We start from the raw sequence: 70,947 nt of genomic DNA, 5'->3' as shown, positions 1-70,947 counted from the left end.
GATCTCCTTCCCCGCTGCTCCCTGATCTGCCCCTGGGTCACGAGCGGCCCCAGCAGACGGCCGGTTCCTCTGCCCTGCTGCTCCCGGGCCGATTAGCTTCCCTGCCAGCCATCTGGGCCCCCAGGTGGGCGCATTCCTCTCCCTCCAGACTCAGGAAAAGCACAGGGGGAACTGGCCAAAGGAAAGTGCCCCAGTCAGAGACTTGTGCCCAGCTTGGGCCATAATCGCCCCGGCTGGACGCAGACGTCTTTCCATCTGCCTCAGATGCACCGCTTGCTCTCCATAGTTGTAGCTTCAAAAAACCCCTCCCCACCTCTCTCTCTCTCTCCTATCATCTCTCTCTTCTATCTATCTATCTATCTATCTATCTATCTATCTATCTATCTATCTATCTATCTATCATCTATCAATCTATCTTCTGGGTATAGCAATGTCCTAGCAGAGAAAGACAAGTCACCATCACCATAGACAGTAAAAAATCAGGAGTCGTCTGTGGCCCTTTTTCCGACTCGCAAATGTTATTAAATTAAAGGCTTCTGCCTTTTAATAACATTTGCAAATCAGAAAAGGGGCTACCAGATTCCTCCTGACTTTTGGCTACTACAGATCAGCCCTCTTTTCCTCCCACAATGCAGACAGCCAGACCTTTGCAACTTTCCTTTCGACCTGCAAAGGCGTGGCCCTCTTCTAAATAGAGGCATGCATAAAACGCGAGCGGAGCTTCAAGGGCTGCGTCGTGGGCTCCGTCTTGACTTTTTTGAGCACGCCCCTGCAAGTTTGTAAATCAACAAACACAAAATACAGGAAACTTATCTGGCTAAGGACCGGAAAGAACTTTGCCACCTGTCTACCCCCTGAAAGGGGACAGGAAAGTTCTCAACCAAATTCACTAGGACAGTTCACAAGTTCAGTATGTCTAAGTGGCTAGCTACTGTGGTGGGATCATGATGCCAAAAGACCTGTTTATGGTGTCAGATGTTTGGCATCTTGCTACACTGGATCAGAAGGTCTAGCAAGCCGTTTTCTTATTCTTAGGAGATGGAACACGTTCCCAGAACTATTTTGCAGGATGGAGTATTGAGGGGACTTGTGACTTGATTAGCTTCCCCCTTCTCCTCCCCCATGATGTTAGGGTTTCCCCTGTCCCTTTCAAGCCAGGATTGTGAGCAACCCCTTTGCATCAGATAACATCTCACGGGAAGATGAAGGCATGACGGCTCTTACTAAAATGTATTACATGTTGCATCCATACGTGCAGGAGAATAATGCACATATATTGCGAGAGCCCCAGTTTTGCATGGATTTACAGTGAATTGCAAACAAGCGAGCATTCAGCCTCATACATACATGCATCACACGGGTGCCCTGGTCCGCGGAAAAGCAACAGCGCCGGCTCCTTGTTCAGTTCCAATCATCTCACCGTCTCACTAATCCAGCTTCAGTTGGTCTCCTCTGCCTGGAAAGCAAACATAATGAAGTTTTCCCAGCAGGCTGGTGGCCTCGTCTCTTTACCCCACAAACAAGGATGGAGACTCCTACATCAGCAAATACCTTGTCAAGAGGGACGTGGGGTATTTCAGCTACATATGGAGACCTCCTCAGGAACCCACTCTTAATGAAAACCTTTGACGGAAGCAGGTTGGCCACTGGGGCTGACCTACAGCACGCATGTCGGCCAGGGCCTGCTGACCTAATCCTCTTAGGATGAAGTTTGGGAGAACATTTCAGCGACCTTGTGCCCTGTTCTGGGTGTTTCTATCCATGCTGACTCTGTGGTTCCCTCGTTTTGGGCACATTGTTTCCATGGGGGCTCTGAGGAACTGCAGCACAACGGTCCTCAGCTTCTACTCCAGAGCTGAGCTGGTTAGCATGAATGAAGAGGCCAGGCTGGAAGGGTTAAGAAGGAATAATCTGCTGTCTCCTCAGTAGAAAATTGCTGTTGCTAGTGGACCACATTTTTTGTGCATGATTAACTCTACCTACTGGATGTTCTGCTTAGCTGTCAGCCTGACGAGGTAGACCAGACCAGGAAATCAAGGTTACAGCTACTTTTATTGAGATTGGCTATCACAACAAAACACTGAAAGTCTGATTGTGCTGCTATATCTCCTCCTCCTCCTCCTTATACTCCAGTGAATCAGGGAGGCATCTGCCTGAGTCACTTCTGAACGTTATCTGGACATTCTGGACTTAAACCACGTTTCAGCCTCTTTTGCCTAGACAATAGCTTCTGCATATTGCCATCAAGGTCTTCTTCCTTACTCTCTACACCAGCCCATCATATTTTACCAGGTCTGCACCCCACAGGAGTGGGCATCAATTGCCCCACATTAGGTCCACATGATGAAGAAGCCCTCAAATAGGGAGGGTACATCAAGGATGGACATCAAACTGTTTTGTCCAAACTTGATTGCACTTCTAGGAATGTCTTTGATGCAGAGTTGTACACAAGTACACTTAAATGCAGGCAAGGGGAATTTGCAACACAGCTACCACTTTGGGGGGGAGTGTTTAATGAGTTGCATAAGGGACCACAAATGGGAAGATGCTGATTGATGTCAGCAGCAGGATTATTGTGCATAAAGTAGACGGCTGTATGGGTTTTATTACATAAATAAATAAATAGTTCTCAAGATCCAAATTGGGCTCTTGAATAGAATCAGGAGACCGCTGCACGCCCCTGTTTGGAGACACTTGTCCTAAAGAGAATAAGGACATTGTCAACATAACTTAGTTGACTCCCCATGTTGTTTGGCAAGCTGCAAAAGAATCAAAAAGCCCAAGAAGACCAGGAAGCCATCTTCTCCAAGGACTTTCCCAAAGCAGTTTTCCACCACCAATCTGGAGTATCTAGCCTGTGATATCGTGCACATCTGCAGGAGGTGCAAGGGGGCAACTGTCGACATACAGTATGTAACAATGAGCTCATGCAATGCTGCAAGCTATGTACTGGCTTCTGACATCCTGACACAAGTATGTCGTTGTTGCATTTCCATGATTCATTACATTGTGAGAGAGATGTCATTTCGGTGTCACTGCAGCTTTCTGAGGATGCCGCTGCACCACAAGATTATATAACCACATAAGAAGAGCTCTAAAGTTAGGTCAGACAAGGAGATCATCTAGTGCGCTTCTTGTTTCCAACAGTGGCCAGATACTGTAGATGTGTCTAGATAACTTCCAAGAAGAGTTAACAAACAACTGTTTGTCCTTTAGCACTTGGCACATGAAGATATATCACAACCTTCAGCAGTCTGAATATCTTCCAGAAATGAGAACCATAACCCCACTAATTCTTTACTCAGTATGAGAATTCTGGGAATTGTTCACATTTATGGAACTTCAGTATTGGAGAAGGCTGAGAGACTACTAATAAAACTAGAACCTTAATTGAGCCATCAGAGTTAACAGTTCATAGAGTCCTTCTCCTTCTGCTCCTCCTCCTCCTCCTCCTCCCTCCTCGCCTATTCTTTTTCTAAACCCATCTAACCAGGCATTCCTCCACCTTCCCAAGCTCCAAAATCCCCAAATGTATATTTTCTCCTCCTGTACTCAAGTTATGGGCATCAGGCGAGCAGGAGCCAACCCAACCATCTGGCTTTAACATCTTCTCTTTGTTTAGGGTGATGTTTTCTCGAATCTCCAAGGAGTTTGTTCGACAAAAGGGATCTTTGCTCAGCAAACAGAGATGTTAGTAGCCAAATGGGAAAAATGTAATGCTAGTTCTTCTGGGATTCCACATCAATGGGCTTCTGTACATCAGAAATGGCAAGGTGCAAAGTCCCTACCTGGGTCCTCTCTGGAACTGGGTGGAAACTACAAAGCACATTTGTCCCATCTCAGATTGACGACTGTAGCATAGAGCTCATCCATCTTACCCTTCCTGAACAGGTACCTCTAGATCTGTTTGAAGCAGAGCTCCTTGTCTTGTGACAGGAACCGTAGACCAAGAGGGCACCAAGCTGGCCCCTTGACCATTTTCTGCTTTATGAAATTAGAACTTAGAAGGGATGCACAAGTTTGGCTATTTCTAGACTGCATCACTTTGCAGGTGTCCATCCTTCAGGTGATGTTCTTTTCAGAATCTAGATTTAGAAAGCTAACTTGCATTTAAAGATGCACTGAAGGATGCGCTTCTCTCGGACTATACCTTTCTAAACAGGCCTTCTTACTAAAGTGTATTTTGATGTGTTTGAGCTGAAAATGTCTCCCGGTTGAGTAAAATAAGGATAGAATACCTGGGGCTACCAGAACTGGGCTTTAACTAGCCACAAGATGGCAGCTGAAAGTTGGAGTTCTCTGTTTCTCCTGACTGCCATCTAGTGGTTTTCTGGAGCATTGTAGCCGAGACATACTGTAGCCACCCTATAGTACATTGATGGAAAATGTTAGGCAAGTGGTGGATTTCATGCAGAAGCAAAAGGATGTCTTGTGATGAGGGAAAGGAAGATTAAAAAATCCTTAAAAGAAAGATAAACTCTCTTTCAAGGTGAGGTCAACTCTTGACATTATGGGCAGGTCGATATATTTTTCTTATTAAAAATTCAGAAATTATTTGACATATCCTTCTTCTAGAAATCTTTTCACTTTCCTGTCTAGCGTAAAAAAATAGTGGGTATCTTTGAGGTCTTCCAACAAGGCCCAACGAGGCCCAACACTGCTTAGATTCTTGAAATCAGACAAGGTTGTCACTAGGGGCTGCTACCTAGTTGGCAGAAAGTTTGAAATTGAGTGGGAAATGTTCCAATCTTAAAACTGCTTCTATAAGCATAAACACAGGTCCTGCCATCTGAAGAGATCCTAAGCACCTTGGCTTCTCCTGGACAAGCCCTGGAGAGGAATTCAGGATAATGCAGCCAGTCTAGCTGAGGCACGTGATGCGGCTAATGATCAGGGATGCTCACCTCAGACTCATCAAATCCAGCACATCATGGACTACCTCAAGGAGCAACTGGAACAAACCAGGACTCCAGAACGCACAACAATGCTGGCAACCGCCATCAAGACTACGTCCTTAAGACAAGCTGAAATAAGAACAAAACTCCAAACCAAACTGCTCGAGCTAACCCCAGAAGAATCAAATAATTCTAAGAACTAATTATGTCTCTTACACCAACTTCTAGAGGGTTCATTTCCACTAAAAGAGAATACACATAGCTTAGGGTTGAGCTGTGGAGTCCTTGGTACTCTCTGAGCTTGGTTGTTTGATTGCAGACGTTTCATTTTTAAAATTTTTAAAATTTTATTTTATTTATAATCAAACAACCAAGCTCAGAGAGCACCAAGGACTCCACAGTTCAACCCTGAGCTACATATATTCTTTTCTATATGGGCATCGAAGGCTTCAGAAAGCGCACAAATGGGAGAAATTTGCATGCCGGCAAACCCCCACCAAGGAACAACTATTCTTTCTATGAATGCCTGCAACAGCACGCCCTGCCCACCAGCATCAGATGCAAACCTCCAATAAACTGCAAAACTGGATGGAAAATAGCTCAACAAAGCGACCGAAAAATGATGCGGCTAATGATCACGGATGCTCACCTCAGACTCAACAAATGCCAGCACATCATGGACTACCTCAAGGAGCAACTGGAACAAACCAGGACTCCAGAACGCACAACAATGCTGGCAACCACCATCAAGACTATGTCCTTAAGAGAAGCTGAAATAAGAAGAACAAAACTCCAACCAAACTGCTCGAGCTAAACCCCAGAAGCAAAGAGGTGCCTGAACCCAAATGGGGAGTCAACTTGTCCAACCGTCCACCGCAGAACACAGTATCCTCCAGAAAGGCCTCAACTATAAGAATTCTCTGCAGCCTTAGAAGCGGCATTTAAAACCATGGGACTTGCCACAGAGGCCCAAGAAAACACAAGGCAGACAATCATATCACAGCCCAGAAGAACACAGAATCAGAACCAGCTCAAAGCAGAGGGCAGAGCAGCCCTCAAAAACCTGAAGGATCAAACCGTCACCATCCTCCCAACAGACAAAGGCCAAACCATGGTTATCATGGGCAGGACACAATACACAAAGAAAGCCAAAGAATTCCTGGAGGACAAAGAAACTGCCCAGGGTCGCTCTCTGAGTGACATGGGCAGTGACTACATTTGAAATATAAACAAATAAACCTACATCCCAGTAAACACCAACCCAATACAGAAACTGGACAACCTGGTCAAGAGAACCCTTAGTGACCTAACCGAGAAAGGCCAGATCACAAAAGAAGAACAGTGGAGATGAAAAGCAGTGGACCCCTCCTCCCATGCTTCTTTGGACTCCCAAAAACCCACAAGCCCGACATACCTCTTCATCCAATTGTATCATTGCCAGGGACCCCAACATACCACATAGCAAAAGAACTGACAAAAAAGCTTGGACATCTCACAGAGGGGAGCGAATGTTCTATCAACGCCCTGCTACAGAGCCTCCAGAAAATCAAAGGCCTAAAAATAGATGAAGATGAAATTATGGTTTCTTTCGATGTCACAGCACTCTTTACATCCATAGACCCAGAACTAGCGAAAGGATCCACAGCAACAGTACTACACAACACACCCAACCTAATCAAATATACCAAGAATACATCTGGTGTCTTCTAATGACACCAAGATCGAAATACCCAGCATCATGGACCTCATCAACCTCTGCCTCACTACCTCCTTTCAGTTTGATGGACAAATATACCAACAAATCAGAGGAACACCCATGGGACCACCACTCTCAGGACTCTGTAATGTAGTGTCTAGAAATTATAGCATAAAACCAAAAGTATGGATCCAGTTTGTAGACGACACCTTCGTCATAATAAAAAAAAGGAACAAACTAGGGAAAACACACAAAACAACAACAACATCTTCAAATGAACAAAATTCACAAGGGAAGAAGAAAACAACAGCACACTCCCCTTCCTGGATATCCTCATCAGCAGAGGAAACAACTCCAAATTAGAAACGCAAGTCTATCGAAAAACAACCCACACTAATCAAGTGCTCCATTACCAAAGCCACAACCCAACCTCCCACAAGAGGAGCTCTGTAAGAACACCATTCAGACAAGCACAAACGCACCGCAGCAACCCAGAACAGCAGCAAAAGGAAACAGATTGCCTACATAACATCTTCCAACAAAATGGATACCCATGCAATTTTATCAAAAAGTGCCTGACCACTCCACCCACTACAGCACCACCAACACAAGCTATGAAAAGGATCACACTGCCATACATCAGAAACATCTCAGAAACAACCAACGGACTATTACAATCACACGGCATCACCATAACACACAAACCAAATAAAGCCCTCCTAAAGATCTTAAGTAAACCAAAAGACCAGTAGCCCAAGAAGAAAAAATGGGAGTCATCTACAACATACAGTGTAAGGACTGCAACAGCCACTATGCAGGACAGACAGGCAGACAGGCAGGCAGAAGGCTGGCAGAGCGCATCCATGGACACCAACCAGCAGTCAGAAGACACGATGAAAACTCCTTAATCTCCCAACACATGACAGACTCACCCATAGTTTCAACTGGGAAACTGTCAGCATCTTAGACCAAGCCAAATCCAAAAGCTCCTGGAAGCTTGGTATTCAGACAAGGCAGCCATCAATAGACACATAGAGATAAACTGCATTTACACACCATTCCAAAGAGACAATAAAAAAGCTAAGAAGGAAACAAAAAGGCCCGAACACATCCCCTCCAGCAGCCAACATCCAGATAAGCAGGGATTAACCCCAGACAAACAATCAAGCAGAAAACAACAGCCTAATCAAGGAACTACCAAGGAGAAAACCACACCCCCACCAACACTGGCAGGGCAAGCATATAAACAGGGAGAAAACCCCACACTCACTAGCACTGACAATGTTACCTAGTTGGGTAATGAAATGTCTGTAAGCAAACAACCAAGCTCAGCTCTCCACCGAGGTCTCCACAGTTCAACCCTGAGAGACGTATATTCTCTTCTATTGAGAATCCCCTCTCGCCTGTCCTAGGATCCACTGGTTGTGCTCACACAACTGGCTCAACTTAGCAACTAAATTAACCCAAGTTCTGGATTTGCACAATACACTGAATCACAGCCTAACCAAGCAGGCTGAGTTTGGAGCTTACGCTAAGCCATAAATAACCTAATGAAGTTTAAAACTAACCAAGCACAGCATGTTGTACAGGTGGATCTACTAGGCCTTCACTGACCCGGTTGAGCACGTTGCCTGAACACAGTGGCTGAAGCATGAGACTCCTACCAGAGCTTTTATGTTCACATCTGGTAGCTCTGCAACACTGCTCTGGCCACAACGGCCATCACAGGGGAAGACCTGTTCTGCCTGAGTTAGCAAAAGGAAACTGTGCCACCTTCCGGCCTCCCGAATTGCTGCAAAATCTTCGATACCATACAGCTGGTTTCCAAAACCATCTCACTGGGCCGAGGCTTGGTGTGTGAGCCTCAGCTCTCCTCGAGGTGGTGTCTAGCAGGCCTTTTGCTTTACCCCAATTTTGCATTTGCCCCATTCCCAGGTTCCTTTTGTCCAACTTTTTTTGTCCTGGCCCCCTTTAATGGTACATCCTCAGAAAAACAACTTGCGGGGCCATTTTTTTCAGCGGAGCATTTTCTGAGAACGCAAGCAGCACCTTGAGAAGGGCCCCTGCAATCCTCCCGCCACCCTAGCCCCCCCCCCCCCCCGCCCTCTTCCAGCTTTACTGCCATGGATGTGGGATCCAAGAACACGCTTTGCCAGCTTCGTCCCACTGAGGTCAGCTCGGTGCCTTCCAAAGAGGGTGAGCTGCGCGCCCAGCCAGCAGGACCACTGCTGCAGAGTAAGAGAGCTGTAAGGTTGGGAAAGGCTGTCCTGAGTCCCTCACCCACTTCAGAGTGAGTGCGTTTTTCCTGATGTGCGGCAGGTCTAATCCGGAGACCTCCGGACCCTGATCATTGGTTGTCTTAGTCTCTAGTTCTTAGTCCAAGCTGACCGCCAACGTCCTTCTGAGGACCCAGACAGCTGACCTGGTTTGCCTGGGAACAGAAAAGGATTGGAGACGTCTCCTGGGTTTCTATGGCTTCTTTTCCTTCGCCGACACAGGGGGTGTGGAGAAGCAAAGATGGAGCTGTGTGGAACAACCCCATGCTGAGAGGCTAGCAGAGAGAAGTCCCATGCCACAGGAGAGGGGAAGCACTGAGAACCTGGGAGAAGAAGGACACAGATTCACCCTAAGTCCCCGTCCACACAATCAGTTTCTAACACTTTTTCAATGCTTGACACTCTGGGGTTCCCACACCCCCAAATCCTGGAAAATTATAATCCAGTGCCCAGAAGTTTATTCCCGTTCCTTGTCCAAGCTTGCTCACGTGTGTGGCTTCCCTAGTCTCACAATGCTCCCAGGAGATGGTGGGAACTCCATTTCCAGCTATTCCAGAGGAGGTTACCTTAGTTCTTCCCTGAAAGGGGGACTGAGGGTTAACCATCCTAAGACCTGTGGTGCATTTACTGTATTTTCTTCATGTATTTATTTTTAAATGTGCAGGCCCCAATTTTGTATGTGCAAGGCATGGCCCACTCCTTCACCAGCTCATTCCAGCAAATCTGGAGACAAGAGTTTGATCAGCAGCCAGTTCTCCGAGTGGGAGCTTTCATTTCCCCCCCACCCCAAGACCCCACCGCAAAGGAGAGCATTTTTGTCGAAGCAACTCCTAGTTGAAGGGAGGGGTGTCTTGCTTTTGAAAGCTCTCTTCTGGTTCCTGGCATGGCCCCTGTGCCTCAGAGAAGGCCCTCTTCAGTTGGGGGGGCGGGGAGCAGCCTGGAAAGCATTCCCTCCCCCACGTTGCACATCAGTCATCTTCCGTCAAGAAAGGAGCTCCTGGTACAGTCCCAGATCCGTGGCTCTGGTTCCTGCGAGTCCTGCTCTCTCTTCTCTGGAGAGCAGCGGAGCAGTCAACCAGCACCAACCCATCGGAGAATTATTGTTTGCAAATTGTATCCCAAACTGTTAAAACTTATTAGAAAAGACTGTTTATGGCAGCTCTGGGCAAGCGTGTTCTGTCTCAAGAATGCACCCTGGCCCAGACAGGCCTGGCAGTGGCTTTGGCGCGGCCCTGGATAAATATGATGGATAAAAGGGTTGCTTGGAGCCTCTGCAGGGAGCTACTAGCAGGATTCTGCCAACCGGAGGGGACGTCCCCCCCAGGTCCAACTCAGGGCCAGAATCCCCCACCCCACTGGCTCCCCAATGTGCTCAGAGCCCCCAGCTGCCCCCAGACTGGGTGCAACAGAGCCCAGCCCTATGGGAATCAGTGCACACAGCAAAAAAGCCACACGGGGTCCCAGGAGCAAACCCATCCCTCTGCCTGGAACCAGATTCCCTCTGTCCAGGAGTCAAAATGGCAGAATCAAAGCTCACCCTTTTTTAATGTGTGTTGTGTGTCTGATGCATTTAAAAAAGGATGGGGCTTTGATCACAGCATTGTGGCCACCATCTTGACTATACCCTGGAGACAACCATTTCTTACAGGGCTTGGTTTCCAGCCCCCAGTCATCTACAGGGAGTCCCCAGTTAAGACCTAGTTCCGTTCCCAAGGTCTGTCCTTAAGTTGAATCTGTATGTAAGCCAGAACAGTATGATTGTATAATACTGTATAAGTACTATTGTGGCATGAACTTGAACCACTGTGTACTTAACCCGAATTTTGCTACAATAGGCTCCGTTCTTAACTATGGGTCATCCTTAAACCGGGCATTCTTAACCTGGGGACTACCAGAAGAGGAGGTAGGTGCCCAGCCCTTCTCTGAACTTGTTCCATGTCCTGTTTGAACTGTGGTGCCCAGAGCGGGACACGGGGCTCTAGCGGGGTCTGAGCAGGGCGGAGCAGAGGGGACAGTGACTTTGTGCGACCCGGACTCTGCTCCTGTTGGCGCAGCCCAAGTCAGCGTTGGCCCCACTGGCAGCCGTGTCACCAGATCTCATCCGCACGTTCGGCTGCCAAAGCAGGGTCCTCCCATCCTGGACTTTCATTTTTCCTACCAAATGGAGAACTTGACATTCCTCCCTGTTAGATCAGCCACACTAAGCCTGTTTCGTGAGCAGGATATGGCATTTCTCTGCCAGTTCCCTGCTCTCCATCTCCTCTTCCAGTTTCTATAAGCTCAGTTGTTCTCTTGTTTTCTTGCTTCCTGTTTTAGTCCTCCTTGAGGCATCCAGCAGGTGGGCTTGCTCAGCCCGAGCACACCCACAGCCGCCTTCCCCTCGTTCGCTGGAGGGCCTCCTCTGCCCTGAAGCAAAGACATGACTCTGCTTCCTGCCTCTTCCCTTCCGAGCATCTCCAAGCATGTTGCCCTCGGGGCCTTCCTGTCGTCCCGCCTCTGGGGAGGATGCGCCCCTTGGCATGGCATGCCCAGTCCCCCAAGGCCAGCACATCCCCGACGGTTTCTGCTGCCCCACCTGGTCCGTTGGCTACAGGGGTCATCTGGGGGACCCAGGAGGAGATCCTTTCCTGCCGTGGCGCCCACCCTGTGGAGCACCTTTCCACCTGAGATTAGGTGGGCCCCGACCCTGGCCTTTCGCGGGGCCCTAACAATTCAGCCTCGTGCCCTGGCCCAGGCGTGGGACAAAGCCCGTCTCCTGGCTTTGCTGACGGTTATCTATGATGCTTGGCTGCTCCGGGTTTTACTTTATATGACAGATGTTATTTGCTTTTTATCTATTTTATTGTAAGCCGCCCAGAGTCGCCTGTGTGAGATGGGCGGCTATATGAATCAAATAAGCAACAAGCGAGCAAACAAATGCCCGGACCTGCCACAGAAGGCTCCCGCCAGCTTACTGGCACAGCCCTGGACCCGCTGGCCAAAGAGGAGGAGAGCCCCCTCCTCGGCCAGATCTGGGGGCTCCGCTGCCCCCACAAGGCCTCCCCCGAAAGGCCCCCGAGACGAGACGCGGTTTGTCCTCCTCCTTTTCAGGCTGGCACTTAGCTGCTCCCTAATAAACAGTCCGGGCAGGGGGCGCGTTAATGCGAGGGAGGGCTGGCTGGGGGAGGACCGGCCTGGGGCGCACTCACCCCTCCTCTTTTCCCAAAGGCTCCGCTGCCGGCTGCGCTCGGCCCTCCTGCCAGAGAGACTTGGCCACTGATGCCACCGTGTGTGGCTGGGCAACCGGAGGCGGGCAGCATGGCTCCTGCTTTCAGCTGCTCTTGACCAAAGGGAGCGTCCAGGCCAAGGAAACCTGTCTAGGTTTGAGACGGAGATTCTTGGAGATATGATCCATTGCCCCAGGCCCTTTCAAATGCCCCTTGGCAACCCAAGGGATGCAGTGTCTCTACCTAGCTTCTACAAGGCGCTTAACCCGGTTACTGAGGTACACCATTGTTTAGCTTTGCAAATACATGGAACGATCGGCTGACTTTGCACCGCACTCTAAGCCATAAACACATCTAATCTGAGTTTACACGAACACATTGTGCAAATGCAGCTGCTAGGTCCAGCATGTTGTGTGAATGCAACCCCGGGGTGTTTGTGCACACAGGTGTGTCAGTGAAACCGTACATGACCATCACCACCCCGTCTGGTTCTGAAAGCTCTTTCACCGCCCCATTTGGGTGCTGGAGGGAGAATCCAGCTGGGGAAGCTAAGAACCGCTTCACCACGTGGTCCTTTGGATGGAGGGGGGCAGTCCCTTGGACCCAGAGCTAATCCTGGCAGCCCCCACCATTAGCAACAGTGCAGGTGAGAAACAGGGGCTTCCTCCTAGGGCACTTCTGAGTCTGCTGAAATGAACCAGCGAGTGCAGCAGAACGAAGGAAGAGCATCTCTCTGTGGCCCATGGGAGCCACTTCCAGGGGAATGTGGCAATTGCCAGCCGTTTCTGTCTGGCCTCATTCAGTGATGGAAAGGCCACGTTCCCTGCCTCTTATGCTCCCTTGCAGATGGTCAACCAGGCCTGGAAAAGCAGTCGTGGCTACGTCTACTCAACGGGCCAAGCACGGTTACAGGGAACCTTGGTTTGTTCGTTGAGGGCGTACTGCCCTTTGCAAACCAGTCTGTGGAGCGAGTTTGTGGTCCAGGGTATTGTATGAAATGGCTTAATTCCATCATTAGGTTAAGGATGTAATAGAAATGTAGCCTCTCTCTTTCCAGGGTGTTCATGGGGGAGGTCAAAAATGTCCTCCCAACTGTGCAATCAAAGCCCCATTTCTTTCTTACATCCATCACAGGCCTGTTGCCTGTAGCAAAGGGCTGGGCTTTGCTCATGTGGTCACCGACACCATCTTGACTCCCCTGTCTCTCTTCTACACAGCTGGGCAGAGAGTTTAGAGGCTGCGAAACCACATAGAGACAAACCACATTTACACACCATTCCAAAGAGACAATAAAAAAGCTAAGAAGGAAGCAAGAAGACCAGAACACAACCTCTCCAGCAGCCAACACCCAGATAAGCAGGGATTAACCCCAGACAAACAATCAAGCAGTAAACACCACCCTAATCAAGGGACTACCAGGGAGAAAACTTCACCCCCATCAATACTGACAGGGCAAGCGACTGTATAGAAACAGGGAGCAAACCCCACGCTCAATAGCACCGATGATGTTACCTAGCTGGGTAACGAAACGTCTGCAAGAAAACACCCAAGCTCAGAGAGCACCAAGGACTCTTTAAAATCTTCTCTACTCACAAAGACTAATTTGTATCTCAACAGTGTTCCATATTTCCTCCATGTAAGCAATTTCCGTGGGTTAATTAATGTTATTTTCCCCTCCCAGCTGATATAACCATTACATAAACACTGGTTTGGCTGCAGAGATGAGTGGAAGAGATGCGTCGGAGTAACAACCTCTTAATGATGTTTAATGATGTTTATAATGCTGTTTTCAATTTGTTAGTTTTTGGTGTTTCTTTCAGCCTCATTAGCTGTCTTGATGTCATAAAGCAAAGTGTTCAATTCATTCGTAACTGTAACTAAAGAAAAACAGCAAAACTGTATGTATTCTTGGGGGGGCGGTTGGATTCTGCCCAAGATGCACCAAACCCAACACTTGGTCCCCGGTGGCAGCAGCTCCCTACCAGCTAACTCACTATTTCTGAGCTGGGGCTGCTAATGGTCATCTGTGGGATTCACACAACACGTTTATCCTGGCTACTAATGGACCCATTTTCCGGGAATGCACAATACTTTGAGCCAGAAGCTAACCAGGCAGAATGGGCTTACACAGAAAAAACAGAACAAAACCTAACCAAGTTTAGCATGACGTGGAAAGAAACGCAGACCTTAGATCTTCCCCCCAACCTGGTTAACTGTGTTGTGAGAACACAGCCACAGTGCATTGTGCAATCATAATGAGCTTAGCAGGACCTGCTTTAGGCTGAGCATCAGTTGGCTTGCATGGCAAGATTGCATCCCATGGACTCTTGGATCAAAGCAGTGGAAATTACCTTGGAAGAAACCTGCATTGGATCAGCCCTCAAAATCCGAGCAACAGCAGCAGCAGCAGCAAGCCAGGATGCCCAAGGGTGGCTGCATTCACACAACACCCTAACTGCATTACTGGATTAAGTTTTGGTCTACAGAATAGACTGAAACACAAAGAAACTAAATGCACAACGCATGAAGCCAGAAAACAAACCAAGAACCAAAACCTCACAAACCAAGATGAAAGCTAATGAAACTAGCATGAGCTCTAGACCTTACATCATCTGGTTAAATGTGTTGTGAAAGTACTATCCAAGAGTTGGGTGAAGATCTGCCATTTCACTCATCTGCATAGCAACCACACGACGCCTGTTTTTCTGGTTCTGTGACTATTCTTCCCCAAAGAAAACTGTCTTTGCTCTAATAAGACCCAGGAGAAACAGGCTATCTACATTAAATAAATGAACGCTGGGGAGAGGAAGTGATTGGACGAGCAAAAGAGACCAGTTGGCCTGGCCGGTTTGCTCTTTGGGCAACCTTTGTGTCGGTGGCTATCCCCATGGTGCCATTTGGGAGGCCAGCAAGACTCTGCATCCTTCTTGGTGTAGAGAAAACAGTTGTGTGACCCACTTAAACCCAACCAGATACCTGATTGATGGAGAGAAGGATCAAATGGTTGGCTGTCTTCATCCTGCAGGAGCCTCCTCTCTCCTTAGGCTGCAGTACTGTTCAGGTTCCGGTCCACTTGTGGGAGGAGCCAGTGGAGGATCCCAAGAAGGAGGGTGGACAAAATCCATGGGGAATGGCCATGGCAGTAGCATTCAACCAGTGGCTATTGGCCACCATGCTTTATAAACCAAGAGCAAGAGGACATCTTCATGAAGAAGAAATGCAAGACTCCACGAAATCCAAAGTGTATTATTGGGTAATACTTTTATGCAGCCTACCAAAATGGCACAGAAGAGTTTTTCAGGTCTCCCAAAGTCTTCTGGAAGAATGCAAAGAAAGTCCCCCAAAGAAATTCCAACAATTCAGCCAGATGTTCCATCCAGAAGGTCTCCAGAAGGACCTTGTAGAGTCACAGGAGTAGATACTAGTAGCAACTGGGCATTATTATCAGTACTACCATGCCACATGGACTGTTGGCTTGCTGGCTGGGAATGACAGAAGTCATAGTTCAACAGGTTGAGGAGGATTCTCCTGAGAGGCTGTAAGATCTGAGGAAACTAGCTGATGATCTGGGTCTTACTCCCCCTCCCACTTTGACAATGCCATCCTTACAAAGCTAGCCTTAGACACGCCTGTGCCCTGTTCTGCCCTCCCCTATCTCCTGGCATAGGGGTCATCTCCCAAATTCTGCCAAGGGTCCCAAGGGGGAGCTGGGTAAACAGTTTTCTGCCTTCTGCCAGGGGGACGTTTTCAGCCTTGCGGACAGGAAGCGGGCATCGCTGCGTTCCTCCAGCACACATCCTAAAGCTTGGCGGGAGCTCAGAACTGGCCCAAAGTGAGTTCTTGAACAAGATTAGTTTAGTCCCCTCCCCGATGGGGCGAGGGTGGGGGAGAGGCTGCCCTCTGCCAGGCGTTCTTCTGTCCGCAGGTTCTCTCTGAATAGTGAAGAGGAAAAGGGGGAAGCACAACTCAACAGGGAATTTTTTCTCCCCAAATTCATGGGGACTGGAGGCGGGCCAAGCCCTGGGGGCATCTCTTGCCTGAGAAGGAAGAAAAGCGGGGAAGGAGAGAGAGAAGAGAGGAATGGCGATTAGGAGCCACAAAGGAAAGGGTCTAAAGAACTTGGACGGATGAAGATGGCATGAGAGAAAAGAACGCGGCTGGCCCTTTGTCCGGCAGCATTCATCCTGGACCGCCTCTGCCATGCTGCCAAGCTGAAGGGACAGTCGGGGCAAGCATCCCGCCCGTCACCCCTGGAAGCTTGTCTCAGTGCAGGAGGCCCAAAGCTCTTCTTCCAAGACTTCTCTGGCCTCCACTCAGGTGTCCCTGGATCCAGAGACCCTGGGGGGCCCTCATGATGCTGGGGGAGAGGCAGCACCTCGTCCACTGCCTGGGTTGAACCAGGTGGCTGCTTCTGCTTCTGCTTCTGCTTCGGGCTTCTTGCTTCCCTTCTTGCCGGCCACTCTCTCCGGAACATCTGGCCTCACTGTCCCCTGGGAGGATCTCGAGGCCTCTCTTCTCTGGAGCCTTTCAGCTCTGGGTGTGGAGCCCAGTACCCCCTGCCAACCACTGCCTGGAAGGTGCTATGGGATAGGAAAAGTCCCTCTTGAAACCCAAAAGTCACAGTACTTCCATACATTGGCTTTGCACCGGTTTGGAAACAGCTCCAGACCCAGGTGATCCCACGACTTTGGCTGGTTATGAGATCTGATTCGGTTCTATTCCGGCTTGGCAGCCATTTATCTGGAACCGGCACAAGGCCAGAGAGGAGATCTTGCAAAGCTGTCACTCAGCTGAGCTTGCGAGAGGCCTCTTTCCCCTCTTGACACACCCCATCTCCGGTCTCTTGGATTCACGGAATCATGAATTGCTGCACCCTCCCAAGAAAGCTTGTCCTGATGTCTCTTTGCAGGTCTTCTGAGAATCTGTCTCCCTCCAGCTGGCCAGAAATGTGACACTTTGGTTACTCTCACTAGGAGGCCATCTAATTGCAAAGCTGGGGGCATGGTGTCTTCACGAAGCTTTTCAGTGCAGGAGGAAAGGCAGCCTTCCTTCTTGGGACGCACTGCAAGACAGACTGAGGGTCTTGATCCTTGCCTTGGAAAATGTTGGGTGTCTGGTGAGATATTTTATATTCTTTCCTCCTTCCTTCCTGGGTGGGTTAATCAGGTCAGCTAAAGACCTAGAGCAGTGTCGCTCAACCTTGGCAACTTGAAGATGTGTGGACTTCAACTCCCAGAATTCACAGTGCACAACACACAGTGATGACTGCACACTTGGATGGCTTTTGGAGGGGATTGGATAAGTTCAGGTGGATAGTTCTCTTGAGGGCTACTGGTTCTGAAGACTCCATATGAGCTCTGGATTGGGGGGAAGATGATTTCAGATCCCTGCTGCAGAGGAGCAACAGCAGAAAAAGGGAGCGTCCCCATCTCCTGCTTGCAAGGACCCCAGAGGCCACAGAGCGGACGGGGTGATACAGGAGTCTCTCCGTAGGTTCAGGGATGGGATTTTTGGCTCCGTCTTTCCAAGCACTTGAAACAAAGGTGCATTATGTCTTCCAGCTCTTTTGCCAGTCCCCGTGAATGGGGAGTGGGGGGCATACAATGGTCAGAGGATGTGACTCAGTTTGCCCACATCTGGCACTCCCCAGATATAACAACTCTCTTGGAGTTAAGGAACCTATGTAGGTCTTGTGAAACCTCTTGAGGCCACGCAAGGATGAAAGATGGGAAAAGTTGTCCAAGCAAAAAGTGGACAATAATTTTCCTAAGCCCCACTCCCACCTTACCCAATTTTAAAACTGCTGTATATAATTTTAACTTACTGAAAATTGGCAGCAGTAAATGAGGGGGCAGGGCTAGCATAAAATGTCTAAGGAGGAGCATGTGCCCTGGGAGTTATGCATTATGGGTTCCTGACCCACAGAAAGATGTGTCTAATAGGGAGAGCGCCACCAGACCTAGGGCACAACAAATTGAACAACCACTAGTTGGCAGCACAGAGAGTTTTCAATAGCTGCTTGCTGCCATCTTGCAGTTATTAAGATTTGGGCAGCTCAGATGCCCTAGATATGGGTTTTCCCCAGCCCTACCTGGAGAAGGTGGATATTGTACACGGGGTGGACATCCTACATGGCTGGAGCTGCACCTCTGCTCTAAGACTTTTGCCCTATACAGAGAGAGACACAGGGAAGGGAACCCCCTTCTCTTGTATGAGTTGCTCTGCTTTACTGCTTCACAGCAGGCTTCCTGGTCCCTCCTTCCATCTGAGCTTCTCAGGCTCCAGGTGGCCACCAGCACCCCAGTCACAGCCCCCCAAACAGATTTCTTCTCTGAGAGACAGCCCAGTTTTTCCTGCATTTTTGCAACAGTAAGGATAGGAAAGGGAGAGAAAACTCTTGAGAGGTGAACTGTGGACATTTGGTGGCCAAATTACCATACCATGGAGGCATCTTCAGGCTGAAAACCACAAAATAAGGTTTGGGATGGAAGCACAGGAATGGGAACCCTATTCTCATGCATCCTTGCATCCCAAATAGCCCGAATTCTTTTTCTATGCACTCTTTTCCCATTGCTACCTATCTGTTCATGTCACGTAGCATAATATTTTTTCTCCAGGCTCACATTTATGGAGCACCTCGCAGAGTTTTCCCCAAATCCAGTTTTGCTTCTTTCATGAATACCATTCACTGGAGCGTAACATGCAGCTACCATCAACCTATGGATTCCTACTTTCATACACACCTCCAACAATGGAGAAAATACGAATTTATACTTTTCTGACACACATTTTTGAGCCTGTATTCCTAATTAAACCTACATCTTCTCTTCATGCCTGTATTCATCAGTGCCACGCCACTCCACTTCCATTTATTCACTTTTCTCTGAATTTCCCTGACACACAACCTGCCAGTTTTTCCTTCTTTCACTTCATTCATTAATTCATATAACCCTTTACTCCTCTTCCCTTCCAAGTCTCAGTCTTCCATTTGTCATGGTTTTCCCAGGTAGTACTGACCTTTGTCCCCCATAATGGCTTTGGTCAACTGAAGCTTGGGGTAGACTAGGTGACCAATCTTAGTCATGCCAGTGTCACACGCAGCTGTGGCCAGCGGCACCTAGGCCTGCCTTCAACTGATGCACCAGTTGCCACCTCACCTGGGCTAGGAGAACCTGGCTAGAGTGATCCACGCCCTTGTCACCACCCGGCTAGACTACTGTAATGCACTCTACTTAAGGCTGCCCTTAAATACTGCTTGGAAACATCAACTGGTCCTGGTGCTGAGAACATATAACACTCACTGGTTTTGCAGGCTGCACATTGTTTTCCAGGCACAACTTCAGCTGCTTGTTTTAACCTATACCTGTACATTGCCTTTTGTGGCTGCAAGACCATCTACCCAACCGACACCGGCCCGATTGATCAGATCCAACAGGGAGAAACTGCTATTGATTCCACATTTGGGGGAGGTTCTGGGGGGGCTGAAGCGAGAAGGCCCCGCTTTTCAGTGGCAGCGTCAGCACCACGGATCAGCCTCCTGGTGGAGATCAGCCTGGGTTCTTCCGTGTCGAGCTTTCAGAAGCTATTAAAGACGGGGTTGTTTCAGAGAGAGCTCCCCTGATTTTATTATGTCAGCTTTAATTACTGTTTGTATCGCTTGAGCTCTTGCGTTTGGCTGGTGTTGTTTATACTGTTTTTATGGAATGTTTTATTTATGTTTTAATTTTTCTCTTGTGTTTGCTTGGTGTTGCTTTTATTGTTTTTATGGATGATTTAATTATTTATTTATATTTCTGTGTAAGTTGCCAGGAATCCTTTGACCGTGACAGGATAGAAATATATACAATAGACAGACAGACAGACAGATAGATGATAGATATGATAGATAACTGTATTTTATTTATTTATCATATTTATATGTGATAAATAGATAGATAGATAGATAGATAGATAGATAGATAGATAGATAGATAGATAGATAGATAGATGATAGACAGAAATGATAGATTGCCTGCAAGTCCAAGGACAATCCTAGCCAGTTTCAGACCAGTTTTACATTAATTGTAAACCGTTCTTTACTATTTTAAATTGTGCCTTTATTGTATTATGTTTTTATCTTCCTTGCCGCCCAGAGTTCCTTCCGGCAGATGGGCGGCTATATATGTTTGTTTAATAGAAATAAAAAATCTCACTCACGTCATTCTGTGCAAACTCTGAGCCCGGGAGTGCCTGGCCAGCGAACCTCCCACCAGCTCAGAAGACCGACCCCCCCACGCCCCCCGCCAAGACGCAGCCCGGACCCTTCTCCTGCTTCCAAACGAAGCCTGGCGGAGAAGCCTTCAGCCCCTGCTTCAAAGCAGCTTCTTCTGCGGGGGGGGTGGGGGGTGTGTGCAAGAGCCACGGGCCACGCCGTGCGTCCAGGCGGATGCAAAAGCAGAGACGCTTCTTTGCTGCCTTTGGGGGGGAAAGGAGGCCCTCCCTCTGGCCCTTGTTCAAGGTGCATACACGTGTGTGCGCGCACACCCACTTCCATGCAAGTGCAGCACACATCAGTGGTGCAGGAGCACCATCTTGTGGAAAAACAAAAAACAAAGTTATTTTTCAGAGCGCACGTGCTACGGTCATATACAGCACGCTTAAGGATTAAATCCTAGCCGATATATTTGGACAACAAGCTAAGCTTGATTAGGGTTAACCTTGATTAGATTCTAGGGGTTTAGAAAGTTGTGCAAATTCAGTCTGTTCAGTTAATTCCCTTTCTTTCTTTCTTTCTTTCTTTCTTTCTTTCTTTCTTTCTTTCTTCCTTCCTTCCTTCCTTCCTTCCTTCCTTCCTTCCTTCCTTCCTTCCTTCCTTCCTTCCTTCCTTCCTTCCTTCCTTTCTTTCTTTCTTTCTTTCTTTCTTTCTTTCTTTCTTTCTTTCTTTCTTTCTTTCCCTTTTTTGTTATTTGGTTTGCTTCAAGTAAAAACAAAGATTAAAAGATTCTGATCTGATGTTTTAAAATATTTAATATTTGTTTTTAATAATCTTAGAGGTAAGAATAATGATGCAGTATTTTCCCTTTTTAATTTTTTTTTTATATTTCATCAATCCTAGATGCATTCTCTCTTCTTCTTCTTCTTCTTCTTCTTCTTCTTCTTCTTCTTCTTCTTCTTCTTCTTCTTCTTCTTCTTCTTCTTCTTCTTCTTCTTCTTCTTCTTCTTCTTTCTTGGTATTCTTTTTTTACTTTCTTATAATACAATCTTTAAAAAGAATTAGAAGAAAAAGAAAAGTAGAATAAAATAAAATATAAAACGATAACATAAAACCCCATCCTGTTATTAAGCAGCTCATTTTTAAAACAGTAAGTTAAATGTTGACCGTACGGAGCCATGCTAGCCACGCTTTTTACCGGGTTTGGTGAGTTTCTCGTGTGAGCCCAGAAGATGGAACAAACGGGTTAAAGATGTAGCCACTGAGACCTTAATGCCACCATGATGTATTCTTTCCTCGGCTTTTGCGTGTTCCGTTTTGGTCGCCCTCCTTCGAAAGCATCACGTATTTAAAAAAATGGAACCGGTCGAGATCCCTCCATAGAAACGAGTCATCCAACGGGGTCAAACGAGGCTGCCTCCTAAGGGACCCTTCTTGAGGAGGGGGCGGCCTTTGCGTTGGCTTACGCGTGGCAGAGGGTCATCGGTGGGCGCGAGCGCCGACCCCCTACGGAGTCCGTTGCTTGGCCTTGTTCCTGGGTTAAGCCGTTTTCTGAGTCCACACAAGACACTGAATTGTAAGCCAAGCCAAATGGCTGGATTCGCACAACGCGTTAGGCCAGAAGAAGCAAGTGAAAACCAATCATGTTCAGCAGGCGGTGCACCAGCTGGCCTTAGGTTCTCAGTTCACCAGGTTAAGTTTGTTATGCAAACGAGAAGGGAAGGTCATTTTTAAAGAGAGATATGAAAAGTGTGTCCCCACCTCGGGGCAGAAACATGTCGGTCGTGGAGCGATGAGACGTCGTGTTCCGCTGCCCGTGCCCTGGCATTCCTGCACAGTGAGGTTGGCATAAGGAGAAACTGTCTCCCTCGCTCTTAACGGACGCGGTGATGTCATCAGTAAGCCAGCTCTGACGGGCGCATCTGTCCGAGGAAGTGGGCGGGACCGTTTTGTGAGCGCTGCCCTGGTGGGCTGCAGCCTCGCCCCCCCCCCCCGGTCGGTGGGAGATTCAGCTGCCGGAGATGGCCAGTGCCTCTCTGGCGGAAGGATGTCTGGTGGAAATTCAGCCGGGGTTTGGGCGGCTGTCTGAACCAGGCCATCACGGGGTTTACCTCTAGACATACCACATTACGTGAATAAAGTGATGGCGTTTTGTTAAACTAGGTGTGAAGCTTAAGGAGTCATATGAACCCAGCCACGAAGTGAGTCACAGACCAGCCTTCTCCTGCCTGGAGTCAAGCACGGCGGTCAGACTACAAACACCACAACAACCCCACACAGCCACGCAGAGGGTTGTCGTAACAACACTTCAGGAGTGGCCCAGTCAGAGAGACCCAAGAAGGGCACTGGGGCATCGCTCTCCACCGTGTTGGTTCCTAAGGAGGATCATGGGATTCGTGGCACTTCTCTGCCCCCCAAGCTGAACCTCAGGCTTTCCTGAGCAGCAGGCAGGTCATACGGGAGAAGGAAGGGGCCACAAAGGTCTCCCGCCTCCTTGGCCCTTCTCCACCGTAGTTCGCTCGGCCCCTCTCCGAAAACACAAAAGGGGGAGGTTGATGGATGTCCATGCGAAGCCCCCACCCCCAATGCTTTTCAAAGCTTTGCTGCCCCGCTGCATCTCCTTTGAGGTCTCCCCCGGGGTTTCCAGCAGCGGCCTGAAGACCTGGCCCAGGGCGCCAACGGGTGGATGAGGGCTGTGCCCGGGCAGCTGTTGACTGCTGCCCCAGTCACGTCAGTGCTCTCGCCTGACAAGGAGACTTGCTCTACTTTCCACAGGGCTGCTTGGAGGCAGGTCCCCCGCTGGTTCAGAAATCCTAAAAAACGGATTGCGGCGGGAGGAGTTACTACCCCCCCACCCCCCCACCCGGAACCTAAAGAAACAAAACCGAAAAGGGCATGAAAGAAAGGCCTTGTGGCATTCCGTTTTCTTCTGGTTCAAACCAGGATAGGCTCGGTGCGTGTGCCTAGCAGGACTTAGCTCAGGTACCCAACCGCCGCGGTGACCAGAGGATTGCTGCTACTTGATGATTTCCTCCAGGCTGGCTTCATTCCTTTGCTCCAGACACACACACACACACACACACACACACACACACACCGGGAGAGAGAAAGGCTTTCTTTCCCCGCCCCAAGTTCGCGCTGCCGGGCTGCAAAGGGCCCACGCCCACCTCTCGAGCTGCTTCTGGGAGTCCCAGCGGCGGTGATGCTCCACAGGGGCTGCCCGGCTTCCTGCACGCCTGCCTGTTCGCGGCGATTCAGAGCTCCTGCCAAGACTTGAGGGAAGGCCCTTTCTGTTAGGATGAATGCCAGAGTTTCTTACTTTCTCCATGGAGTTAATTTAATTTCCCCTCTCCCCTCTTTCCATTTTCCAGGGTGGCTTCCCTCTTGAAACCTGAGACATCCAAACTGGGAATGGCATTCTGGTCTCATTATGCAAACAAGGATAAAACGGGGGGGGGGGCTGGGGGCGGCTGGGAGAGACCTGGGTCCGGAACTTGAGTTCCTTAGGCAAGTGGGTTCATCGCCTTTTGGGTGATGGTTTTTAGGGTTTCTTTTAGGTTGTATCGCTGTTGGTGTCAGCCGCCCAGAGTGGCCGTAAATGTCTCTTACACAGATAAATAAGCGCATAAATCTTGCAAGGTGCTTTTCCCATCCAGATCGGTTCAGGGTAGAAATTCTTGCATATGGGAACAACACTGAGCACCCGGGTTTCATGCAAAAAGCCCATCACTCATCTGTTGATAAACCCCATGTGACCCAATCAGGGTCTTTGGGGAGGGACCCTGGGGGCAATTGTCCTGGCCCTGCAGCTGCGTCTCATCCTGCCTGGGTATTTAAACCCTGCCCTCAAGGCCCCTGACCCAATCAATTCAAATCCGGTCCCGGGAGTTTATTTGGGATTTAGCACCCCCTCCCGCCAGACCCTGCCGAACCCTGGGCCATTAACTTCAATGGAGACAAAAATTGCAGGGGCTTGGGATGTGATGAGAAGAAATTGAGGCAGGAGGAGAATCCATTTAAACGTCTTTAAAAATCCTTGGGTCCCATGGGAGGTCCCTTCTGGGAGGAGCAACCCTTGTTCCCAGTCAAGACCCCACGGGGCAAAGGATCCAAGCCAGACGCCTTGGTGGCAATCCGGACCCCCTCCTGCTCCGTAATTAGAAGGGGAGCCAGCACGTGGCCAAGGAACGGATTCCGCTGGTGACTGAAGGGATCTGGCGGGAAGGCCCAGATTCCAACCTGGGAAGGAGGCCTTCTAGAGGTCCTGGAGGCCACTGGCCAGACGGAGGAGGAGCCCCCCCCCGAGGCTGCCCTTGCCTCCTTGGGCGCTGCAGGCCAGGCCAGGGCACGGCAAGGCCTCCCACCCTCATGCCATCGCCCTGAGTTGCTTGCCTCGCAGGGCTTGTGCGCCACCATGCCCCCTTTGTGACCTCCGAGCCGCTGTGGCCACCTGGGCTTCGGATGCAGTTGAAAGGGCGTCCCACAGGGAAAGTCACAGCAAGTGCCAAGACACCTTGGCCTCCGGATGCCCAAACCAAACAGCCCGTGCAGCCACACTTTGAGTAACGGGCATGCGGAACTTGCCCAAGGGGTGAGGGCACCTCTCAGGTCTCTGTGGAGCTCCTCCGCCCCTTGGGCCCTCCTCACTGCCCGCTTCTGTCCTGGGGCCAGGCCCGCCCGCCCGCCTCTGCCCTCTCGCTGCTGACCAGCGCTCCATGACGTCACCGAAGTCCCTGCGACGGAAAAAGGCTGGGCGGTCTGGAAGGTGGCCGCGTGGCTATTTTGGGAGCAGCGCACCCTTCGCCTGGCCAGCCAGGGCTCCAGCAGCCAAGAGGAGGGAGGGAGGCAAGGGAGGAACTGGAGCCGGGCCGTCAGTCCAACTGGCAAATCCCGCCGGACCAAAATTGCTGCTGGCTTTGCCACAAAGTTAATCAGGGGTTTTCAGGCTGAGCTATTTTGAACCGAATATTGATACTGTTTGGGTCCTGGAAAGCCTGGAGGGTGCTCTGTCCTGCGAGCAGCACGGCCGAAACGCCTCCTGGGCCGCAAGGGGGGGCTGCTCCTTCCCGCCCCCCGTCCAGCGTGGCCGCCTCGAGGCAGGGCAGGGCAGGGCAGGGCAGGGCAGGGCAGGGCAGGGCTCCCCGGGCACGGGAGAAGCACTCGCCTCCTGCCCGCTTGGAGCCGAACCCTTCCAAGAGGGCCCTGGCTGTTTTCCCTTGCCACAAAGTGTTGTCCCAACCCACTTTCCAAATCTCTGTGTTTCGCAAGCCGTTTGCTCGCTACGTGAAACAAACAGCGCTCCTGGCCCTGTTTGCTCCTTTGCTGTTCCCAGGAAGGAGCACGGGACCCTCCCGTCCGTTTCCTCAGATGGGGCCTCCGCGGCACTCGAGGCTGCAGATGAGCTGGGGTCTCCAGCGTTTCAGGCAAGAATCAAGAACGATACAGTTGGAAGGGACCTCAGAGGTCATCAAGTCCAACCCCTGCACACTGCAGGATTCACCCCGCCATCCCCGCCCGGATTGCACCTGGGAAATGCTGGGGATGGCGGTGGCTAGAGCAAACTCAACCCCCGTCTCCCTGCTAAAGAGGGCAGAGGGTGCAGTGGATCCCCCTGAACGTGAACCCAAAAGCAGAAACAGTCATGGAAATGGGCGAACTCGCTGGCATTCCTTGCTTAGAAGTCAATGCAAGATGAAGGCGGCTTTCGTTTTTCATTTGCTTTCTAAAGATATCAGTATGAACTCCTCGGGACTTCTTGGACTTGTCCATCCCGCTTTCCGAGTGACAGGATGGATGTCAGCCTCGTGGCCTTCCCAGCCTGGCCGTGTCCTGGGCTCTTCTGGGGGTCTCCTTCCCCAACCTGAGGGGTCTCCAGATGCATCTCCCCTTTAGCCAGAGAATGGCTGGGGGCCGGGGGCCAGGCAACGCCATTCTGAAGGATGCTGGGTTTGGCGAGAGGGTGGCAGCTCGGTCAAGCAACCAAGGCAGAGCAGGAGGAGAAGACACTCCGCAGTTGCCCGGAGAAATGCCCGCAGGACTGCCTTCTTGCACGGACGCAAAGCATCCGGCCCTCGCTGGGCAACCGGTCGGGGCCAGGCTCACTCAGCAGCGGAGCCGAAGCGGCCTGTCTCCTCAAGCGCTTGGACCAGCTCCTTGCGTTATTTCCAGGTCCTTCTGGGGTTTCCTGCCAGACCAAAATGATCTTCATTTAAAGCAAGAAGAAAAGAAAAGATTTGGCTCCCGTTAAAACCGCCCATCCATTCAACATCCATAAACCCCTAATCACCATTCTAAGTGTTTTGTTCCTGGCTCTTCCCAGGCTACCAAATACTGTATGGACAGGAAAACCCTCCTGCCCCCCCCCGCCCCTCCCCGTTGCCTTCTCTCTTGGCGGCTGCCTGAGACGCATCTCCAGCTGCAAGGGAGCGTCTTTCAGTCTTTCATGGGGAGGCTGCTGGAGGCTGATGACTAAATCTGGAGCGGGTCCACTCGTGTGCTTAGCCAGGTCGCTCAAGGCTCAGAGGCTGCATTCGCACAACAGTTGAACTTTGCTGGTGGAGCAAAATGAGGCAGAGCTGGAGAGGGTCACGCATTCTCCCTCAGCTTCTCAGGTGGCTGGGTCCTCAATCCCCGGAGGGCAAAAACCTTCTGGACCTGAGATTTTAAGACTAGCGGTGGGCCAAAAAGGGGCAAGAGCGTGCACTAGAGCAGCAGGACACCAGTGCTGGTCTGTGTGGATATTCACCTCTCTGAACTTATTAGACCCGATCTGCACTGAGTCAGAATATTAAATCCATCGGACAGATGGAATTGAGAGATTAATTTGATCAATTGTTCGATCTGATTGAATTTAGAGAGTCCAGATCTAAGTGATGAGGATTGAGACATGCTTTGCACATAGATACCTGCCTTTAAAAGTCAAAAATGGCCCAATCCATTTTGGAGATCAGTTCAGGTGGGTATCAATGCCCAAACTGGGTTGATTTTTCAAATCAAATGGGGTCCATTTTCTGTTTCTCAACATGTAGCCCCCTCTCATAAAGTTTTGATCCTATAAGGAATTGTCTCCTGTCAAATCTTTTGGGGGGGAATTCCAGAACTGAACCATAGTCGAGGAAACAATTTACTGAATAAATAATAGCTTAATTTTAGTCATAAGATTTTAATTCACTTTTATTTTATAACTAAGTTTGAATCTAGAAAAAAATATTGGAAAGGGCAGAGCTGTAGGGAGATCCTCTCTACCAAATTCCACTCACCAATTTATATTTATTTAACATGAACATTTCCCCATCATTAACAAACAAGTACTTAATATAATTGCTTTTGAGAAAGGAGTATCTAAGTCGCCAAATGAAAGTTAAGCTAAAGGCAGGGAGAGTAACTCCATCTATGCCCAGGAACTATGGAATTTGGACTCTCAACTGGGTTTTGAACTTGATGATAAATCCAAAGATGATTCCCAAGAGCTAATGCAAGCCATGTCTGCTCAAAGAGTAATACAAAGAAACTGTACTCATTTCTCATGCTGACTCTTCCTTAGGGAGAAAAGGCATACCTTGGTAGAAGGGAATAACTCTCCCCAGACCCAGTTTAAGCAGGATCCATCCAAGAGGCAGGAACCATGCAGTTTTATTCTTGCACTCAGAAGACTCAAGGCATGCTTGCACCTGCGTAGAAATGGATTCAAAAGACACCAATGAGCCATAGGTACCGCTGGCCATAACTCTTTGGGAAGGTGCCCTGGGTACTGCTTGCAAGGCCCGTGAAAGGCCTTCTAAAATGATGCATGAGTTGTCTTTGCCTTGTTGGGTGTTGCTTCTTAAAAGGGGCACGAGGGTTGTGCAAAACCCTCCCCTGGTCTCTCTTGGACCTGAGACAAGCCTAGGGGCCCAAGGAGGGAGTCCCCGGGAAGGGTTCCCCAGCTCCACGTTGAAAGGTGAGAAGCTTGTTTTCATTCGCCAAGGCTGAACCCCTCAGCCACCAGCCTGGCTCAAAGTGCCTACAAAAGGTTTTACCCAGGAGCTTCCAGGAGCTACACGGCATGCCAGTTCTTCACCATCTACACTGGCTGCTGGTCCACTTCCAGACCCAATTCAAGGTGCTGGTTTTGACTGTTAAAGCCTTAAATGGCTGGGGACCAGATTACCCGAAAGAGCACCATCTCCCATTCGTACCAATCTGGACCTTAAGATTGTCTAACGAGATCCTCCTTCAGGTCCCCCACAAAGGAGAGGAGGTGAGGTGGGTCTCTGCAAGGGGAGATCTTTTTCTGTGGTGGCACCCCATGGAGGGGATTCCCTCCGCAGAGAGGCTTGCCTGGTACCTACACTAACATCACTTAGTGTAGTGAAGACCTTCCCATTGACCCAGGCTTTTGAACTGGCTTTTCACTGGCCTTTAATTCTTAGTTTTTGGTTGACCACCATGCTGCGGCCTAGTTTATATAGGGTTTTTATTTTGTATTTTATTTCATTTTATTGTAGGTGTTTTTTATTTAGATTGTGGGATTTTCAGTGTGTTTTATTGTAAACCGCCAGCTTTGGTTGGGCGGTTTAAATGTTTTTAGTAAACAAACAAACCAACCACTCAACTTGCAGTTCAAAGTCCTTGCCCTTCCAAGTCCAAATTCTTCAGATGTCGTGGACGGAAATTACTGTCCATGTAAGATCCAGCGTGACAGCCAAACGTGGAGAGAAATTGCATCATTCGGGGGCAACCACCATCCCTTCCCTTTCGTCCTTGCTCTTCCTGGAGTTACGAACTTGGCATCACGTTCTCCTCCCCAGGTTTTGGAAGCTGCTGGGGACAAGTTTCAAACCAAGCTGCCATCCTTTCAGCATGGAGCAAAGGAGAGGAAGAGTAATTCATGCAAATCTTGCAGAATGGAGAAGAGGAACCATCAAGAACCTCCCCTGGAAAGAGAGTCTGGCCTGCAGGTTCTAGGAAAAGCAGCTGGGGGCAACTTGGCTGTTGGCGGGCAATGCTGGTGGAAGGGGGTAACACGGCTGCAAAATTTCCCTTTTGCCCTTCCTCTGAGCAGCCTTGTTTCCTCGCCTTTGGCCAGATCAGCTCAAGGAAAGTCCCCCTGCAGAGGGAGATTCTCTCCGGAGCGGTGACTTCCGTGTCCTTAAGCCTTTTTCCCTGCACCCAGTGACATTGCCAAGTCCCCCCCCCGCCCCCCTTGGTGCTGACCTTTCTCTGGGGCTGGCCCTATCACCTCCCACGCCAGGCTGTTGTCTGGCCCAACCTCAGGCACTTAATTTGTCTAACCTTCCCTTTCTGCTCCGAGCTGAGTGATCAAACTCCTATATTTACCCACCACGAAAGAAAGAAGTGCCTATTAAACATAATGACTTTTCCTGCCCTTTCACGGCCGAAGGTGGTGTCAGAAAAACAGGATCCCCTTTCTCGTGTCGACGTGGACTGGGGAAGCGGTTCCCAATCAAAATATTGTGGGTCCTGAGTTTGCGCCCACCCGTCATTTCAAAACCGCAGGAGGAGCCATTCCGGTTAATAGAGGTCATGGCTTCTAACCAAGGTCCGAGCCGTGCGCCGGTCCTGCGGTGGCACTTAGGAATTAACTCAGAGAAAGGTGTGAATTAATTCCAGATGTAATTATTTTAAAGAATATAATTTGCTTTTCAACCACACTGGAAAAACTCTCTGAACACAATAACATAGCAAGGGTGCAAGGCACACATTCAAACGCTGACTTAAATAGTCAGTATTTTTTTTTAGCTCCCCAGAAGATCTATTAAGAATCAGGCCAATAACCGAGGAAGAAACAAATTACCAAGAAATGCTTAATTAAATGATGAAGCCAATCAGGTTTCCGCCACTGAACTGAAAAGGTCATGTTCTGCCTGTTGACCAAGAGTGGACAAAGCCAAGTTTCCCCCTTGGAGCTTTAGGATCCGGAGATGGTGCAGATGGACTTGCCAGCTGGATAAAAGGACATGTTGGATTTTACATGTGCTGGATTCATATCCAGCCTGTTCTCTGGAAACTCAGGGTGGTGTTTTGTACATGGACTTCCTTCTCATATTTTTTCATACCACAACAGCCCTGTGAGGTAGGCTGATCTGAGAGAGAGTGACTGGCTCAAAGTCATCCAATGATCTTCTGGTGCATCTGATGATCACAAAAGCTTACACTATAGAGTCTTTGCGGTAAATGTTGTTTATCTCTATGTGCCTGTTGATGGCTGACTTGTCTGAATGCCAAGCTTCCAGGTATTCCCTAGCATTTTTGGATTTAGTTTGGTCTAGGATGCTCACAGTTTCCCAATTGAAACTATGGGTGAGTCTGTCATGTGTTGGGAGATTAAGGAGTTTTCATCGTGTCTTCTGACTGCTGGTTGGTGTCCATGGATGCGCTCTGCTCCCCTTCTGCCTGCCTGTCTGCCTGTCTGTCCTGCATAGTGGCTGTTGCAGTCCTTACACTGTATGTTGTAGGTGACTCCCATTTTTTCTTCTTGGGCTACTGGGTCTTTTGGTTTGCTTAAGATGTTTCGGAGGACTTAGTTGGTTTCTGTGCTACAGTGATGTTGTGTGGTTGTAATAGTCTGTTGGTGGTTTCCACTCTGACTCCCTTCCAGCACTGAAGACGTTACCTAGTCAAGTAATTAAACAACCAAACTCAGAGAGCACCAAGGGCTCCACAGTTCGACCCTGAGCTACAGAGGTTCTCTTCTAAAGCTTACACTTTTAAATTAAATTTGTGAGTTGGAAAAGGTGTTCGCAGACAACAACTACTTTTTGGCTACCATAAATCTGTGCTTCTCCACCTTGGCAACTTAAGATGTCTGGACTTCAACTCCTAGAATTCCCCAGGCAGCCATGCTGGCTGGGGAATTCTGGGGGTTGAAGTTCAGACATCTTAAAGTTAAGTTGCCAAGGTGGAGAAACACTGCCATAGACTAACATGGCTCTCCTCCTACAATGTCTGCAATGAATCCCTGTGGCTGAGGAGGGGCTAGAACCTGGGTCTCCCCAGGTCTAATCCAAAACCTTCGCCATTACACCACCCTGGCTTTCAACTGCCACTGTGCTGCTAAAAGCAGAGTGTGCAAGAGTGTCTGATCTGAAGTGCACATACTGGTGAAGAAGGGATAAAATCTTACAAGGTTACCTGGGATTCCTTCAAGCTGCACCTCCAGAGGACGTGGACAAGGTCCTCTGTGGAATGAGCTCAGCCAGCTGCAAATGGGAGCTGTGCCCCTCCTGGCTGATGTGTGTGGCCAGGGAGGGGAGGGCAGCATGGGTGTGAGAAATGAAGGAGGCTGAGATGCTCCCCTTGCTCGAGAAGCCATCTCTAAGCCCAGCTGTCCTTCATAATTATTTATCTCCAACCTACCCTTTGAGGGTGAGATGGTTGAGAAGGGCTTGGGCTCCAACTACAGAGGGTCCCGGACTGGACCAATTATCTGCTTCTCTTCCAGTCAGGAGACAGGCCTGGCAGGGGATGGAAGTCATCTTACTTGCTCCTGGGGATCACCTGCAGCAGGACCTGCAAGGTGCTTGTGATCTCCTCCTTCCTGCTAGATCACTCAGCAGCATTTGAAACCATCGACCAGGGTATCCTTTTGGGCAGCCAGCACTGGTCGGGGATTGGAAGAACTGTATTGTGCTGGTTCACTTCCTTCCTGAATGGATGGTTCCAATCAATGTTGTTGGGGAAGGAGAACTGACTCCCTCTGCCCATCCTGTTTAATAGGAAACCTCTGGGAGAAGTCATCCATGGGTGTGGAGCGAAGTACCATCATCTCAACCCCAGGCTGAGCAGGAGATGCAGCAGAAATCCCAACCCAGAGGCTGGAAGCTTTAAGGGATGGGGAGGAAAAGACTGAGATTGAATTCCAACCAGGCAGAACCCTCTGGTTCCATGGCTGTTCGATCTATTGATCTCAATAGTGTGGCACCTTCCCTGAAGGAGAAGGTACATCTCTTGGGGTTCTTCTGGTCTTATAGTTGTCTGCAGCAGCAGATAAAGGCTATGGCCTTCTGCCAGCTCTGGTTGGTCCATTAGTTGTGACTCTTCCTGGACCAGGAAGTGGAATGAGTGCTGCATTAAAGGAGGGCATGCAAAGCATTTAAAACTATCTCTATCTGTCTGTCTGTCTGTCTGTCCGTCCATCCATCTTCAATGTACAGGTTTTTCGGAAACCCCAGAATAACATTAAAGAGAGCTGATTGTAGTTGATGGCTTTGAGCAAGTCTTCCCTTCCTGGAATGATTCAAGGGGTTTATGCTTAGAAATAGACTGTTTGGGGTTTTGGTTTTGGTTTTTGCTTTCTGTTTTTTATTGTCATGTTTCCTGAGTCAGTAAACAGAAGAACCCCCCCCCCCATCTTCTCAATCAAAAGCTGCCATTTGCTCTTGATTAGAATTTGATTGAAATATAATTGAGTTTGCAAAAAAGACAAAAAGTCAGACCAAATGTCATGATGGTGAAGTCAGTTCATTGACTCGTAACTGGACCCAGCACTTCCCTGAAGAATTGCCCAAACAGTACAAATCCAGCTGCAGAAGATAAGGGGAAAAAATACATTTTTTTTGATTGGGTGACTTTAGGGACCCCCCCCATGCAATGTTCTTGGCAGCAATAGAGAAGCTGCCTTCTCCAAGGATTGCATTTTGACTATGATTCCCACTGAAGGGTGTCTACAAGCATTTGGTAGAGCAGCCATGAAGGCCTTGGAGAAGATATTCAGATGCCAGGATGTGTCTCTACCTACAAAGATCAGAATCATGCATGCCATGGTTTTCCCTGTGACCCTCTATGGAAGCCAAAGTTGGACTTTGAAGAAGCAGAATAAGATGAGTTTTGATCCCTTTGAACTTTGGTGTTGAAGAAGACTCTTGAGAAGGCCACTGTCAGCCAAGAAAACAAAGTGATGGATCATCGAACACTTCAGCCCAGAGTTCTCACTCAAGGCACAAATGACCAGGCTCAAATTATACTTCTTCGGACACATTATGTGAAGACTCAGCTCTCAAGAGAAGGCTCTGATGCTGGGAAAGGTGGAAGGAGAAGAAGAGGAGGACCAGCTGCAAGGTGGAGGGACTCAGTTACAGTGGCGATGGGGGCCCCACTGGAAGACCTGAAGGACCAAGTTAGGGATAGATCATCATGGAAAAAATCTATCCATGTGGTCACTGACAGGCAACATTGAGTTGATGGCACCTAATCAACTGATCAATCAGTCAATCAGTGCAAAGACTCAACAACATAATGCTGGTAAAGGTGGAAGAAAAGAGAAAAAGAGGATGACCAGCAACAAAGTGGATGGACTCAGTTACAACAGTGATGGGAACACTATTGGAAGACCTGAAGGACCAGGTTGGGGGCAGACTCTCCTGGTGAAAAATGATCTATGTGGCCACTAGGAGTCAAAAATAACTTGATGGCACCTCATCAAATGATATACAGTATCCCCTCCCAAGTCCAGGTGGGAGATTCCACAGAAGGTCGTGGAGAGCAACAGGGCTAAGATCCTGTGGGGCTTCCAGACCCAGACGGACAGGCAGGGACTGGCCAGTCCACCAGCCGTCGTGGAGCAGACAAGGACCAGGAGGCAACGGTGGTGAGAGACGCGGCGGTGCCAAGCAACAGCAGCGTCAGGAAGGAGGAGGAGGAGGAGGAGGAGCTGCAGAAGGACCAGGGCCTGAAGAGGAACTAGAGAGAGGTGGGAAGCCAAGGCCAAAGGGGTCCCCGTGGCGGTAGGAGTCCTCGGGGCTGTGACTCCCAAGCTGGGCGAGGGGCTCCAACGGATCCAGCAGTGGGCTACGCTGTTGGTTGGTTTGTTTTTAAAGCTGAAACAGACAGTGATGAACCACTTCCGTATTGCTGCCAAGAAAACTAGATGGAGGTGTCTTTGAAGCCACCAGGGTCCGGCTCACCTTCAAGGAGACTTTACCTTTCTTTATGCTTAAGATATGAATAAAGAAAAAATAAGTAATGGGGGTGGGGCTGCATTCACATGGCCCTGGTTAATTTCTGTATTCTCAGATTACACTGGGTCCTAAACCAGCCAAATGGTCTGGCTAACCCAGAAAAAAGAGGAAAGTTTAATCGTTTGTCTAAAGGTTTTTAGGTAACCTGCTGACACGGGATGTGCGAAAACAGGCCCAACCTTTTAAGAGCAGTTTTTGTGGGTGAATTGGCGAGGCTGAAAGAGAGAGCGGACTGCATCTTTTTGGTATCTGTGGAAAAGAAAGGGGGAGGATTTGGGTTTTCTGAAGGACCCAAAAGAAACAGGGCATCTGCAGGGCCTGAAAAGAAGAAAAATCAGGCACAGCTTCCTTCAATAATCTGACCACCAAGTGGCCGGAAAATGTGGGAATTGATTAAAACCCTGATCACTTTATTGAACGCAAAGAGGCTGGGAGAAGGGGGCAGGGAATCGGGTTTCTTAAAACAAATCTTTAGAAAATTTTGTACTGGTTTACATTCATGTCTCATAACATACTGAGGCTTTGTACATATCTAGGACCTATAATTTTATAACCAATAGCATGAATTGCCTAAAAGTCCGTTAAAAGACTCTAAACCATCTTGCTTCATCCTTTGTCATGTACATTTTCACCTTGCTAGCTGTTAAAAAAGCCAATTCTCCCAGCATAAGCTCTTTTTAAAACAATGATTGCTGCCTATTTTCATGCAATGTTCATATAGTAAGCCCTTTTTTTTTTTTTACAAAAGAGATCCTGGGGAAAACATTTCCTTTAATTCAAGTTGATATGTATTTTTTTCCTTAACCATTCAAATTGGGGGGGGGGGTGTATTTCTATTAAGTCCCGCCATTAATCATTAATGGAATTCTTAACCATGATATTGTTTTTCAATTTTGTTCTTTCTAAATGAGGCGACTTGCAAAGGGGGGGGTCATTAGAACAGTGCTTTAACATGGTTAACTATTTCGGGTAGGACTATCGCAGTAAGGCACCATATGACTAGATTGGTAGTAATATGGATAGAATTGGAAATTCTATAAGCAAAATAATGACTTAGATAGCATCTTCAGGGGCCGATCATGACGAAGCCCCCCAAAACAATCACTTCTGCAACGTTGCCAAGAAAACTATGAAGAAGATGGTCAAGGGCTAGTCTCTACTTTCAGAGGATGCAGAAGGTCTCAGCATCTGGAAATCTTCAGCACCAACTGCTCCAAAATGAATCTGCCCATCCGGGGGGCCCAGAGGGAGAAGGCAAGCTGATGACCTCATCCCCGGGTGGGGGGGTTCCACCGGCAGGGACCCCCTGGCTGGGCCTCCTCAGGGGTGGCCCCTGTCCTGTGGGGCACCCTGTGTTCACATATACTCACTCCTTGACAGAACATTTGGAAGATGTGAAGGTCGGAGGGCATCGCTGTTGAGATGTGGGGCGTCACTTCTGTTGCTCTTGATTTTAGGTCCCACGCTGTTCGAAGCTGGCTGGAATGGGAGGGCACAGAAATGCTAGTACGAAATAAATGAAGTAAGTGATCACAAAACCACGTCCTCACCATAAGAGAAATATAGTCGTGGGAAGAACGATCAGAGAGACAACCGACTGGGAAAAGCTAAAGGGAGCCAGATCCAGCTTTTCCGATTCTTCCTGATTGATTGATCGATTATGTGCTATCAAGTCATTTTCGACTCCTAGCAACCACATAGATCAGTGTTGTCCAAACTTGGCCACTTTAAGATGAGTGGACTTCAACTCCCAGAATTCCCCAGCCAGCCATTCTGGGAGTTGAAGTCCACTCATCTTAAAGTGGCCAAGTTTGGACAACACTGACATAGATAGATTCACCCTGACTTGCCCCTTCTGGCCAGGATTCATCCAGATGCCCTCAGCCCAGGAGGCAGCCCCTGGCAAGCTTGCAGAGCTAAGCAGGGCCAGACCTGATTTGTACTCGGATGGGAGATCACCAGGCAGACTGAACGGTAGCCCGGAGTAGCACTTGAAAACATTGTGGAAAAAGACAGCTGGCAACCCCTTCCCGAAGTGTTGTCATTATGATTAATAAAACATCTGTAAGTCAAGCAAAAAGCAGAATTAAAACAATCATAATCGTTCCTAGATAATTACATGGACATGGACAGCCAGTCACCAGGAGCCAAACTTGAACTGACAGAGTCTTTATCTTAGCGTGCCTAGACTTATAATCTTTCCTTCCATTCCCCCTAAAAACAGTATAAATGTGGTGTCTTTCGTAAAGCTCTAGCCTGTCCTCTCCTGCATCTGTTCACTCCCCCTGTGCCAGTGAGCCCTGCACGAGGGCTTGGAACCACGTGACGGTTGCTCATCCCCGGCTCTGCGGGTTGACTTTTCACACACCTACTGAACACGTGGGGCTCGCCTCCCCCGTCTTACGAGACGAATGCGCTTCTAGAGGAACGCGAGTGGAGTCATGCAATTAAGGACAGATGTTTCTCCCCATCGCCATGGCATGGAGTCCAGCAGTTCAGCTCCTACATGCTTATCAGCAGCTATCTGGTGGTTGCGAGCATCTGAGCTCCTTGGTATGATTCAAATTATGCCCTGCAGCCAAACTGCTGGTTTCTATTTCGATTCATGGGCACAAGTTCAAATTCCATTCCATCATCCCTGGTTCCTCTGGCTCCAAGCACGGTTGTAGCTGTGCCACAGCCCAGGCGAGAGACAGCCGGGGAAGGGGCCAGGTGGGTCAGGTTGGGCACTCCCAGCTGTTATTTATTTTATCTCATTTTTTAGAGCCCTAGACTGTTCCTCCATTCTCCAAAATGGACTCCGCGGGGGAATCCCAAGGCTGGTCTGGCTCAGCTGAACCTGAATGTGAGAAGCAGAGAATGGGCCAGCAAACATAATGCTAAGGGATCCGCAGCAGCCCAGCCTCAGACCTGAGCTGGAGCTGACTCATCCTGAGATGCTCTCAGCTGGGAGACCAGCCTGGAGTGGGATTACTCTGATTTTTCTTGGTCTCCGGGAGGCTTTGGGAGCCCTGCCAGCCTGACACAAGTGGGCAGCTCTGGGGTGCCGCCTGGTGGTGGTCCGGATCTACGCAGCCCAGATCTGCGGCCCTTGGATTTGGGGGCCGTCGGCCCTCATGTCCTCCTCATCCCACCATGTTGATGTTATGGACATCGATAGCTAGACAGGCCGCCCAGGGGAGAAAGAAGAAAGGGAGGGAAGTGTAAAAATACGCTAATCCAATTCAGGAGTCTGTGCCTAAATTTCCATGGCCAGTTTAGTGTGAGATTTAGCTCTCCTTAAAGCCTTCCCGTATTGTGTGGAGAAAGCAAAGCTGACACGTGGCTGTGTTCCCCTCCAGAGCCAAAGGCCCTTCCTCACTGAGAAAAGGGATGGAAGAGGGTCCCCTCCTCTTGGGATGTTGCATGCAGATGACTTTCTAGGTGGGTGGAATAAAGAGGGGAGCAAGCCTGTTGGGGGTGTCCGCCGTATCTGCAGAGAAGCCTGCTCTTCCTGGGAGCAGGACCTGGCTCCAGCCGGAGGGCCCGTGGTCGATCCGAGACGGGCCTTGCTCTTTTCCCCGGGCGCAGACTCGGCCTGATGCACGCCAGAGTCAAGAGGCTGGAGGGGCGCTGCTGAGTCAGCAGCATCCCGCCTCGTCCTCCTGGCTTCGTCTGCGTCTATTTTGGGCCCTTTCTCACGTCCAGGCAGACGGATGGTCGAAACGGTCCTCCACTGGCACTAAATCACTCCGATGGTGCCCTGCCGGCGATGGCGGTCCAAGCCTTGCAAATCATTTTCAGACGCCGTCAGCGTCTTTCTCCTCCAGCGGCCGTCCTCTTGGAGAGCCTCCGGACAGCCCAGCCACTCTGCTGATCGAGGGCAGCTCACATATCAAAGCCGGGAGCTCTTGGACGCTGGACAGGCAGCCGGGGCTTGATAGCCGACTCTGCTGACAAGCGCCTTTGGGGCAGCCAGAGGATCCAGCCCCCTTCCAGCCTGGGTCCAAGCCTCACGTAACCCAGCTAAATACAGGGTTATCGGAGAAACGCCTTGGCAACGCTGCGCAGTGTTCCAAGCCCGGGGTAGGCTGAGCACACCGCAGCTCTGGGAGGAATCAACCAGGAAGGGCTGGGGCCTGGGACAGCCCAGGCAGAGGAGGATCCCGGGGGCCATTTGGGGGCAAGCGGGGCCGGAGGGCTGGCAGATCCTGGGACGCTTCATCCCGGCAGTCCCACCTGGTCCTTCTGCTCCAGCCCCTGAGAGACGCAAGCTGTGCTGTGAGGGGCCTTCCTGCTCCTTGCAGGGTTGCCCAGGTTCCTCCTTGGTGGCCATTAGCAACAGCAGCAGCAACAACGGGATGGCGATAATAATGCGCCCCCATTTCAGCCCCTCCGCTCTCGGATCTCTGATGCTCACTGCATTATTTGGGGCAGGAATGTGTTGTGGTGCAGATTAAAGAGGTCACCTCCCACAGGCATGCGGCGACCACGTTCACCGAGCACACGCAACCTGATGGTACAATCCAACCCATCCCTGAGCTGGGAGGTGCCCCCGAAGCCAGGGAGTCCCATCCCTGCCCAGGACAATTGTGCAGCATCTTCAGCCAATGGGCCTCCAGCCCCCTTTTCAACACATCCCCACCACCTCTCGGGGGAGCTGGTCCCACTGTTTTCACCCTTAGAAAGCTCACGGAGTATTCTTTGGACTCTGCCTTCCTGGAATCTGAATCTGTCCTTCCATGGCCTGCGCTCCTGAACAAGAGAGGTGAGGCCCAGTGGTCTCCTGGGTGCCGCCCTTTTGGGTCATCCTTTCTCAGGGTAACCCCTCCACCTCTCTTCATGGGGCTCAGTTTCTAGCCCCCCAGTCATCCGTTTCTGAACCGGTTCCCATTTGTCTGAACCTTCTTCAAGGGAGGCGCCCGGAACTGCACCGGGACTTGAGGTGGGGGAGACTAAAGGGAACGATTCCTCCCCGTGATTTGGAAATTAGACTTCCGCTGAAGCAGCCCCAAAGTGCATTCACCTTTTCTGCAACCACATCTCACTACTGGCTCCGATGTCCTTTGCAATTAACCACCATTCCCACGTGATCTGTTTCACGGTTCCAAGCCTGTCACCTGCTCTCTTGGGCTTGTGCATTTTGGTTTAAGCACTTGACTGCGCTAACCTTCGTTCTGTTACTTGCAACCCATTTCTCCAACCCAGCAAGATTCTGAATTTTATTTCTGTCTCCTAGAGAATAAGCTTTCCCACTCAATTGTGTGCCCCTTGCAAATCTGATAAGGGTTTCCCCCACCCCTTCAACCAACTCTTTTCATGAAAACGCTGAAGGGCGGAGGGCCCGAGACTGGTCTTTGCGGCCTCCACTTGAAACCCCACTCCAGTCAGAGAAGGAACCATTGATGGTACAGCCTGAGTCAACCAAAGAAGTGAGGTCAGCCTTGGGGAGTTTTTGCACGACAATGCATCTTCCAGTTTGGCAGCTGGGCACCACAGCCGTTCACGCTGCCCATACAGGCAATTAGGAGTAAACAACGTGTTCCATTGCGGTGACTTTTCTGGACTTGGCCAGCTCATCCATAGCTTCTTAATAAGGTTTGGCTGGAATGATCAGAGTTTATTTCAGGTAATGAGGAACAAATGAATAGGTTGGACCGTGCTGGGAAAGGAGGGATCTCTCTCTCTCCCTTCCCTCTCACATGCAGACACATGCTGGGCGAGCCTCCTACTTTCCCCCATCACCTAAGATGCAAACAGCAGAGAGAGAGAGAGGGAGAGAGAGAGAGATCCTGTTCTCACATTGTTTTTAAGGTCTTATTTTTAGCAAGCAATTGACTCCAAGTATGATGACTTCACTATAGCTTTTTATCGGTGCTTTTCCAGGCTGAATCCAGACCACAACGTTTTGGATCGCTCCCTGCAGGGAGATTTAGCAATAGAGGCCCACAAAAATATGAAGGTATCTCACTAGCCACCCTTGGAAGCAAGATCCCGGTGGAACTGGCCCCCTTCTCTGGTCTATCGCTGATCTGGTTCTTCCCCGGGCAAGGAGGCCCCCAAGCCTGAAGCCAAGTTCCCATCTCACCAGCAAATTATTGCTAACGCTTCAAGCCCATCCCTTGCTATTATGACTAAAGAGACCGGATGCCTTTCTCTGAGTAAAATGCTCCGTTTTCAAGCCATCTATTTTTGGTTTATTGTTGCAGTGAAATTCACACCCTTGCCTGATTCCTGCAGGCTTTGGATCCAAAGTCCAGGGCCCCCAGAGCACCCGGGTTCCCTGACCACATTTTGAAGCAATTGAAGCAAACCCGGGTCTTGTTTAAAGAAGACAGTCTTGCAGGAACTCTGCTCCAAAATGGCTGCTGGGGCTGCTGCGGAGTCTCTTGTTACTCAGAAGGCTGCCTTCACACGACACGCTTAGCCGATTCACCTTGAAGACCCATTAATGCAATTGCAAAACGTGGTTTTAATTTGAGAGTCTTCTGTGTGTGCGTGTGAGAGCGTGCAAGTAAGCACGTGGCTTAGCATGTTGCATGAATCCAGCCTGTTTGGTTAGCTCAAGTTCAGTGTCTGGCGTGAACCAGAATGCAGGTTAGTTCAGCAGCGAGATCAGGCCCATTGCAGGAATGCAACCATTACAGCCGCATGGTGAGCAAGCAAGCATCACTGCCGCACGATGTGCCTTCTTCATCGCTGGGCCTCCCTTTGGGAACGAGCGCCCCCCACCCGCTTTGCCTTCCACAGAGCGGGGAGGACCTGGCACTCTTCCCCTGCAGCGGCCCACCGTGGGAACCAGCCCACGCGACTCCAAGAGGGAGCGTTCGCGGCATCCAGATTCAGTTGTGTCGAGCGTGTTGTACTGTGCTGGTTTTGTCTGATACCCGTTTCCCGACCTGACGGCTTTCTGTGTCCGTTGATGCGCTCTGCCCAGAGCCGTGAGGTGTGAGCGGGCAGCCTGATTAACCAGCAAGGAAACAAGAGGGGCTGCCACTAAAATCTTCCAAATCTTCCTTCTCTCATTTGCACAAATGTATGGGCTATCCTGTTGACGCCCAAGCTGTCTAGCAATTATCTACTATTTGTGACTCTTTCTCTTCGGCCTGTGCATGATGCACAAGCCATGCCTTCTGGGTCTCCCTGGCCCCAGCTCAACACACACACACACACCCAGCTCAGGGTCCCCTGTCCCAGCAACACTCACCCTCCTTAACTCCTTTAATAGTTGCCTTTTTTCATGCACTTGTAGGGAATTTCCTCTGATGTCCTCAAGCCTGTGTCTGCCCTGCCCGGAGTTAATTCCCTCCGATGCTCAGTCAGACGAACTTCCCCGGCCCCACCTCCCTTCCACCACCTGGGACCCCCCCATGTTCCCACCCCACGTGCGCAAGCCCTGCGTAGACGGCCTTCCTCCCCCCGGCTCAGCGACGGCTTTGGTCCCCCAGCCACACGTGCAGAGACACATTCAGTCGCAGAAACGTTTCCCCAGATGGACGGATCCAGCTTTGGAGAAAGTGGACGGTGAGCAGGTTCTTCCATGCTCTCCCTGAGATCGCAAGAGGCGTGGACGGCTGCCCTTCATAACGCATGAGAGAAAATGACACGGAGGCCCCAGAATTGGCTGTTGGCGTCTTTCCTTCTAGCGGAGATGCTCCTTTCCTCCTTCTTCCAGTTCTGTGAGATCGCTTTTGGGGCAACGCAGCGACTGCGGTTCGGAGGATGAGAGGAAATGAAATTGCACGCAAAGTATGTTCACTGTAAGGAGCTAGGACTCGAGATTTCGTTCAGCGGACATGAAACCCAGTGCTTTTAGAGCTAGGAATCCCTTTATCAGCAATTCACCCAGCTTTCTGACTGTTCCCTGTGCCTCCAAAAAAGCTACGAGCCTGCAAGATTATCTCCGCGCTGCAGCCGAAGAACACCAGAACATCAGTCCGAGCCTGCAGTGCGGATCACGGCCACCACTTTTCCAGCTGCCGAGGCTCTGCCTGAGAACTCAGCCGAAGACGAGGACAGGCGGCCGCTCTGCGCCACAGCCGTACCCCAAAGCGCTCTCCCCTTCCTCGTCCCCAAAGGCCCGCTTCCTTGCAATTCCACCCGAGTCGTAGTCCTGCCTCCGGAGCCAGAAAGGGCCTCCCTTCCACCTAGCAGGCCTTGAGAGAGACGTTGGAGGTTGGCTTCGTGACCCCAGCTCTTTCCACCCTACCCGTGTATATTTCCTGCCTTTGGCAGGTGGGCCTCCGTGCTGGGGATTGCTCCATGGACAAGAGGGAGCGGGGGGCAATCCCATGCACGTTTACTTACAGGTAAGCCCCCTTGGAGCTCCTGAAAGCGTGGATGCTGCGTGGCCATCTGGGGCCAAGAAGGCTGCAATTTCTTGGCAGTAGGTCCTGGTCAAGTCGATATTTCTGAGCCTACAGGCAAGCCTGTGGTCAAGACAAGAACAGTCGCTGGGACATTTCAGCTCAGGCTTGCCACATTATCCATTGCCCCCATGTTTACTCAAACGTAAATCCTACTGAGTCAAATGGGTCTCCATGAACTGAATGGCGGGTTTCTCTACTTCACTGTCCAATTTTCAGCACCACCTCATTTATTTATTTATTTATTTATTTATTTATTTATTTATTTATCAAATTTGTCACCACCCATCTCGTTCAAAAGCGACTCCGGACAGTTATGTCCTCCATACATCCTCCATACATCTTGGACTACAACAGCCAGAATTTTGATCATGCTGGCTGGGGATCTGGGACTTGTAGTCAACAGTTCCACGGACTGACAGGTTGGACTGACTTGGAAGGGTGCTCTTCCATGTCTTACGGCTGAATTAAGGCCAATTTGCTATCCAGGAAGGACCAAAATAATTCAGTGTTGCAAATCCTTGGTTATCTCCAACTTCATGCCTCAATTCTGCATTTTACGGAGCGTTTCTCATCTCCTGCCTCCGAGATGCTGTCATTAACACTTCTTAAAGTACAACTTATGCTGGGGAGGGCTTGGCATTTGGGAGATCCAATTTTCTCCGGGTCTCGGTCTCTAAAAATGGATACTCCGACTCATACATTAGAAGTTACCTTTTAAAAACAGTTACACCCGCACGAGTCACGCCCATGAAAGTGGCCCCGGAGAGCTGCACAACCTACGTTTTATTATTATTTAAGAAAAGGGACCTTGCTAGCACGTGTTGTTTGGCTTAACTGCTGCAGAGGTCCCGTGGAATTCGGGAACGTATCCGTACAGACGCTTGAACGTGCACAGGACTGCAGCCTCCGGAAGCGCCTTCTAACTCTCCTCCTTCAGAGCAGCCCTTTCCGACCTTTTGCCCCTCTGCTGAGCAAATGCACAGAGCAAGCCGGGAGAGACGACACAATTCACGAGCTGCAAGAGCTAGCAAAACTTGCAAGAGGGGTTTGCGTAATGAAGACAAAATGGACAGGGCTATGCTTCCAATTACCTGATTCCAAGGAACGTATCGGCGGCATCTTGAGCTGGGCTCAGGCACAAGGTGTGCACCTTCCTCTCTAAACTGCATTTCAGGGTGGTGGCATTTTGCACAAACTGGGACCTCCAGACGCTCTTCTAGGCAGTCCCAGGAAGGGGTGGGGGGAGTGCTGCAAAGGGGGGGTGGCCGAGGGGGTGGTTCTCTTCCCATCTTCATTGTCTCAAGAGGTCTCAAAAAGCAGGTCCTTTCCAATCTACTTTTCCGGGCCAATGGGAGGGTTGGCATTTGCCAGACCTGCCGCTGGCCTCAGGCTATGGGGGCACAAGCCCCTCTGCTCCTGGGCTGGGAAAGAGGTTTCTTGGGGGTTGCACCGAGGTTGGACAGCCTCCCCCTTGGCTGTAGAGAGTCCAACCACTCTTCTCCATCCTGGGTGGAAGTCAGAGGGGGAGAAGAGGCTGGAGCTCGTAGAAGTTGCCTTTCTCTTGCACTGGGGGCTTCCCCAGGCGATGGCCTTCGCTCCAAGCTGATCCCCAGTTGCAATGCCCTGCTGTGGCTGACTCCCTTTCCTTTTTCACCCAGGGCTTCTTTTGCCACCAGGTTGGCGCGTTCCAGATCTTTGGGCACACCATGACCTCCACAGCTTGCCTCAACGCTTCCCTCCACCTTGGCCACCTTGACGTAGGTCCAACCTGTGCGTAGCTTCAATGCACATAGAAACAACCCGGGCAGTAAAGCTGTAGTGCTCCGTACAGCCAGTTCAGTGGTTTCAACTGCTGCTCAGAAGAGGTCAAGCTTTCCAGGGTGCCCTGCAGAGCCTGGCATCCCACCGAATGCAGGGGTGAGGCATCCTTCCTGGGAAGTGCTGCCTTTGCCCACCAGCTGCCCTCGCCCTCCCACCGCCCCCCCTCAAATTAAGCAATCAGAGAGGCAGCAACGTTACACCACCCCACAGGTCTGGCTCCCTAGAAAAGCAGTGTTACTGTTAAACACAACAGTATTTAATGCGGGGGAACTTTTTTTAAAAAGTACTGGATGGAAGAACCTGAAAACAGCCCTGCTGGACCACCCCAAGGCCCCTCTCATTCCAGCGTTTAGGCTCCCATAAGGATCAATCAGATGCTTGCGAGGAGATACAACCCTCTCCAGCCACTGACCTCTGAACGCCACGGGCATTTCACAGAACGGTACTGTGGGAAGGGCTACAAGGATCAACCCTCTTGCGAATTTGGCATGTGGGGGACTCTATCCCCAACGGGAGGTAACCGTGAGTCTTTGAGCGCAGGGTCTGGCCTTTGCACAACTGCCACACAGCGAGTCCACATCTTCACTGAATCAGGCACAACAACAAAACAGTCCCGAGATCTTTTTCCTGGTTAGTTGCAGACATCTCAGATCTCACCAGCATCTCTGCGAAGATTGGATGTTTGCCCCTGAAAAGAAAGCAACACACACACACACAACACACGCACAACCCACAATGGACCATTAGTGGCAAACTAATGAAGCCAGCAGGAAAGAGAGTTAGGAGCCAACGATGGATAGCGTGTGAAGGTCAGGGTGGAATATAACGGGAGCCTGGAAGCCGGAAGGTTCAGAGCTATTCCCCCAAATCAAATCAAGCTCAGATCGTTCTCCTGGACTTAGAGGTACCGGCCTTTTCGCTATTCTTCAGGGTCCGGCTCAGCTCTCCCGTGCGCGTGGCTTCCCTGACGAAGCATCTGCAGGGGCAGGATTCTGGGTGGGAAGAGCCCTCGGTCCGACCCAGCCGGGTGGGGTCTTACGGCCCCATTCACCCCAGCCAGATCCCCCTGGCTGGAGCCGTAAGCCGAGCGGGAGAAGCCCGCGTGTTCAGAGGGGAGGGAGAAAGGGATGCCAGACAAGGAGCAGCGGAAAATCTTTCGACGTGATGTAAGAGGGGGCAGAGGCAGGGTTGGGAGGCTTCACCCGAGACTATAAAAGTTCTGGGAGAAAAGGGAACCTGAAGGATCCGTTTGGGGAGATCAGCTCCGAAAGGAAGAGCCAATCCGGTGCGGTTCCAAGGGCTTTGTGGATCCAGGCAAGGTGAGTGAGGAGCAGCCTCTGGGAGGGTTTTTCTTGCCTTTGGGGGTTGCGCTGGGGTTTCTTTTGTTGCCCAGCCACAGTCGCTTCTGAAGGGGCAGGAACTGAAAAGGTTTGCAGGACAAATACAGGGATTCCACTTCCCCTCCAGGAGCCGTCTTTCCTTCCCGTTTGCAAAGCGATGAAAACTCTCCCAAGCGGACGAGGAGGCATCACGCTGCAACGGCCGGCTTCCTGCAGGGGAAGGGTACCAACGTGCTTTCTCCGAGACGCCGGGGCGTTTGGCTGAACTTGACACAAGTTGTGCCCCACGCTATTTCTGAAGAAAAGTAGCCCGAGGAACCAGCTGGTCAGTCTGTTCAGCCGGTTTCTAGTTAACAGGGATTAAGGGGTCTTCCCCCTGAATGGATGCCTGCTAGATACTGAGAATTTAGACCTGAGAGGGACAGAAAACTTAGTCTCGTTCTGTGCTCGTGCCCGTCCCATTTTTTCCAAACTTTTAGCGTGTGTAGGGCGGGTGGACAGAGAAAATGGCATTCTAGATGTTTGTTCGCCTTACTCTGATTCTTATCAGTGGAGGATTAATACCGAATCTGCCATCTCCTTCCAGACCCTCTTAAACTAGGCTCCCCCTCACTCCGGTCCTCGTCTGCGTTTAGATGGCAAGCGTGGGACACCAGGAGCCTGAATCTTATTTTGCTGATAATTCTGTGGCTATGGAACAATCCACTTTCCAGGTTTGCCCAATTTGTGGCATCAGAAACCAGACAATGGTCTTGGTTCACGCAACATCCTAAGCCACAGAAAACCCAACCCAGGTTAATTCTAGCCCAGCTTTGTGTGTGCAATACAGCTGCTCTATCTTGATCGACCCGGTTCAGCGTGTTGCTCACACACAGATATTTAAAACGTGCTTCCAGCAAGGAATCGGGTGAGCCCAGAACGTCGCCGGTTGCAGACTGACCGGGCTCCAGTACGGGTCCCCAGCGCTTGGCGATCCTTTTGTTTCCAAAAGAAGGACTCTTCCTTCTCCGGGGAATGAGACCGAGTAAGGTCAGGCCGAGGGCGGGCCGAATTATCCCCCCGTTTGAGCTTTTGCACCGACCAATTGTTGGAGTGACCAGCGACGTCTTCCGTGGGCTTGCTTTCTGCTTCACTAGGTTTGTAACATAAGAATAAACGTTTTCACCGGCAGCAACCCGACCTGGATTTCGCATACCATTTATTGATTTATTTTAATCAAATCTGTGAGGCCGCCTGACTCCATGACACCTCTGGGCGGCAGGCAATATTAAAAAGAGATTGGAAGAGGAGCCCCCACTGCAAAGCAGAGGGAATGAAAGAAACACCTCCTCTGACCTAACGTCCCCACGAGGGACCCGCAGCCCCACACAACCAAGGTCTGGGGGGAAAGCTAGGCTACAAGACCCACCGAAAGAGCTCGGGGTGGGGGCTGACGAACCACCAGGTGGGCAGAGGGCAGGAGACCCGCTTCCTGGGTCCCGTCAGATACTCCTCCGTCGCCGAAGAGACCTGAACGTGGGCAACAGTTCTGGTTTTACCACCCAGGCGAATCCCAAGGAAAGAGCCGCGGATGTCCCCAGGATGTGGTCAAAAAGGTCAGGATGGAGGATGCTCCACCTGTTCTTTAGGCACGTTTACGGTATTTCAAGTTAGCGTGTCCTACAAAGAACAAAAGGCCGTGGAGGAAGCAGCGCGTGGATGTGGCAGGGAGAGGAAGGGGTGGAAGAACATGCTGAATGGCGTTGGTGTAAGCAGGAGTTAGCCCTATGTCCTTTCCATTTCCCCGTTTTCTCATTTTTACCCCCTTTCTGTGCTTTGCCCAGAGTCATTTACCCCAAAAGGAAACGGCGAGATGGGGAGAGATGTAGGGAGAAACTTTAAGGCAGTGTTGTCCAAACTTGGCCACTTTAAGATGAGTGGACTTCAACTCCCAGAATTCCCCAGCTGGCTGGGGAATTCTGGGAGTTGAAGTCCCCTCATCTTAAAGTGGCCAAGTTTGGACAACACTGCTTCAAGGTCTCTGAGAGAAGCGTCTGCTCCCAAATTCAGCCACTGATGGGAACCTCTTTCCCCAGCCTGAGATGCTGGTTGCTCCCCAGGTTGGCCTTGGGAGGGCAACCAGGCTGACCAGGAGCATCCATGATTTGTGTGTCAAAAAAGTCAAGATGGCGGCTGCGATGGAAGTTCTGCCCTTTTTTTACATGCATTGAGTACATCTTAACGTTTGGTGCCCCTGAGCCTGATCCGCCAAACATCCTAAGGTCAGAAGATCAGAAGTCGATTAATTAATTAATTAATTAATTAATTAGTTGTCCACTTTCTTTTGTCATCCTTCTGGAAGGTCAGGCCCTTTGGTTGCTAAGCATCGACCCTGGCTTGACGGCACCCGGCAATCAGTCAGTTCTTCTGCTAGTCCAGAATCGCCTGCCAAGCATTCAAAGTGGGCGACCGCCCCTTCCCCAAAGGGTTCTCCATCCAGTGCTCCAGCGCCTGCTCCACGAAATCTTTCCCACCCTCTAATTCCAGCAGAAATGCCAGGTTTCTGCTGGGATCAGGGGACGGGACACGAAGCTAATGGGTTGTAAAGCCCGTCTGTCGAGAGAAGCCGCACCTGGAGGCAGGACTCCTAACCTTAGTTCCCCAACTTGACTTGCAAAAATGGTTCTCCCTCAAGACAATGAAGCAGCTTATCCTGCTTGGGCAACCTGTCTTGCAGCGCAAAATGCGACAATTTGAAAACCTTTGGTATTTGTCACGTAAGAGAATTCAGATGACAAGTGGCTTGGCATTTGCTCGTCACCATTCCCTCTTGGGCTGTGTTCACGCAACACACTTAACCAGGTTGACTACTAGCCTGGCAGCCGCATTTGCAGGATGCTCAGCTTGGTTAGGGTTAACCTGACTTAGCTGTTCGGCGGCCCAGTACGTAGGTTGAACGACTGCAGCCTGTTTAGTTCATGCGCGGCCCAAACCCAGAAAATGGGTTAATTCAATAACCAGGTCAAGCATGTTGTGTGAACGCAGCTACTGTTCTTCCCCTGACCCAGTGCAGTGTGCTATGTGAACTCATGCTCCGCTGTTCAAAAACACACCAAAGCAAACTTTGCCTATGGAGTGAATGCACCCACAGGGCATTAACTAACTGGTTAAGCATGTCAGGGAGCACAGCCGTTGAGTAATTTCATTTTCATGAGCAAGCAAATGTCCTGCCGCCTTGGGGTAGGAAGACGCGGGCACGCTGGCCCCTCTGCACGCTGAGCGGCTCGCTTGGCAGAGATTGCCCACAGATGTCGCATCCTCGCAAGGAGCTCTGAGCATGCCAGCCTCCAGGCCTCCTCCACGCAGGTCTCCCTGAGCTCAGCCGAGCTTTTACTTCTAGGTCCGCTCCGCAGTGCTCATGTCTGGCTATGAAGCAGGAGTTAGTTTCCTCTCCTGACTCCCCGCCAGGAGGACAGGCTCTCCTCGCGAGCAGGCTGGCCCAGCAAAATTTCCCATCGTGAAAAGACGGCTGCCAGGGAAGATCTGGAGCTGGTTGCAATGGGAACGGAAGGGCTTGACGTCTGCAAGATTTGTGTGCTTGGGCAAATAAATTTAGACCTCTCTTTGCTTGCTTTGGGACAAGAAAGGAAGTTCGCGTAAATCACCCTAAAAAAGAAAGAGGGTGTCTGAATGAGGGGTCCTAAGAAAGGCGTGACGTCATTGGCATTTATTTATGTCCATACTTTAAAAGGGAGCCAGTGAGAGATGCTAGAGCGCTTTTTCTCATCCTTAGGAACTTCGAGATGGGTGGACTCCAATTCCCAGAATTCCCCAGAATGCTGGCTGAGGAATTCTGGGAGTTGAAGTCCACATATCTTAAAGTTGCCAAGGTTGAGAAACCCTGTCCTAGAGGGTCTAGTAAATGATAGTCTCAGGTTTAAAATATTGGGGGGGGGGGTTGATTTTCTCTTGACTTGGATCACACTGAGAAATTCAAACTAAAATAATCAGTATTTAAATTCTGCTATTATGAGGCCAATATCTCAACAGGTTTGTGTTAGAAGGAAATGGAGGAAACCCTTTGAAGGGTTTGACATGGGGAGCATCACACAAGAAAGGGTTTCGCTTGAGAATGAATGAGTTGGAGGGGATCTTCAGAGTCATCTAGTCCATCCTCCATCCAGTGCAGGAACCCTTTGCAACAGGTAGCCCTCCAGCCCCCTTTGAAAGCCGTCCACCTCTGCCCTGACCAACGGTCCCACCGCTTGGCAGCTTTTGCCATGACTAAATTCCTCTCCATGTCCCACCTGAGTCTTCTCACATCCGCCTCTTGCCTGTCGCCCTGCTCCCAGTTTTGGCAGTGAACAGCCCTGACCTCTCCTGCCTGGTATCTCCACCAGGTCTTCTGATTTGCAAGCTCGACGTGTCCAACTCCTCTGACTGTTCCTCAAAGGGGTCTGTTACCAGCTCTCTGAGCAACCTGGCAGTCTTCCCCGACCTCACTCTGACTTCTGCATCTCCAGGTCCCTCTTAAGTGCAGTGCCCACAGCTGCACCCCAAGCGTGGTCTAACCAGGGCACAGGACAGTGAAACTGTTCCCATGTGAGGTCTCTCATCTGGACCGATCTTGACCTACAGGGAACAAGCGACTTTCCTGTGGCCTCCGCTTCTAATATTGCCTCGCTTGCGGTGTAAGTCACATTGTCTTTTATAGCGCAGGTCCCATTGTGTTTATTTTGATTAGCGTGCAGGGGCTTAAATTTAGCTCCGACGAACAGCAGCGCAGATGTTCTGCTGCACAGACCAAGTGTATTTAACCCTGACATTTATTTTTACATCTCCCACTTCCGTATCTAGATAATAAGGATGTGGTTCCTTGCTGACCGATCAACTGCAGCTTCTCACTTTGGCGAGTCCAGTATTAAACCCAAAAGCGTCCGACAAGGACGAGCCGGAGGCAGCGATGGGAGAAGACTGAGTTCTCTGCGTCTGTAGAAAGGCCGTTTGATCCCGGCCTTCCTTTTCTCCCTTCTTCCCCTTGAATGACGCCATCCTCTCCAATGGAAGCCTCCCAGGTGTTCTAGATGTGTATGATAGGGCTTGTAGTCCAACACATCATAGAATCATAGAGATGTAGGGTTGGGAGCGACCTTGGAGATCTTGCAGTCCACCCCCAGCACAGGGCAGGAATCTTCGGATCATCCCAGACTGTCCCACCATGGCTCAAAGCCCGCCCGCGATGGAGCCCCCAGGACTCCAGGAGGGAGGCTGTTCCCCTGCTGAGTAGCTCCCCCGACCAGGAAATTCCCCCCCATTCTGAGTTTGTATCTCCCTCAGCAAAGCTTCCATCCCAGACTCTCCCACCTTGGCTTAAAACCCTCCCGTGGTGGGGCAGCCCCTCCAGGATGCCAAGCCTGCTCCCGCGTCTCCTCCCCGCCTCCTCTTCTCCAGGCTGAACAAACTCAGCTCCTTTCGCCGCTCTTCGCAGGGGTCTGAGCCCCCGAGCCCCCCTCCCTCGTCGCTGCTCTCTGCGCTCTTCCCAGATCGCTCAGCACCCTTCCTTTTGTCCTCGGGGGACCAGAGCTGGCCCGGCATGCCAGGCGTGGTCTGTCCGGTGCACCGTGATGCAGACTGTCACTTCCTGTGGTCTCGACATTATGCCCTGTGGATGCAGCCCAGAACTGTGTTGGCTCTTTTGGCCGCTGCAGCACACGGCTGGCTGATGCTTACTCTGCGGTCTCCCAAGACGCCCAGGCCCTTCTCACGAGCACCGCTGCTGGGCCAGGCACCACCTCTCCTGTACCTGCGGTTCTGGTTTTTCCTGCCTAAGTGCAGAACTTGGGTGGAAGCCGCCTTCCTGAGGAACCAGGATTAGTGAGGATCCTGATCTAAGCTGCCTTCTCTTCCAAAGCAGCGGTGAAGCCAGGCTCTGCTGATCACGTGGCTGAGCTGAACGTTGTTTGGAAATTTCTGAGGAAATAAAAAATAGTGTATCGTTTCTAAAAACGACCCATGAATAAAGCGAGCAAACTTACTGTTCCAGCGCTAAAAAGGCCTGGAGACGAAGGAGGCCCCTTGCCAATGTCTGCCCCCTGGCACCGCTTCTGTTTTCAGTGCAGGGGGATTTTTACCGTTCTGTAAAGCTTGTGTCTGTAAACGCTCTTCAGAAGTCTTTGGGCACGAAACTTGTCCTCAGTAATCTTGCCTATGCTCTGCAGACACAAGCCAGGATTTGAGCACGAACCAGAGAATCAGGGAGTCCGGTCCATCCCCTGCAGGAATCCCAAGTTGGGCATCCCCGGTGATGGCTGCCCGGCTGCCTCCCAGCCGTTGGCCCCACTGTCCCGCTCTTCTCACATTCGGGAGGCGTTTTCTGACATCCCACCCGAATCTGCCTTCCCACGCCTTGCACCTTTTCTTCTGGAACGAGGGAGGAGGTCTTTCCCAGGTGTCGTCCCTCGTGGCTCTGCTGCACGCCCATTTCGCTTCGTCTCTCCTGCTGGGGCTGGGGGGGCTTCCGCGGGGAAAGGGTTTGCATGCCCACCCAAGCGTCTCCCAGAAGAAGCTTCCTGTGCCCGTACTGGCTGGAGCAGAGGACGGGAAGAGATAAAATACAGACAGGCAGAACCAGGATCCGGGAGATTATCTTGGGAAGGAGATACAGAAAGAGGGAAAGGGAGAGAGATAGATTCTTGAACTGCAGTCTCTGCAGGGAAGGGGGTCAGAGAAGTCAAGATGGTGGCCACAGGCATGAGACTGAGGCCCCACCCTTTTTCACAGGTGTGATGTAAAATTTTGATCACATGGTTGTGGTCACCATCTTGACTTTTTTTGACACCCCTGGCCCTGAAGCAATAGAAATCTCCTCCTCGCTTCCCTACTCCATGTGAAAGAGCAAGAAAAAAAAAATGGCCAGGGGTCCCCCATCCACAAGACAGTCCTTTAAAAAACATACCCCAGTGCTTTTTTTTCCTGCTAAAAAAGGAGAAAACAGACAGAACTTATTGCTACTCAACCTCATCTTTTTGCCTGGTTTATCACGTACGTGGGAACATGTGCCAGAATCTGCAAAGGGTAAAACAGCCCCCATCAGTTCTGACTGTGCTTTAAAATCATGTCAGACAAGAGGAATGCATTTGGTGTACCCATATGCAAAAACACCTGTGTCGTTAATATGGAGAGGGGCTTGCAAAGCTGTCCAGCCGTCTTTCCCCTTAAAGGACCTAAGAGGAGAACACTCCTTCAGCTGAAGCCCAAGGTGAACCAGCTGAGCCCAGACCAACCACAGCCCTAAAAAAGCGTCAGCTCTGCAAATGGAAAGATTTATTTGGGGGGGGGGGTGTTATTTGTTTGATTTTGCTATTTTAGACAGCCCCAGCTGAGCCTGGGCTAAATCAGCCCGGCTGCTGAACCCAGGAGACAGGGTCAGGCCCCAAAGCTTCTCCTTGGAACCCCTTCACTGCCCACCCCGATTAGTTTTGCTGGCCATCTTTGCCCCCGTCCAGACTGTCCTCCCCACTTCGGTCCACAGGAAGCTTCCTCAGCCAGGAATGCGACCCTTCCCCAATTCCCACCCTCCTTAAGGGGAGCTGCTTGGCAGAAGGCGGCCGTTGATGGCAGACCCCAAAGCTGAGGACGGGGTCTTCTGGCACAGGGCCCTTCCCCAGACCTTGGGTGGTGTGCTGTTCTCCCGCCCCCCAGACGAGCGCAAAGTACGTGGCCCTGCAGCACCTCTTCTGTGGCCCCAAGTGGGGACCACACTGGGAGCCCTCCTTGGTCCAGGAGGCCTCTGAAGGAGCAGGATGGGTTCCCTGAACCGGGCTGAAGCACCTACTGAAAATGCCCGGGGCCTCTCCCCGAAGGCTCCCTGGCCCTCACTTTTGGTGAATGGCCTTCACGTGCCCCGCAAAACCCGGGGAAGCCCCTCTCATGCACCCGAAGCTGTGTCTGCCCTGCCCCCACCCCCACAGCCCCTCCCATTTGCCCACAAGGCTAAAGACGCGTGCGAAGGGAGGCGAACGGGCGAGGGCGGGGGCCGAGCGCCTGTCTTCACAGCCTCCTGCGCATTGCCTGGTCTGGTGCAAAGGCACCCCATCTATCCGGGAGGCCTGCTGACACAGTCCTCTTCTTCTGCCATGGCTGGAACAGAATTATGGTCTTGGGGGCACTGTCTGGCTCGGTGCCTCTTCACCTTGGTGGAATCGCTCCGCAGCCGAGGGGGGAACGTTCCCCTTTGGGTCAGCCTGGGAACGGCCGAGGCACCTGCCGGTGCAGCTGTGCTGGAGGGGCTCTGTGGAACCCCCTCCCTGCCTCCCCTTGCATGTGGGGCTCGGGGGGAATCCCCTTCGCGGCTGGACGGGACCCCCGCTTGGCTTTGTGCACAGCAGCACTTGGCCTGGGCGCTGGCAGGGAGGGAGAGCCAGTCCTTGCCGGGATTAAAAGTCAAGCTCTCGCTTAGGGGGAACCTCCAGGCACTGGGACTCTCTCCCACTCCACTGAGAGGCAGATTCAAGGCTTCCTTTTTTTAATGCGGCTGTAATTAGTGGAGCAATAATTTACTTTGAAAGCCATCATATTTTGCATTCTTCCCAGCTGATGCCCTCCAGCACTCAGCACCGATCACCCTGCCAGCGTCATTGTGGAAAACAACGTAGCTTGAGAACACGGCTTGGGGAAGGCTGAGGTACATAACTGAGAGTCGCCCCCCCCCACCATCCGCCAGTCCTTCAGTTTAGCCACTGAGCGTTTCCCCAGAAAAAAGGCATCAGCGGAACCCCGGAGGGATGTCCGGTCTCACCGATTAGGGGCTGGAGCCTGAAAGGGCACCGCTGGCTGAAAGCACATGAGCCCCATCCCCGGGGGGGCCCCAGAGCAGGAGACCCTGCGGGTGAGAGAGGGGCTCGGGGGCAGCGGATGGGCCAGAAGCAGCCTGCTTGGTCGATGGGCGAGGTGGCGCCAGCTCAGGCAGAGCTGTGTTGACCGGAACACAAGCCCTGCTCTGGGATCCTCTGCGGGTGGGTTTCAGCACGCAGCTGTGTGCCGGTTTGCACGCGGGCTTGGCCTGTGCAAGTTGGATAAATTCACACTCAGACATGAATCAAAGCAACTTCTCCTAAAATCTAGTATTTGAGGGGGTTAGAAATGGGTTAGCTTTGCATTTTGTCACTTCTGAAGTTTTGCAATAAGCAGATCCGAAGGCAGCTGCACGACACAATGTTCTTTTATAAACGCTGTAATGCCATCCACAGCTCAGAGAGGAGGATGACCAAAAATGCATATATTCTGGAACAGCGTACATGGAAGTGCCTCTTATTAAAGGGCGAAATGTGCTTGGTAGGAAGAAGTTGGACAAAAATGTGTAAATTAGACGTGGGCACAAAGATTTTGAAATGAATGTCTTACTTCCTTTCTTCGTGGATTTTTGTGTGAATTTTCACGCAATTTCTTCGGCGCTGGCAAAACGGACCCCTGCGCGTGTCTTCTGGTCCGCCCGAAGCGGTCAGAGAGCGTGGGCGCCCCCTGGTGGCGCATCGGAGCGCGGCGGCTGATTCCAGCTGCTTTCACAAGAGCCTTCACCTTTCCTGGCCCAGAAATGGGTGCGTGCCGCAGAGGCCTCGTGCTCCACAGCAAAGCTCAGACTGGCCCTCCTCTAGCAACCGCCTGCTGCAAATTTAAGAAAGGATCTGCTTTCTTTTGCAGATGCAGTCCTGCCGGTGGACAGCAGGATACGTCGTCCTGACCCTTCTGCTCCTGTGGCAGCCCAGGAGAGCCGCCCAGGCCCAGGCCGTGCCAGAGGTGAGTGGGGGGCTGAGCCGGACCCATCCGCCTGTGGCTGGCCAAGATCACCGGGCGGTGACCTGCCCTGGCCTGCCCTGCGGCTCTCTTGCTTGGTGCGCTCTCAAGTGGCCAGAGCTGCTCGCCCTTCAAAGTTCCCGTGCCTCAGCCACGGTCAGCATGAGTTGGCGAGGGGGTGGGAAGCAGAAAATTCCCACGGTAATAATAATAATAAGTAAAATTTAAGCCATGAGGCTGGATCTGGCTAAGGGCCCACCTAGTCTGTGTTTGGGGTCCTCGAGAGATGCAGAGCGGCTTACGGGGGGTTCAGCAGGGTGAACACCTCTTCCACGGCTGCTTCCTACCAAGTCAAGCTGGGTCACCCCACCAGGTAGGCCAGACCAGGAAACCCACCCCACAGAAAGACTAAAAGTCCCTTGATTGAGATGGGCCCTAAGAACAGGATCTGGCCAGTCTGACTTCTCCTTCTCGTGGTTCAGTGAATCTGCCCTGGACTAAATGTTTCAACCCCCTTTGCGTGGGTCAGTGTTTCTCAACCTGGGCAAGTTGAAGATGCGTGGACTTCAACTCCCAGGTTGCTGGCTGGGGAATTCTGGGAGTTGAAGTCCACGCATCTTCAAGTCGCCCAGGTTGAGAAACCCTGGCTATAGTATCTGATTATATTATATTATACCTCCCCCACCTTCTCATACGCCTGTGAATCGGGGAGGGGTCTGTGTGAGCCACGTCCAAACGTTCCTCGTTCCTCGGGACTTAAAAAACGCTTCAGCCCCTTTTGCCAAGGCAACAGATCCTACATTCCTCCATCGAGGTCATCTTCCTGACTGTCTATAGGCATATCAGGCAGACTTTCGGGATCAGAAAGGAAGGAGTGAGCCCTTAAGGGGGGGACCATGTGAAAACTCCTGAGTAGGAGGAAAGTATGAGAAAGGACTTGCCTTAATTTGGCATGGTATGAGATGGGACAGAGGGAAGAGCTTTTCAAGACTGATGTCAGCGCTTGTTGGGTGGAGGAACAGAATCTGGGAGGCCTCTCCGAGCTTCTCTCTGCCCATCTTATGCTAAGCAGAATCAAGGCGGAGTATTCTGAGATTCTTTCTCCCATGTCCCCCTTTCCCAGGGCTGTGTAAACTTTTCTGCCAGTCCCCCCTTAACAGCTTGCTCCTTCCTTCCCTCTCTCCAAGGCCAGCTGTACATCCTTTGCGGGTAGAGACCTAGTGGCAAGGTTGGCACTCCAAGCTCAGCTTTGCAGAGGGCCCACCTCGCCAGCACGAAGGCCGCGTGCAGGCTCCTTCGCGAGGTTTCTGAATCCATCTGTTTTCTGCACAATATATTAAGCTGCATGAAACAAACCGAGGCTGATGCTAACGAGGCTTAATGTGTACAGATGCCACGGCTGTCCCCTTGCCTGACCTAGTTAAGCCAGTCGAGCGGATCCAACTGAAGATTAGGCTGTTTTGACTTAGTCTTGTCCAATGGATGCCATACAGTCTGGGGCTACCCAGGGGGATCCAACCAGATTTCACCATCCAGCCAAAGCCTGCCAGATCTTCTTTGAACTGGCGATCTGGGGAGGGACCCTGAGAACTTCTGCCTACAAAGCCGCTGTCCGTCAATCCATCTTCTTTTACGTTGCAGCAGCCCCTCGGTCCCACCTTCGCCCCTGGCCCAGGACGGCTTCCTCCGCCCCGGGAGGAGAAGTCAGCTACTGACCTGGTGGCCAAAATTTTGCTCCTCAACGAATTGGTGTCCCTTGAAAACGATGTCTTTGAGACCAAGAAGAAGAGGAGCTTCTCCGGGTTTGGCTCCCCACTTGACAGACTTTCGGTGGGCCTGAAAGCCAAGCAGAGGTGGGTGGCACGAAAGGTTCCCCTGCTTCGCACTTGCTGCTCCTTGAGGTTGTTACTGCTGGAAGACCCGAGCTGGTGAGTGGGGGGATTGGCTGGAAGACCACCCAGGAGCGTCAACTCTGCGCCTCCGGGCCAAGACGCTCCCTTGCAGCTTCCTGTGCCTGGCGTCCGCTCAAAAAGCGGAAGTTGCCGTGTTCGCCGTCAGGAACAAAAATTTAAAAATGTGTATTCCCATATGGAATTAGAAATTCTCCACCTGCAGAGTCTTCCAAGATCTCAACAATATCTCAGAAAGCCCTGCTGAGCCCAGATATGGTCCACATGTGTTCGTGAGGGCAGCGAGGAGGGAAAAACACTTACAGGGGTTATTAAAGACACACACACAAGACTTAAGCTGTGAAGCTGGATCAGGCAAAACACTCATCTAGTCCAGATGATGCCAAAATGCTGTTCCTGGAGCAGGATAGGACCTGAGGTTGCCCATACATTCCAGAAATCCAACTATTTCATGTATGTTAGGGGTGCAGCACAAACTTCATGCTACCACTGCTTCACATTCCTAGTGTGTTTGCTCGTTTCCTTTGAGACAGCAAGTCCAGTAAAGACACAACCAACTAGCTTATTTATAAGGGGGGGGGGGAACAGTCCCAGGAAGCAAGAACATTTTCCAGCTTCCTTCCTTCGTGGCATCTTTGGTCCAACACCAAAGAAAGAGCAGCTCTTACTGCAAACACGAGGCTCCTAATGAGCCAGAATCTTACTTACGGCCACTCCAATTTTTTGCAGTAGCCTCTGCACCGCAAGTCTCACTGGCTGGGTTGACAGAAGTTGCTTAATTAGGTTAAGTTTTAAAAAATCTAGCAGTTCCACAGTCATCTAGGCTTGCTTGGTGCTCGGTTCAGCTTTTTGTGGTTTGGAGAAAATGAGAATGCTAGGACGATGGTTGCACGGAATATAGTCAGAGAGAGCAGAAACGATCCAAATTTTAAAACGTAGAGAAAAGGTAGGCTGAGCGATTGGGATGGAACTAGAAAAATTGTTCTGGAAGTGGGTCGCACCAGGACGCTCTGGGAGAGCGAATGGAATTAAAATTAAAAACGATGACATGATTTGAGAGCAAACTGAACTGAGGAAGTGCTGGTTTTTAGAGATCTGCACGAAAGTGACTGAGAAATGGCAAAGAGTGCAGTTGAAGGAAAGGTTATGGATGCTTGTCCTAGGAAATATGATGAAATGAAGGCATAAATGCCGTCAGAATGCTGGAAAACGGTGTCGTTGGTGTAAGCGGAAAATGCTAAGATGCGGATACGGTTTGCTGAGGGAGCGGCTGTGCAGTTTGCTCAATGTGGGTGCGAAGGCTGCAGCTGCGCCTGGCAATTGGAAGAACGTTGTTGTTGTGGTGTGGTACAAAGAGATGGGCGGCAAGAACGCATGTGGAAACTACGGGGGGCTGTTTGTGAAGGGGCTTGAACGACTCTGAAAGGATACAAAAGGGGGTTATAGTGAGCAAAATTTGGAAGGGTAGTGAATCTTTATGCCAGGCAGCAGCGTTTGCTCCTTACCAGGTCGCTGAGAGATAATTGAACGTGAGAAAGTTTGTTGTACGCTGTCTTTGCAGAAAGAGAGTACGCCATGATAAAACAAACAGGCCTGAATTATGGAGCGTTTTGTGCAAATAAATTTGATAGATAAATAAATAATAAATAAAATGTGAGAATAAATGAAGTGCCTAGTCGATGGTTCAACACTGACCAGAGAGTAAGAAAAGATGTGTAATATCCCTCTGTTTGTGTAATACTCAGATGGAGGAATGCATAAGGAGTGCTCCTGGTGACATTAGAGGTGTGTTGAGTGGGGACATGAATGTATGTGTGTTTTTATACAGATGATGCCACGTTGCTGACTGAAAACTCAAATTATTTGCAGCAAATGTTGGATAGTTGGTATGATGCAATGAAGGGGATTTAAACGTTAATATATCGGAGACCAAGATAATTGTCTTCAACAGGGAAGACAGAGGGAATGATTGCAAGTTATCCGTAACGGGTGAAGAAGTAGAGCAAGTAGATGAATTTATGTACTTGGTACAAGATGTACTAAAGATGGGAAAATGGATGGAGGCATTTCAAGATGCGCAAAGCTGGTAGAAAGGTTGTGGGCAGGGTGCGGAAGGCCTAAACAAGTCCCCCGAAGTCCTTTTCCTTGACGACTCTCTTTCTCGCAGGAAAGCTGTGGAGCTGCCAAAGAAGCGGTTTGGGATTCCTCTAGATCGGATTGGCGTGAATCGTTTGAGCGGCTCCAGAGGTTAGGAGACACGGGTAAGATCAAGTCACCAAAAGCTGACAGAGATCTGTGCAATGGGGTCCTTGCCTTCTTGGTCTCTTACAAGCTGCTGGGGATGGGGAAAGCGGGGCAGGACCTGATCCAGATGGAGAATCAGGTTTCCATTTTCCTTCCCCATCTTCTGCTGGTGAGAAATTCTTGGCACCTCCTTTTGGAGACCTTGATCTTCTCCTTAGAACCATCTGTTGGCCTAAAAAAAGCCTCTTGGGGAGGGCCGGGAGGATCTGGGGGCCGAGGGGATTGAACTCTGAAGGAACCCAGCTGGCTGGGTTGGCACCCTAGGCTAAAAAGGAAGTAAAACATTAACCCAGCTTTGCATACTGTAACTGGCCTGGTTAAGGATGCTGGTCCACGTCCGGTGCAGTCCATGAGCTGCTCCGGCTGGGCCGTTCGGACTGCAGGATGCTTCCCAGAAGTCCCCTCTTGCAGACAGAAGGTCTCGGGTTCAGTTCTCGCCATCTGCAGGGCGGGCTGGGAAACCTTTCCCATATTGTCCTTTTCTCCATGGGACGAAAGGGAGAAACGATGAAGCGCCTCTGGAGTACAACTGTTCTTAATTACTTTCGTTTCATTTCAATTGTGCTTATATTTAAACCACCCTCTGAAACTCCTGGGCCCCACCCACTTTTTGCAGTCTGGCTGCTTGCCACCCGACTGCCAGATGCAGCCCCCGCCCTTCCCTGCCTTCTCTGTTCTGGAATTGTATTCGCTGCCGGAAGTTGTCTGCGCAAGGAGACCTGCCTGCGATTCACTTTTCGTCCCTTGCTTTCCTACAGATTTCCTGCCTAGGCTGAAGCTGCCTCCAGAACATACCCCCAGCCCAGAGAGAGAGCTTCAGTGGCCCCCCAGCCCCAGCCCATTTCTTCCTGATGACTTTGCAGTTAAGGAACCCTTTTGCTGAAAAAGTTCTGCCTCTCTGTAGCCATCCGCGTAGCAACTCTTGCTGCTTTAGTTCACTGGATCAGACTTATTTTCACCTACGCTCTGTCCTACTGATCGACAGGAACAGAAAGTGTGTGTGTGTGTGTGTGGATGTGCACGTGTGTGGATGTGTGTACTGTATAATAATTTCATTGCATGCCATTAAAATAAAATAAAAGGATGATTTCAGGAATTTGCAGACTCCTGAGCTGTTGCGACGTCCTTGTTCCTGGACCATCCACAAAGGTCTGGGCAAGGAAAAAGCCCTTCTGCACCTCCCGTCCGCCACCGAGATGGCTGCCCTTCCTTCTCAGGAGCCCACGTGCTCGGCCTTATTCAGCGCTTGGTCTGCACGTCTCCCAAAGGCTCAGCCCGTCTGGGTCAGTTCTCCTGTAACAGCCTTCCGGTTTACGGCTGGAGGCTGAGGAAGGCCGTCAGCCTTGCAAGTGACTTGCCCCATTAACTGGCCGATCCTGGGAGCCCCCGGATCCCCCCCCCCCACGGCCTGTGGGGGCTGCTTACACAATGATTTGGCCCTGCGAGGAAGCAGTGGGCCAACATCTCAGACACATCGGAGGGAATTTGGGCTTCCTGCTTTGGGTCTTTTAATGGCTTCTCAGCAGCTGCCAGCCAGGTTCCCCCGCCTGAAGCCCTCCATCTGGGCTGGGCTTCAGCTCTTTTCAAAAGCCATGCTGGCTAAGGATGATGGGAGTTGTACCCTAATACATCCACGGAGGAAGACTGGACAACTAGTCCCATTAATCTTTTCCTTGAACTTTCTTCTCCTGCTGAGTGTCCCAGTGCCTCCTTCTCCCCATCCAAAGCTGCCTTAGATGGTCTGAGTGAACACAGTGTTGTCTTCCCCAGCGGCTCTCCAGTCTTATGCAGAAGAGGGTCTCTCTCAACCTCTTCTGAAGCCGAGGCCTCTGCTACCACAACCCCACAACAGATGTCCTGCACAAAGAATAGTTCCTCCACTGCGGCCCACCTTCAGAATCACGTCTTGATTTCTTCTCCAGACTTAGCTGGGCAAATCAGTCTCTGCTGCTTTGCCTCATCTTTTAATCTGCATGCACAATTCATCCTTCCTTCCTTCCTTCCTTCCTTCCTTCCTTCCTTCCTTCCTTCCTTCCTTCCTTCCTTCCATCCATCCATCCATCCATCCATCCATCCATCCATCACTATATTCCTGTTATCTGCCTAGAGACACTCCTTGTTCAAGGGCTACGGAACAAATCTATAAATACCATGTTAAAATAAAATATAATAAGGGATAATTAATTATATTGTTTCTTCCATGTTTCTGTTCATTACATTATTATTTATTTTCTTCATTTACATCCTACCGTATCTGTTCTCTGGGAGCTCAAGACGGGATATACAGTGCAACTAATTTTATTTCCCCAGCAACAGTCCTATAAGGTAGGTAGGCTAAGAGAAAGCGATTGGCTGAAAGAGAGTCCATGAGATCAGGCGTTGAGTGGGGACGTGAACTCAGATCTCACTCCCCAGGGGCAACCACACGACACTACGTATAACGAAATACACCACGGTGCAAACAACACGGCTCATCCTTGCAACGCTCCTGCAGATCGGAGGAGTCCTGCGACAGAGAGGGACTTCTGAACACGGGTGACGTGCTTATAAAGGTTCTTATCTGAAGTAAATTGAGAGGGGGGAGCGGCATAAGGAGGCGCTTGTGGCAAACTTTTGTGGGTTCGGAGCGTTGGACCGAAGATGCAGCACACAAGCCACCCCTTCAGGATTCCCTCGGCTTATCAGCGAGCAAAGCACATTCCTTTTAAGGTCAGTTTCTGGGAATGCAAACCCTGGGGGAAAAACAGGTATTGGCCACTAGATAAGGCCTGCGTCTTCCCTGCACACTCCCGCCTCCCTCCAGCTGGAACTAGAGCAGCGGCCCTGAAACTGTTTGACCAGTTACGCCTTTCCTGGTCTCCAGTAATGCCAGTGCCCCCATAGAAAACCACCTCCTCCCACCTGCGCCCCATCCTCTGCCTCTCGCCTCCACCGCAATCCTACATCACACCGGCCACTCTGTGTATCTGGGGAAGTGAGCTACAGTTCATGAAAGTCAATGCCTTAGAATAAAGTGTGTTGGTGTGCAAAGGTACTGCCAGACTCCTTCTCATTCAAACTCCCTCTTGAAGATTTTCTCCAACACCCTCTGTCCCCATCGTGACCAAAAACCATGATTGATAAATTGCATGGAATTGGAAGGATAAAAATGCAGGAAAATGTCTTTTCTGGCCACTAGGGGGCAGAGAGCCCTTTGGCTAGAGAACCGGAGATTCCCACCCTTGGCGGCTTCCAGGCATGTGGACTTCAACTCCCAGAATTCTCATCAATGGCCATGCTGGCCGTGGAATCTGGGATTTGAAGTCCGGGCATCTGGAAATTGCCCAAGTTGGGAACCATGGGCTAGAATCTCACCAGCTGGTAAGTAGACGGTTGGCCTTATAATTTTAATATAATAACATAACATTTTAATATAAGAATGTAATTTGTATGAAGAATTTTGATTGTAACGGTAAAATCTGATGCAAACTAGAGAAAGAAAAGAGAATAGAAAGAGGGAGTAAGAAGCGCAAGGAAAAAGGAAGAAAGAGAGAAGGGAGACTTTTGCCCCCGCATGGAATACAGCCCTGGGCCTGAACAGCTGCGCACCGTCCTCTGCCCTGCCTCCAGGACTCTTCCGAGGTTCATCTGCTTCTGCTTACTGGCACTGTATTTGTACGTGCGTCTGCTAACAACCGGAAACAGAAGCAGAAGCATCTGGAGCCAAGCTGCTGCACATTCATTCTGTGTGGTGTATTTTCAGAGCAACCACACACAGCATGGCTTGGTTGCCCCAGAACCACAAGCTTTCTAAGGAGACACACTCACACTCACAGGCAGACTCATCTGAAGGCCCTCCTCATCCAATATGGGAAAGGCCCAGGAGCTGCGTTTGCACAAGACGCTGAACGTGCTTAGGATTAACCTTAGTGGTCTCTTCCTGGCTGAGGGTGATGTGCAACCCCAGCATGTTGGGAGAGCTCAAGAGTCAACGTGGAGCGTGAGCCCAGAAGATGGTGAAACGTGCTGGATGAAGATGGGCATCCTGCAGGGCCACCCCTTCGCTTGGATCTGCTCCCAAAGTCTGCGGTTCCCAGTATGAGGAACAGCTTGTGGTCCAACTTCTGGAAGGCCTCCGAGCCTGATCAAAATCCACCGGAAGAGAAGTTGTGCTCCCCAACCACAACAATTGTCAAAAAGACAAGAGAAGACGGGGTTTTCCCCCACCGCCTGGGTGGCATCCAGAGGACCCTTTTCTATGTGAGGCTCGTGGCACAGAATGAACCGTTCAACAACAGACCCATCTAGAAATATCCCTCTTGCTCCTTACCCGATCAGGGTACCTGAGGTGGCCTGCCAAAATCCTGATGCCCAGCAGAGGGCAGAAAGGAATCGCCTCTTCTGTGTCTCAGCGCTGACATCCCGAGGCCTTTGGATTCTCCGCAGCTCAATCAGCACCGCCCAGGTTGCCACTTCTCAAACCTTCCACAGTTGTGGACTACTAAAGCAACATTTTGCATGGAAAAGGAGGCGCCAGATGTTCAGGACGGCTTTAGAAAAGGCCGAAGAACACGAGACATTATTCCTGATGCACGCTGGATAATTGAGAAAGCCAGAGAATACCAGAAAGAAGTCAGTACGTGCTCCATGGATTATAGAAAAGCCTTTGATTGTGTCGGTCACGTCAAGCTATGGAACGTGCTCAGAAAAATGGGAACATCTCATTGTCCTCACGAGAAACCTTCACACAGGTCTGAGAGGCACGGGACGGGCAGAACGTGGTGAAACAGACTGGCTCCAGGTTGGCAAAAGAGTCAGCCCCAACTTGAAGACACATGTCAGTCAAATAAACATTTGGAAAATATGGGGGCTGCCCAATTAAACAAGCATTCCTCCCTATGTTCTTGTCTTTAAGGCGCGGGAGTTCACATCTTTGGTGGATAAGGATTATGGTTGCATTGGGATCCCCTCTATTTTTAAAAGATTATAAACCTAATTTGTACCCCCCCATTCCAAAATGAAGGATTTATTTACCGTTGAATTACTTTTGTTATAATAGAAAGAACTCTTAGCACCAACCTTCTGGTCAAGAATGTAAATCTCTCAGCACCAAAAGGCTCAGGGCAAGTCTATCTCCAGCTCCACAAAAGTCTCGTTTTTAGACATTCATCACTGAATTTCCTATTCCAACTTCTTGTTTGGGCTACTTATGCAAGATCCCAGTTCCATGTAGCTCAACACAGGCAGATTCACCGCTGATATCGGCACTTGAGGCCCACTGGCACCTGTCACTTTGAAGAGATTTGAGCCTGACAATGCTACTGCGTGATCCTTATTTTCTTCAATGACCTTCCTAGGACCCCTCAGGTCGCACGGGGGGGGGGGGCGGAGAGCACAAGAATGCAATGGACCCCTGGGGGCCCTCCACAGACCACATGGTGGCCCTTAACAGACCACTTAGTAGACCTCCATGAGAAGGCCAAGGTCTAGGGGCAGGAAGCTAGAAAGTAGATGGGCATTGACTGGGTTGGGACTAGTCACCCAGCACACCAACTGGGCAAACTGGATTACCTAAGCATGTGAGAGACCTTTACACTGGAGGAACAGTTCAATGAAAACATCCAATCAGGTACAAAGATGGTTTTAAAATGCAAGTTCCATATAAGGAGTTGCTCGGAAATTAATCCAAAGCAAAACCGTCAACTTGGCTATTGCTGCAAGCAGGAGAGATGGTTCTGAACTCTTCTCCCGCCCCCGCCAGGCACACACACACACACACACTTGCATTTTAGAGCACACCCGAACAGACGTGCCTGTTTCAACGAAGTTGAAGCAAGACTTCTTTTAAAAGACTGGTGCCGTGCTCTTACATCATTTGGTCCTTGCCTGAAAGCAAGCCTCAATTAGCCCCCAGGAGCAGAAATGCGGTGTTTAGAAACTACTTGTTTGCAACAGAAGAGAATCTCCGTAGCTCCAGGTTGAACTGTGGAGTCCTTGGTGCTCTCTGAGCCGGGCTGTTTTCTTGCAGACGTTTCGTTAGCCGGCTAGGTAACGTCTTCAGTGCGAGGGAGTGTGGGGTCTGCTCCCTGTTTAAACGCAGTAGATTGCTCTGCCAGTTTTGGGGGGTGGGGGGTGGCAAACAACCAAGCTCAGAGAGCACCAAGGACTCCACTACTTGTTTGCCTACAGGCTGGCTGTGGATTATGGAGCTATGACCTCCATAACACATGTAATCAGTTCAGTTAAAGGCCCTGTGATGGCATTCCCACAATGTGCTTGGTGAATGCGAAGCCTGGATAGGATTCATGGTCAGCGGGTGGAAACCCAGCCAGCTTGATGAGTTTCGGCTTCTATGCAGAGCACGAATCCAGAAACTGAATGCACTCAGTAACCAGATTAAAGGTGTGGGAATGCAGCGTCCTTCTGTGATGGAATGGTTGGATGAAGGCCGCGCTCGGGGAGATGAGCATTTCCTTAGCCCCCAGCAGGAGTGTGGGAAGGTGAAGAGGATGAGGCTGGCACCACCCCAAGGAATTCACGGTGTTGTGGCTGGCTGGCTTGGGAAGTTTAGATTCAGTCTGGAGAGATTTCTGTCTGAGAGGTTGGAGCTAATAAATGCAACAGAATTGTATCTGTACTGTCTGGTGGAGTTCTTTGGGCTGAACCTGACCCCTTCTCTCACACGTACAGGTACAGCTTTGGGGGAGTTGCAGGGGTGTCTGCAAGGTATGGAGAAGGAAGTCAGGATGGTGCCTACCACCGTGTGACTGAAGCTCCACGAGGCACGTAAAAAGCAGGCAAAGCCTCAGTTGATCTGCCCTGGCTGCCACTTTGACTTCCGCAGACACCCCTCTTGGGCGAACGCAGCCTTCGTGCCTACCCCACTGGGCGGTCATCTCCCTCCTCCCAGCCGAGGACCCCTCGAAGGGCCCCTGAGCTGCTCTCAGGCTTCATCGGCCGGGTGCGTCTGTGAGGGCAGCGGCGTGGGTTGGGCCCCGGGCCCCAGAGGGGGAGAGGCGTCCCCACTGAAAGGGGGTGGGGCTGAGTTTCTCCAGCAAATCGGTCCTCCTCTTCTCACCCATGACGCCCAGCTTGATCCCATCACAGCGGAGAACAAGCGTTTCCCTCTCTCTTTCTGTCTCCCATCCAGTCTATATTTATCCTGGATTACGGATATTGAACTGATGATTCAAATGATACGATCAGCATAAGTAAGAGGATTTGGGGCATGTCAGATCTCAGTTGCTGCTCACAAGGACCCGGCCCTGGATTTATTTTCTTTGCTCTTGCTGCTAACTTCCTGGATTCCTGCGCCCGCCCCCCCCCCCCCCCCGCTTAGCTTGGAATTTCCGGTCATTGCTGTGGATGGTGGATGACGATCTTCCAAACAACAGAGGTAAACATCCTCTAGACAAGGACACGCTTACAGAGGGCTTTTCTCTCCCCGCTGGCATGCCTGACTCACCCACAAATTCTACGCGCCAGGCTTCCACCCCATCCCCTGATTCTGGGTTTACTCATTAATTCATTTCCACTCCTCCTTAGTCACATTTGGAGTCACAGAGGGGGGAAATTGCAATTTCCAAGCCTTGCAGCCAAACTCTGCCTCTGCTTTTTGTTGAAGGTAGGCGAGGGCCAAGAATCCATAGCATCCCAGAACTGTGGAGCTGGAAGGGACGCCAACCCCTGCAGGAAAACCCCTGAAGCCATCCACGGGAGGTGACTCTCCAGCCTCTTCTTCAAAGCCTCTAGAGATGGAGAACCTACCACCTTTGTAGGCCAACAGTTCTGTTGTTGGACTGATCTTACTGTTGAGAAGTTCTTTCTTATACTTAAACCAAATTGAGGTAGCTGCAACTTGGACCCATAATTTCTGGTCCTAGTTTCTCTGCCCATGGAAACATAGTTCTTGACCATCCTCTCTGGACTTCCCTTTATCCACCTGCAGACGGCTACCAGGTCTTCCCAAGTCTTCCTTTCTCCAGATCGCACATCTCAATGGCTTCAGCCTGTCCTCAAGTCCCTGCATTATCTTTGTCATCCTTCTCTGAACCTGTTCAAACTTGTCAACATCCTCCTGGAAAAACGGTGCCCAGAATTGTACTCAGGACTCCAGGTGTGGTCTCACCAGTGGGAGAAGAATGGAGAGAATTACGACTTCTTGTGTCTTTGGTATGACCCTCCTCCTACTGCAGCCCCAAACTGCGTTGGCCCTTCCGGAAGCTGTCTCACCGTGTGTTGTGAATGACCACACCCGCGGCCTTCTCAGATGTAGCGTTTCCAAGCCATGAATGCCCCATCTTTTATGTGCACCCTACATTTTTCCTCCCTAAATGTTTTCTCCCTGTTGAAGGACATCGTGTTCCTCTCAGCTTGGTCTTTCAACATGCCCAAATTAAATGGCAATCTTCTTCTGTCATCCTGGGTGTCGGCCAGACCTCCCAATTTTCTGTCATTCCCAAATTAGCAGCCCATCAATCCCATTGTTCAGGTCATTAATGAAAATGTTGAATAATGCTGGCCCCAAGAAGGATTCTTGCCACACATTTTTCTAACCCAACCACCTGCTGTTAATCATACAAGAGCAGAAACCAGGAAAAATGTTAACAATTCTAGCTGGCAGATGAGGTTGGTTTTCCAAAATTCACTTTAATTAGTCAATTTCATCCTGCTTCCATCAATCCTCCTTCCAGATGTCCTTTCTAAATTCCTCCCCATTTTTCTAGTTTTTGCTGCATAAAATCCGATTCAGTTTGAGCAACAGGGAAAAAAATGTTGCCGGAGCTGAAACGGTTGAAAAACACGCAGAGCTGGAGAAAGGGCTTTAATGGGAGACAAACCTAAGCAGGCCCTTTGTGTACACACACACACACACACACACACACACACACACAGGACTTTGTGAAATCACAGGAAGACTTTTTTCAATGCAGAACTTCAAGATTCCTCTCTGATAAGCTTCGGAAATCATGTGCACTTGCTAAAAATATCTGTCCTTCCTGTTTGAACGCGTTCTGCACTAATGACCTTTGCATGCTAGCTGGGGAATTCTGGGAGTTGAAGTCCACACTTCTTCAAGCGGCCAAGATTGAGAAACACTGCTCTAATTTCCCACTTCAGCTTCCTGCCTTTGGCAAAGACCTGACTCCTTTTACGGCTTTCTACTTAGCGATTCTTCGCAAGCCTGCTTTAAATCTCAGCTGGAAAATTATGCCTTGGACGTGCATGCCATTTTTCCTGCCAGAGGACAGCATGGCTGCCTTGCCACCCAGGCTGAACTGCAAACAAGCCATGTTTGATCCTTGCACGTTGGGTGATCCTTGGCTCAGGGTTAACAGAATGAAATTAGGTTTAAAAAGGGAGCTATGTGAACACAACTGCATTCATACAACGTGCTTGATTTGGTCACCGCATTAACCTTTTTGCTGGGCAGGTACAAGACGTTGGCCGAATGGGCTGGATTCACACAAAAAGCAAAGCCACAAAAAACCAACCAAGATTAATGCTAACCAGGTTTAACATGTGGTCAATATGTACCTGCTTGGTCTTTACCTGAAATAGTTAAATGTATCCTTGGGTTATGTTACAAAATACTGTATAACTTTTACACACACACACACACACCCCAAAGGGCTCTGGTTTGTGTTCAAACTTCCAACACAGAACTCCAAAGTGGCACTTTGGACATTAACTCCATTAAAAGTTGCACATCTTTTACGTTCCCCTTGCATTACATCTTCTCCCATCCTTCCTTGAAAGAGTGAAACGCTTCCTACATTTTTTCCCTTTTTCTCCTCATGTAGGAGAAAATCCATCCGATTTGGGCTGCCAAAATCTGGACAATGCGAGAGAGCAGCAGGGAGATACAAAAACTGACTCCTTGCTGTTGGAATCTGGAATTTTGCAGCTCCAAATTGGCAATCCAGCCTTCTGACTCAGGCTGAGAAGTCGCCAACAGTTTAGCTGGTTCTAACCCAGGTTCTAACCCAGCATTCCTCCGCCTGGTGTCTTTCAGACTACAACTGTGCTTCTCCTGTGTGCGACCCAGGATGGTGGGAATCCGAGAAGACCTCTTTAACCATTACACCGTACTGTCTCTCCAAGCCTGATTCTACACTCTACGTGTTTTCCATCATAACTTTCAGAGAATACGCTCCATTACAAATACCTAGTTCCAGTCCAATGCCTTTATCTTCAAGACAGTGTGTGTGTGCGCGCGTGTGTGTGTGGGAATTTATATAGCCACCCATCTTAAATCCAGCTCTGGGTGGGTGGTAAACAGTACATACAAAAACAATATAAAAAACGATTTAAAAAACAATACAAGAAAAAGGTGAAAACTGGCAAGGAATGTCAGTTTGGACTTTGAACTTGAAACGTAGAATTGTGCTCTGAATGAACACACTCTTTATTTTCTTCCAGTGCTTTAAAGCTAAACATAGCAGTGCTATAAACACCCAAATGGAATGCCATAGGAAGTTTTTAAAGCTAAAATTTCATTCTCCTCAACCTAATTGTACTTACTTATGCAGTCCTACAGTCCCAGGAAAGGCTTCCTAGGGACCATGGGATAAATTTGTTTATTTATCATTCACATTGCTAATGCCACCCAACATCTCAACATCTGGACAGCAGACAAAGGTAAAAGCAAAGAAACAGAACCAAGCAGATCACATAAAAGGGAGATGGTCATCCTAGTGGAACAGAGAAAAAATTCCCCCTAAGGGGTCCCCAAAATCTGGGGAAACAGCCAGGTCTTCAAGACCCCCAAATTGTGCAGCAGTTCTGCCCCGGGAAGGGCAACCCCGTTCAGAACAAGAGATGGGTCCAGAAAGGGCATTGTGGAGCTGCCCTTTCCTCCCCATCCAGACCACTTGGTGACTCAATGCTGCCCGGTGACAGAGCCCAGCAGCTCAGGCAGGGAAGTTGGGGACCAGAAACCCAGGTGGGCATGCATATCTCGGAGAGGGAGACCCCTCCCCCACCGGGCATCTGGGCCTTGGTTAGAGACAGCGGGTCTCAGAAACGGAGCATGCGCCATTACCGTCTGTTGCAGTATCTTTATGGCCGGGGGTGGGCTAGACGTCCTCTAGGGCGATTTCCAGCTCCAGGATTCGGTGACCTGAAATGCCCGCTTGCTGCCCACTGCTGCTTTTAAGAACAAGCTCTCTGGCTGGGAGGCTTCCTCCTCCTGCCTGTCCATCCCCCAGCCAGAGGCCTCTTCGCTTCTTGCACGCTGGGGTTGATTCATG

The 70,947-nt window shown here is 50.4% G+C and overlaps 1 protein-coding gene across 1 annotated transcript; it reads left to right on the top strand.

Annotated features, from left to right (window-relative positions):
* Positions 1 to 45,524: 45,524 nt before the first annotated feature.
* On the top strand, positions 45,525 to 60,812 carry OSTN (osteocrin). The gene is made up of 5 exons (XM_088132053.1): positions 45,525 to 45,710; positions 55,410 to 55,505; positions 57,144 to 57,355; positions 59,580 to 59,673; positions 60,475 to 60,812. The coding sequence occupies exons 2-4, from the start codon at positions 55,410 to 55,412 to the stop codon at positions 59,662 to 59,664; spliced, it is 393 nt and encodes a 130-aa protein (XP_087988179.1). The 5' UTR covers positions 45,525 to 45,710; the 3' UTR covers positions 59,665 to 59,673; positions 60,475 to 60,812.
* Positions 60,813 to 70,947: the final 10,135 nt, after the last annotated feature.

Source organism: Python bivittatus, unplaced genomic scaffold (genome assembly GCF_059951505.1).
Source record: "Python bivittatus isolate LINGU-HERP-01145 unplaced genomic scaffold, Pbiv_v1 ctg000980_np1212, whole genome shotgun sequence".
NCBI lineage: Eukaryota > Metazoa > Chordata > Lepidosauria > Squamata > Pythonidae > Python > Python bivittatus.
Note: the sequence above shows the minus strand (reverse complement) of the source record. Positions and strands in the feature narration are given on the sequence as shown.

Excerpts from the sequence above, each read along its gene's own strand:
- OSTN (XM_088132053.1), top strand. The coding sequence starts at position 55,410 with ATGCAGTCCTGCCGGTGGACAGCAGGATACGTCGTCCTGACCCTTCTG. Across the intron at positions 55,506-57,143 it reads AGGCCCAGGCCGTGCCAGAG|CAGCCCCTCGGTCCCACCTT; the intron begins GTGAGTGGGGGG and ends TTTACGTTGCAG. Across the intron at positions 57,356-59,579 it reads GGCCTGAAAGCCAAGCAGAG|GAAAGCTGTGGAGCTGCCAA; the intron begins GTGGGTGGCACG and ends TCTTTCTCGCAG.